The sequence below is a fragment of the Copidosoma floridanum genome, unplaced genomic scaffold (genome assembly GCF_036245765.1).
Source record: "Copidosoma floridanum isolate Cflo_tuat_1 unplaced genomic scaffold, Cflo_Japanese_pri ptg000026l, whole genome shotgun sequence".
Classification (NCBI taxonomy): domain Eukaryota; kingdom Metazoa; phylum Arthropoda; class Insecta; order Hymenoptera; family Encyrtidae; genus Copidosoma; species Copidosoma floridanum.
The window spans coordinates 2,777,200-2,849,288 of record NW_028321903.1 but is presented as its reverse complement, the minus strand read 5'-3'; the positions used below and the strand labels follow the sequence as shown (position 1 = coordinate 2,849,288).

At 36.7% G+C, this 72,089-nt stretch overlaps 2 protein-coding genes across 2 annotated transcripts; both read left to right on the top strand.

The window, feature by feature from the left end:
* The first annotated feature begins 18,394 nt into the window (after window positions 1-18,394).
* LOC149373820 (uncharacterized) lies at window positions 18,395-20,347 on the top strand. Its single transcript, XM_089595655.1, has one exon. It carries the CDS (start codon window positions 18,395-18,397, stop codon window positions 20,345-20,347), a length of 1,953 nt encoding a protein of 650 aa, XP_089451781.1.
* Window positions 20,348-43,947: 23,600 nt separating this feature from the next.
* LOC149373819 (uncharacterized) lies at window positions 43,948-46,057 on the top strand. The gene is made up of 6 exons (XM_089595634.1): window positions 43,948-44,133; window positions 44,936-45,017; window positions 45,095-45,266; window positions 45,356-45,560; window positions 45,679-45,861; window positions 45,930-46,057. Exons 2-6 carry the CDS (start codon window positions 44,956-44,958, stop codon window positions 46,055-46,057), a joined length of 750 nt encoding a protein of 249 aa, XP_089451760.1. The 5' UTR covers window positions 43,948-44,133; window positions 44,936-44,955.
* Window positions 46,058-72,089: the final 26,032 nt, after the last annotated feature.

Sequence of the window (72,089 nt, the reverse complement as noted above, 5' to 3'; positions counted from 1 at the left end):
GGCGATTAGCTGTTTAGGATATCATTTTATTAAATAAATAAACGCGCCAGAAGTAAGCGCGTTGGGTCATTGGGGATTGATGTTTGGGATTCATTTTATTAAATAAATAAACACACCGACAGTAAGCGCGTTATGTAATTGGGGATGAGCTGTTTGAGATATCATTCTATTAAATAAATGAACGCACCGTGAGTAAGCGCGTTGGGTAATTGGGGATAAGCTGTTAAGGATATTATTTTATTAAATAAATAAACACGCCAGAAGTAAGCGCGTTGGGTCATTGAGGATTAGCTGTTTGGGATATAATTTTATTAAATAAATAAACGTGCTGGCAGTAAGCTTGTTGGGTTATTTAGAATTAGCTTTTTGGGGTATCATTTTATTAAATACATAAACGCACTGGCAGTAAGCACGTTGGGTCATTGGGGATGAGCTGTCTTGGATATTATTTTATTAAATAAATAAACACACCAGAAATAAGAGCGTTGGGTCATTAAGGATTAGCTGTTTGAAATATAATTTTATTAAATAAATAAACGAACCAGTAGTAAGCACGTTGGGTAATTGAAGATTAGCTGTTTCGGATATCATTTTATTGAATAAAAAAATGCACCAGGAGTAAGCGCGTCTAATCATTGGGTTATAGCTGTCTGGGTATTAGCTGTTTAGGATATTATTTTATTAAATAAATAGACGCACTAGCAGTAAGCACGTTGGGTCATTGGGGATTTGCTGTTTGGTATATCATTTTTTTAAATAAATAAACGTGCCGGCAGAAAGCGCTTTGGGACATTGGGGATTAGCTGTTTGAGATATTGTTTTATTAGATAAATAAACGCCCCGGCAGTAAACACGTTGGGTCGTTGGAGATTAGCTGTTTGAAATATTATTGTAAATAATAAATAATCGTGCCAGCAGTAGGCTCGTTTCGTCATTAGGGATTAACTGTTTGGGGTTTAATTTTATTAAATAAATAAATGGGCTGGCAGTAAGCGCATTGGGTCATTGGGGATTAGCTGTTTGGGATATCATTTTATTGAATAAATAAACGCGCTGGCAGTAGACACGTTGGATCATTGGGAATAAGCTGTTTGGGATATCATTTTGTTAAATAAATAAACGCGCCAGAAGTAAGTGCGTTAAGTCATTAAGGATTAGCTGTTTGAGATTCATTTTATTAAATAAATAAACACACCAGCAGTCAGCGCGTCGAGTCATTAGGAATTAGCTGTTTGGGATATTATTCTATTAAATAAATAAACGCACCAGCAGTAAGCACATTGGGTCATTAGGGATTCGCTGTTTGGGATATCATTTTATTGAATAAATAAATGCACCAGGAGTGAGCGCGTTGGATCATTGGGTATTAGCTGTTTAGGATATGATTTTATTAATTAAATAAATGCACCAGCAGTAAGCTCGTCGGGTCATTGGGGATTCGCTGTTTAGGATATCATTATATTAAATAAATAAATGCACCAGGAGTAAGCGCGTTGGATTATTGGGTATTAGCTGTTTGGGATTCATTGTATTGAATAAATAAACACACCGGCAGTAAGCGCATTGTGTCGTTGAGGATTAGCTGTTTTAGATATCAATCTATTAAATAAATAAACGCACCGTAAGTAAGCGCGTTTAGTCATTGGGAAATAGCTGTTTAGGATATCATTTTGTTAAATAAATAAACGCGCCAGAAGTTAGCGCGTTGGGTTATTGGGGATGAGCTGTTTGGGACTTATTTTATGGAATAAATAAACGCACTGGCAGTTAGCGCGTTGGGTCATTAGGGATTAGCTGTTTGGGATATTATTTTATTAAATAATTAAATGCCCTGGCAGTAAGCGCGTTAGGTCGTTGGAAATTAGCTGTTTGGAATGTTATTTTATTGGATAAATAAACGCACCGATACTAAGCGAGTTGGTTCATTGGCGATTAGCTGTTTAGGATATCATTTTATTAAAAAAATAAACGCGCCAGAAGTAAGCGCGTTGGGTCATTGGGGATTGATGTTTGGGATTCATTTTATTAAATAAATAAACACACCGACAGTAAGCGCGTTATGTAATTGGGGATAAGCTGTTTGAGATATCATTCTATTAAATAAATGAACGCACCGTGAGTAAGCGCGTTGGGTAATTGGGGATAAGCTGTTAAGGATATTATTTTATTAAATAAATAAACACGCCAGAAGTAAGCGCGTTGGGTCATTGGGGATTAGCTGTTTGGGATATAATTTTATTAAATAAATAAACGTGCTGGCAGTAAGCTTGTTGGGTTATTTAGAATTAGCTTTTTGGGGTATCATTTCATTAAATACATAAACGCACTGGCAGTAAGCACGTTGGGTCATTGGGGATGAGCTGTCTTGGATATTATTTTATTAAATAAATAAACACACCAGAAATAAGAGCGTTGAGTCATTAAGGATTAGCTGTTTGAAATATAATTTTATTAAATAAATAAACGAACCAGTAGTAAGCACGTTGGGTAATTGAAGATTAGCTGTTTCGGATATCATTTTATTGAATAAAAAAATGCACCAGGAGTAAGCGCGTCTAATTATTGGGTTATAGCTGTCTGGGTATTAGCTGTTTAGGATATTATTTTATTAAATAAATAGACGCACTAGCAGTAAGCACGTTGGGTCATTGGGGATTTGCTGTTTGGTATATCATTTTTTTAAATAAATAAACGTGCCGGCAGAAAGCGCTTTGGGACATTGGGGATTAGCTGTTTGAGATATTGTTTTATTAAATAAATAAACGCCCCGGCAGTAAACACGTTGGGTCGTTGGAGATTAGCTGTTTGGAATATTATTGTAAATAATAAATAATCGTGCCGGCAGTAGGCTCGTTTCGTCATTAGGGATTAACTGTTTGGGGTTTAATTTTATTAAATAAATAAATGGGCTGGCAGTAAGCGCATTGGGTCATTGGGGATTAGCTGTTTGGGATATCATTTTATTGAATAAATAAACGCGCTGGCAGTAGACACGTTGGATCATTGGGAATAAGCTGTTTGGGATATCATTTTGTTAAATAAATAAACGCGCCAGAAGTAAGTGCGTTAAGTCATTAAGGATTAGCTGTTTGAGATTCATTTTATTAAATAAATAAACACACCAGCAGTCAGCGCGTCGAGTCATTAGGAATTAGCTGTTTGGGATATTATTCTATTAAATAAATAAACGCACCAGCAGTAAGCACATTGGGTCATTAGGGATTCGCTGTTTGGGATATCATTTTATTGAATAAATAAATGCACCAGGAGTGAGCGCGTTGGATCATTGGGTATTAGCTGTTTAGGATATGATTTTATTAGTTAAATAAATGCACCAGCAGTAAGCTCGTCGGGACATTGGGGATTCGCTGTTTAGAATATCATTATATTAAATAAATAAATGCACCAGGAGTAAGCGCGTTGGATTATTGGGTATTAGCTGTTTGGGATTCATTGTATTGAATAAATAAACACACCGGCAGTAAGCGCATTGTGTCGTTGAGGATTAGCTGTTTTAGATATCAATCTATTAAATAAATAAACGCACCGTAAGTAAGCGCGTTTAGTCATTGGGGAATAGCTGTTTAGGATATCATTTTGTTAAATAAATAAACGCGCCAGAAGTTAGCGCGTTGGGTTATTGGGGATTAGCTGTTTAGGACTTATTTTATGGAATAAATAAACGCACTGGCAGTCAGCGCGTTGGGTCATTAGGGATTAGCTGTTTGAGATATTATTTTATTAAATAATTAATCGCCCCGGCAGTAAGTGCGTTAGGTCGTTGGGGATTAGCTGTTTGGAATATTATTTTATTAAATAAATAAACGCCCTGGCAGTAAGCGCGTTGGGTCGTTTGGAATTAGCTGTTTGGGATAATATTTTATTAAATAAATAAACGCACCGATACTAAGCGGGTTGGTTTATTGGCGATTAGCTGTTTAGGATATCATTTTATTAAATTAATAAACACGCCAGAAGTAAGAGCGTTGGGTCATTAAAGATAAGCTGTTTGGAATATTATTTTAGTGAATAAATAAACGCACCAGCAGTAAGCGCGTTAGGTCAATGGGGATTAGCTGTTTAGAATATCATTTTATTTAATAAATAAACGCGCCAGAAGTAAGCGCGTTGGGTCATTGGGGATTAGCTGTTTGGGATTCATTTTATTAAATAAATAAACACACCGGCAGTAAGCGCGTTATGTCGTTGGGGATTATCTGTTTGAAATATCATTCTATTGAATAAATAAACGCACCGTGAGTAAGCGCGTTGGGTCATTGGGGATTAGCTTTTTAGGATATCATTTTATTAAATAAATAAACACGCCAGAAGTAAGCGCGTTGGGTCATTGGGGATTAGCTGTTTGGGATATTATTTTATTCAATAAATAAACGCGCCAGAAGTAAGTGGGTTGGGTCATTAAAGATTAGCTGTTTGGAATATTATTTTAGTGAATAAATAAACGCACCAGCAGTAAGCGCGTTAGGTCAATGGGGATTAGCTGTTTGGAATATTATTTTAAATAATAAATAATCGTGCCGGCAGTAGGCTCGATTCGTCATTAGGGATCAACTGTTTGGGGTTTCATTTTATTAAATAAATAAATGGGCTAGCAGTAAGCGCGTTGGGTCATTGGGGATTAGCTGTTTGGGATATCATTCTATTGAATAAATAAACGCGCTGGCAGTAGGCACGTTGGATCATTGGGGATAAGCTGTTTGCGATATCATTTTGTTAAATAAATAAACGCACCAGCAGTAAGCGCGTTAGGTCAATGGGAATTAGCTGTTTAGAATATCATTTTATTGAATAAATAAACGCCCCAGAAGTAAGCGCGTTGAGTCATTGGGGATTAGATGTTTGGGATTCATTTTATTAAATAAATAAACACACCGGCAGTAAGCGCGTTATGTCGTTGGGGATTGGCTGTTTGAGATATCATTCTATTCAATAAATAAATGCACCAGGAGTAAGCGCGTTGCATCATTGGGTATTAGCTGTTTGGGTATAAGCTGTTTGGGATATTATTTTATTAAATACATAAACGTGCCGGCAGTGAGCGCGTTGGGTCATTAAAGATTCGCTGTTTAGGATATTATTTTATTAAATAAATAAATGCACCAGGAGTAAGCGCGTTGGATCATTGGGTATTAGCTGTTTGGGATTCATTGTATTAAATAAACAAACACACCGGCAGTAAGCGCGTTGGGTCGTTGGGGATTAGCTGTTTGAGATATCATTCTATAAAATAAATAAACGCACCGTGAGTAAGCGCATTGGGTCATTGGGGATTCGCTGTTTGGGATATCATTTTATTAAATAAATAAATGCACCAGGAGTAAGCGCGTTGGATCATTGGGTATTAGCTGTTTGGGATATGATTTTATTAAATAAATAAACGTGCCGGCAGTAAGCGCTTTGGGACATTGGGGATTAGCTGTTTGGGATTCATTTTATTAAATAAATAAACACACCGGCAGTAAGCATTTTGGGTCGTTGGGGATTAGCTGTTTCAGATATCATTCTATTAAATAAATAAACGCACCGTGAGTAAGCGCGTTGGGTCATTGGGGATTAGCTGTTTAGGATATCATTTTATTGAATAAATAAACGCGCCAAAAGTAAGCGCGTTGGGTCATTGGAGATTCCCTGTTTGGGATATCATTTTATTTAATAAATAAATGCGCCAAAAGTAAGGGCGTTGGGTCATTGGAGATTAGCTGGTTGGGACTTATTTTATTAAATAAATAAACGCACCGGCAGTAAGCGCGTTGGGTCATTAAGGATTAGCTGTTTAAGATATCATTTTAATAAATAAATAAACGTGCTGGCAGTAAGCGCGTTGAGTCATTAGGGATTAGCTGTTTGGGATATTATTTTATTAAATAATTAAACGCCGCGGCAGTAAGCGCGTTCGATCGTTGGGGATTAGCTGTTTGGGATATTACTTTATTAAATAAATAAACGCACTGGCAGTAAGCGGGTTAGTTTATTGGGGATAAGCTGTTTGGGATATTATTCTATTAAATAAATAAACACACCGGCAGTAAGCGCGTTGGGTCGTTGAGGATTAGCTGTTTTAGATATCAATCTATTAAATAAATAAACGCACCAGGAAAAGGCGCGTTGGATCATTGGGTATTAGCTGTTTAGGATATGATTTTATTAAATAAATAAATGCACCAGCAGTAAGCTCGTCGAATTATCAGGGATTCGCTGTTTGGGATATCATTTTATTGAATAAATAAATGCACCAGGAGTAAGCGCGTTGGGTCATTAGGGATTAGCTGTTTGAGATATTATTTTATTAAATAATTAAACGCCTCGGCAGTAAGCGCGTTGGGTCGTTGGAGATTAGCTGTTTGAAATATTATTTTATTAATTAAACAAACGCCCTGGCAGTAAGCGCGTTGGGTCGTTTGGGATTAGCTGTTTGGGATAATATTTTATCAAATAAATAAACGCACCGATACTAAGCGGGTTGGTTTATTGGAAAATAGCTGCTTAGGATATCATTTTATAAAATAAATAAACGCGCCAGAAGTAAGAGCGTTGGGTCATTAAAAATAAGCTGTTTGAAATATTATTTTAGTGAATAAATAAACGCACCAGCAGTAAGCGCGTAAGGTCAATGGGGATTAGCTGTTTAGGATATCGTTTTATTAAATAAATAAAAGCGCCAGAAGTAAGCGCGTTAGGTCGTTGGGGATAAGCTGTTTGGGATTCATTTTATTAAATAAATAAACACACCGGCAGTAAGCGCGTTGGGTCATTAAGGATTAGCTGTTTAAGATATCATTTTATTAAATAAATAAACGTGCTGGCAGTAAGCGCGTTGAGTCATTAGGGATTAGCTGTTTGGGATATTATTTTATTAAATAATTAAACGCCCCGGCAGTAAGCGCGTTCGATCGTTGGGGATTAGCTGTTTGGGATATTACTTTATTAAATAAATAAACGCACTGGCAGTAAGCGGGTTAGTTTATTGGGGATAAGCTGTTTGGGATATTATTCTATCAAATAAATAAACACACCGGCAGTAAGCGCGTTGGGTCGTTGAGGATTAGCTGTTTTAGATATCAATCTATTAAATAAATAAACGCACCAGGAAAAGGTGCGTTGGATCATTGGGTATTAGCTGTTTAGGATATGATTTTATTAAATAAATAAATGCACCAGCAGTAAGCTCGTCGAATTATCAGGGATTCGCTGTTTGGGATATCATTTTATTGAATAAATAAATGCACCAGGAGTAAGCGCGTTGGGTCATTAGGGATTAGCTGTTTGAGATATTATTTTATTAAATAATTAAACGCCTCGGCAGTAAGCGCGTTGGGTCGTTGGAGATTAGCTGTTTGAAATATTATTTTATTAAATAAACAAACGCCCTGGCAGTAAGCGCGTTGGGTCGTTTGGGATTAGCTGTTTGGGATAATATTTTATGAAATAAATAAACGCACCGATACTAAGCGGGTTGGTTTATTGGCAAATAGCTGTTTAGGATATCATTTTATAAAATAAATAAACGCGCCAGAAGTAAGAGCGTTGGGTCATTAAAAATAAGCTGTTTGAAATATTATTTTAGTGAATAAATAAACACACCAGCAGTAAGCGCGTAAGGTCAATGGGGATTAGCTGTTTAGGATATCGTTTTATTAAATAAATAAAAGCGCCAGAAGTAAGCGGGATAGTTCATTGGGGATAAGCTATTTGGGATATTATTCTATTAAATAAATAAACACACCGGCAGTAAGCGCGTTGGGTCGTTGAAGATTAGCTGTTTTAGATATCAATCTATTAAAAAAATAAACGCACCAAGGGAAGGCGCGTTGGATCATTGGGTATTAGCTGTTCAGGATATGATTTTATTAAATAAATAAATGCACCAGCAGTAAGCTCGTCGGGTCATTAGGAATTCGCTGTTTGGGATATCATTTTATTGAATAAATAAATGCACCAGGAGTAAGCGCGTTGGATCATTAAGTATTAGCTGTTTGAGATTCATTGTATTAAATAGATAAACACACCGGCAGTAAGCGCGTTGGGTCGTTGAGGATTAGCTGAATAGATATCATCTATTAAATAAATAAACGCACTGTGAGTAAGCAAGTTAAGTCATTTGGGAATAGCTGTTTAGGATATCATTTTATTGAATAAATAAACGCGCCAGAAGTAAGCGCGTTGGGTAATTGGGAATTAGCTGTTTGGGATTCATTTTATTAAATAAATTAACCCACTGGCAGTAAGCGCGTTATGTCGTTGGGGATTAGCTGTTTAAGATATCATTCTATTAAATAAATAAACGCACGGTAAGTAAGCGCGTTAAGTCATTAGGGAATAGCTGTTTAGGAAATCATTTTGTTGAATAAATAAAAGCGCCAGAAGTAAGCGCGTTGGGTTATTGGGGATTAGCTGTTTGGGACTCATTTTATGGAATAAATAAACGCACTGGCAGTCAGCGCGTTGGGTCATTAGGGATTAGCTGTTTGGGATATTATTTTATTAAATAATTAAATGCCCTGGCAGTAAGCGCGTTAGGTCGTTGGAAATTAGCTGTTTGGAATGTTATTTTATTGGATAAATAAACGCACCGATACTAAGCGAGTTGGTTCATTGGCGATTAGCTGTTTAGGATATCATTTTATTAAATAAATAAACGCGCCAGAAGTAAGCGCGTTGGGTCATTGGGGATTGATGTTTGGGATTCATTTTATTAAATAAATAAACACACCGACAGTAAGCGCGTTATGTAATTGGGGATGAGCTGTTTGAGATATCATTCTATTAAATAAATGAACGCACCGTGAGTAAGCGCGTTGGGTAATTGGGAATAAGCTGTTAAGGATATTATTTTATTAAATAAATAAACACGCCAGAAGTAAGCGCGTTGGGTCATTGGGGATTAGCTGTTTGGGATATAATTTTATTAAATAAATAAACGTGCTGGCAGTAAGCTTGTTGGGTTATTTAGAATTAGCTTTTTGGGGTATCATTTTATTAAATACATAAACGCACTGGCAGTAAGCACGTTGGGTCATTGGGGATGAGCTGTCTTGGATATTATTTTATTAAATAAATGAACACACCAGAAATAAGAGCGTTGGGTCATTAAGGATTAGCTGTTTGAAATATAATTTTATTAAATAAATAAACGAACCAGTAGTAAGCACGTTGGGTAATTGAAGATTAGCTGTTTCGGATATCATTTTATTGAATAAAAAAATGCACCAGGAGTAAGCGCGTCTAATCATTGGGTTATAGCTGTCTGGGTATTAGCTGTTTAGGATATTATTTTATTAAATAAATAGACGCACTAGCAGTAAGCTCGTCGGGTCATTAGGAATTCGCTGTTTGGGATATCATTTTATTGAATAAATAAATGCACCAGGAGTAAGCGCGTTGGATCATTAAGTATTAGCTGTTTGAGATTCATTGTATTAAATAGATAAACACACCGGCAGTAAGCGCGTTGGGTCGTTGAGGATTAGCTGAATAGATATCATCTATTAAATAAATAAACGCACTGTGAGTAAGCAAGTTAAGTCATTTGGGAATAGCTGTTTAGGATATCATTTTATTGAATAAATAAACGCGCCAGAAGTAAGCGCGTTGGGTAATTGGGAATTAGCTGTTTGGGATTCATTTTATTAAATAAATTAACCCACTGGCAGTAAGCGCGTTATGTCGTTGGGGATTAGCTGTTTAAGATATCATTCTATTAAATAAATAAACGCACGGTAAGTAAGCGCGTTAAGTCATTAGGGAATAGCTGTTTAGGAAATCATTTTGTTGAATAAATAAAAGCGCCAGAAGTAAGCGCGTTGGGTTATTGGGGATTAGCTGTTTGGGACTCATTTTATGGAATAAATAAACGCACTGGCAGTCAGCGCGTTGGGTCATTAGGGATTAGCTGTTTGGGATATTATTTTATTAAATAATTAAATGCCCTGGCAGTAAGCGCGTTAGGTCGTTGGAAATTAGCTGTTTGGAATGTTATTTTATTGGATAAATAAACGCACCGATACTAAGCGAGTTGGTTCATTGGCGATTAGCTGTTTAGGATATCATTTTATTAAATAAATAAACGCGCCAGAAGTAAGCGCGTTGGGTCATTGGGGATTGATGTTTGGGATTCATTTTATTAAATAAATAAACACACCGACAGTAAGCGCGTTATGTAATTGGGGATGAGCTGTTTGAGATATCATTCTATTAAATAAATGAACGCACCGTGAGTAAGCGCGTTGGGTAATTGGGAATAAGCTGTTAAGGATATTATTTTATTAAATAAATAAACACGCCAGAAGTAAGCGCGTTGGGTCATTGGGGATTAGCTGTTTGGGATATAATTTTATTAAATAAATAAACGTGCTGGCAGTAAGCTTGTTGGGTTATTTAGAATTAGCTTTTTGGGGTATCATTTTATTAAATACATAAACGCACTGGCAGTAAGCACGTTGGGTCATTGGGGATGAGCTGTCTTGGATATTATTTTATTAAATAAATGAACACACCAGAAATAAGAGCGTTGGGTCATTAAGGATTAGCTGTTTGAAATATAATTTAATAAATAAATAAACGAACCAGTAGTAAGCACGTTGGGTAATTGAAGATTAGCTGTTTCGGATATCATTTTATTGAATAAAAAAATGCACCAGGAGTAAGCGCGTCTAATCATTGGGTTATAGCTGTCTGGGTATTAGCTGTTTAGGATATTATTTTATTAAATAAATAGACGCACTAGCAGTAAGCACGTTGGGTCATTGGGGATTTGCTGTTTGGTATATCATTTTTTTAAATAAATAAACGTGCCGGCAGAAAGCGCTTTGGGACATTGGGGATTAGCTGTTTGGGATATTATTCTATTAAATAAATAAACGCACCAGCAGTAAGCACATTGGGTCATTAGGGATTCGCTGTTTGGGATATCATTTTATTGAATAAATAAATGCACCAGGAGTGAGCGCGTTGGATCATTGGGTATTAGCTGTTTAGGATATGATTTTATTTATTAAATAAATGCACCAGCAGTAAGCTCGTCGGGTCATTGGGGATGAGCTGTCTTGGATATTATTTTATTAAATAAATAAACACACCAGAAATAAGAGCGTTGGGTCATTAAGGATTAGCTGTTTGAAATATAATTTTATTAAATAAATAAACGCCCCGGCAGTAAACACGTTGGGTCGTTGGAGATTAGCTGTTTGGAATATTATTGTAAATAATAAATAATCGTGCCGGCAGTAGGCTCGTTTCGTCATTAGGGATTAACTGTTTGGGGTTTAATTTTATTAAATAAATAAATGGGCTGGCAGTAAGCGCATTGGGTCATTGGGGATTAGCTGTTTGGGATATCATTTTATTGAATAAATAAACGCGCTGGCAGTAGACACGTTGGATCATTGGGAATAAGCTGTTTGGGATATCATTTTGTTAAATAAATAAACGCGCCAGAAGTAAGTGCGTTAAGTCATTGAGGATTAGCTGTTTGAGATTCATTTTATTAAATAAATAAACACACCAGCAGTCAGCGCGTCGAGTCATTAGGAATAAGCTGTTTGGGATATTATTCTATTAAATAAATAAACGCACCAGCAGTAAGCACATTGGGTCATTAGGGATTCGCTGTTTGGGATATCATTTTATTGAATAAATAAATGCACCAGGAGTGAGCGCGTTGGATCATTGGGTATTAGCTGTTTAGGATATGATTTTATTTATTAAATAAATGCACCAGCAGTAAGCTCGTCGGGTCATTGGGGATTTGCTGTTTAGGATATCATTATATTAAATAAATAAATGCACCAGGAGTAAGCGCGTTGGATTATTGGGTATTAGCTGTTTGGGATTCATTGTATTGAATAAATAAACACACCGGCAGTAAGCGCATTGTGTCGTTGAGGATTAGCTGTTTTAGATATCAATCTATTAAATAAATAAACGCACCGTAAGTAAGCGCGTTTAGTCATTGGGGAATAGCTGTTTAGGATATCATTTTGTTAAATAAATAAACGCGCCAGAAGTTAGCGCGTTGGGTTATTGGGGATTAGCTGATTGGGACTTATTTTATGGAATAAATAAACGCACTGGCAGTCAGCGCGTTGGGTTATTAGGGATTAGCTGTTTGAGATATTATTTTATTAAATAATTAATCGCCCCGGCAGTAAGTGCGTTAGGTCGTTGGGGATTAGCTGTTTGGAATATTATTTTATTAAATAAATAAACGCCCTGGCAGTAAGCGCGTTGGGTCGTTTGGAATTAGCTGTTTGGGATAATATTTTATTAAATAAATAAACGCACCGATACTAAGCGGGTTGGTTTATTGGCGATTAGCTGTTTAGGATATCATTTTATTAAATTAATAAACACGCCAGAAGTAAGAGCGTTGGGTCATTAAAGATAAGCTGCTTGGAATATTATTTTAGCGAATAAATAAACGCACCAGCAGTAAGCGCGTTAGGTCAATGGGGATTAGCTGTTTAGGATATCATTTTATTTAATAAATAAACGCGCCAGAAGTAAGCGCGTTGGGTCATTGGGGATTAGCTGTTTGGGATTCATTTTATTAAATAAATAAACACACCGGCAGTAAGCGCGTTATGTCGTTGGGGATTATCTGTTTGAAATATCATTCTATTGAATAAATAAACGCACCGTGAGTAAGCGCGTTGGGTCATTGGGGATTAGCTTTTTAGGATATCATTTTATTGAATAAATAAACACGCCAGAAGTAAGCGCGTTGGGTCATTGGGGATTAGCTGTTTGGGATATTAATTTATTCAATAAATAAACGCGCCAGAAGTAAGCAAGTTGGGTCATTAAAGATTAGCTGTTTGGAATATTATTTTAGTGAATAAATAAACGCACCAGCAGTAAGCGCGTTAGGTCAATGGGGATTAGCTGTTTGGAATATTATTTTAAATAATAAATAATCGTGCCGGCAGTAGGCTCGATTTGTCATTAGGGATCAACTGTTTGGGGTTTCATTTTATTAAATAAATAAATGGGCTAGCAGTAAGCGCGTTGGGTCATTGGGGATTAGCTGTTTGGGATATCATTCTATTGAATAAATAAACGCGCTGGCAGTAGGCACGTTGGATCATTGGGGATAAGCTGTTTGGGATATCATTTTGTTAAATAAATAAACGCACCAGCAGTAAGCGCGTTAGGTCAATGGGAATTAGCTGTTTAGAATATCATTTTATTGAATAAATAAACGCCCCAGAAGTAAGCGCGTTGAGTCATTGGGGATTAGATGTTTAGGATTCATTTTATTAAATAAATAAACACACCGGCAGTAAGCGCGTTATGTCGTTGGGGATTAGCTGTTTGAGATATCATTTTATAAAATAAATAAACGCGCCAGAAGTAAGAGCGTTGGGTCATTAAAAATAAGCTGTTTGAAATATTATTTTAGTGAATAAATAAACGCACCAGCAGTAAGCGCGTAAGGTCAATGGGGATTAGCTGTTTAGGATATCGTTTTATTAAATAAATAAAAGCGCCAGAAGTAAGCGCGTTAGGTCATTGGAGATTAGCTGGTTGGGACTTATTTTATTAAATAAATAAACGCACCGGCAGTAAGCGCGTTGGGTCGTTGAGGATAAGCTGTTTTAGATATCAATCTATTAAATAAATAAACGCACCAGGAAAAGGCGCGTTGGATCATTGGGTATTAGCTGTTTAGGATATGATTTTATTAAATAAATAAATGCACCAGCAGTAAGCGCGTTGGGTCATTAGGGATTAGCTGTTTGAGATATTATTTTATTAAATAATTAAACGCCTCGGCAGTAAGCGCGTTGGGTCGTTGGAGATTAGCTGTTTGAAATATTATTTTATTAAATAAACAAACGCCCTGGCAGTAAGCGCTTTGGGTCGTTTGGGATTAGCTGTTTGGGATAATATTTTATCAAATAAATAAACGCACCGATACTAAGCGGGTTGGTTTATTGGCAAATAGCTGTTTAGGATATCATTTTATAAAATAAATAAACGCGCCAGAAGTAAGAGCGTTGGGTCATTAAAAATAAGCTGTTTGAAATATTATTTTAGTGAATAAATAAACGCACCAGCAGTCAGCGCGTAAGGTCAATGGGGATTAGCTGTTTAGGATATCGTTTTATTAAATAAATAAAAGCGCCAGAAGTAAGCGGGTTAGTTCATTGGGGATAAGCTATTTGGGATATTATTCTATTAAATAAATAAACACACCGGCAGTAAGCGCGTTGGGTCGTTGAAGATTAGCTGTTTTAGATATCAATCTATTAAAAAAATAAACGCACCAAGGGAAGGCGCGTTGGATCATTGGGTATTAGCTGTTCAGGATATGATTTTATTAAATAAATAAATGCACCAGCAGTAAGCTTGTCGGGTCATTAGGAATTCGCTGTTTGGGATATCATTTTATTGAATAAATAAATGCACCAGGAGTAAGCGCGTTGGATCATTAAGTATTAGCTGTTTGAGATTCATTGTATTAAATAGATAAACACACCGGCAGTAAGCGCGTTGGGTCGTTGAGGATTAGCTGAATAGATATCAATCTATTAAATAAATAAACGCACTGTGAGTGAGCAAGTTAAGTCATTTGGGAATAGCTGTTTAGGATATTATTTTATTGAATAAATAAACGCGCCAGAAGTAAGCGCGTTGGGTCATTGGGAATTAGCTGTTTGGGATTCATTTTATTAAATAAATTAACCCACTGGCAGTAAGCGCGTTATGTCGTTGAGGATTAGCTGTTTAAGATATCATTCTATTAAATAAATAAACGCACCGTAATGTCGTTGGGGATTAGCTGTTTGGGATAATATTTTATCAAATAAATAAACGCACCGATACTAAGCGGGTTGGTTTATTGGCAAATAGCTGTTTAGGACATCATTTTGTTAAATAAATAAACGCGCCAGAAGTAAGCGCTTTGGGTCATTGGGGATTAGCTGTTTGGGACTCATTTTATTAAATAAATAAATGCACTGGCAGTAAGCGCGTTGGGTCATTAGAGATAAGCTGTTTGGGATATCATTTTAGTAAATAAATAAACGCACCGGCAGTAAGCGCGTTAGGTCATTGAGGATTAGCTGTTTGGGATATCATTTTATTAAATAAATAAACGCGCCAAAATTAAGCGCGTTGGGTCATTGGAGATAAGCTGTTTGGGATGTCATTTTATTAAATAAATAAACGCGCCAAAAGTAAGCGCGTTATGTCATTGGGGATTAGCTGGTTGGGACTCGATTTATTAAATAAATAAACACACTGGCAGTAAGCGCGTTGGGTCATTAGAGATAAGCTGTTTGGGATATCATTTTAGTAAATAAATAAACGCACCGGCAGTAAGCGCGTTAGGTCATTGAGGATTAGCTGTTTGGGATATCATTTTATTAAATAAATAAACGCGCCAGAAGTAAGCGCGTTGGGTCATTGGGGAATAGCTGTTTGGGATATCATTTTGTTAAATAAATAAACGCGCCAGAAGTAAGCGCTTTGGGTCATTGGGGATTAGCTGTTTGGGACTCATTTTATTAAATAAATAAACACACCGGCAGTAAGCGCGTTGGGTCGTTGGGGATTAGCTGTTTTAGATATCATTCTATTTAATAAATAAACGCACTATGAGGAAGCGCGTTAAGTCATTGGGTATTAGCTGTTTAGGATATTATTTTATTAAATAAATAAACGCGCCAGAAGTAAGCGCTTTGGGACATTAGGGATTAGCTGTTTGGGATATTATTTTATTAAATAAATAAACGCCCCGGCAGTAAGCACGTTGAATTGTTTGGGATTAGCTGTTTGGGATAATATTTTATTATATAAATAAACGCACCGATAGTGAGCGGGTTGGTTTATTGGGGATAAGCTGTGCAGGATATCATTTTATTAAATAAATAAACGCTTCAGAAGTAAGAGCGTTGGGTCATTAAGGATAAGCTGTTTGGGATATTATTCTATTAAATAAATAAACGCACCAGCAGTAAGCGCATTGGTTCATTGGGGATTCGCTGTTTGGGATATCATTTTATTGAATAAATAAATGCACCAGGAGTGAGCGCGTTGGATCATTGGGTATTAGCTGTTTAGGATATGATTTTATTAATTAAATAAACGCACCAGCAGTAAGCTCGTCGGGTCATTAGGGATTCGCTGTTTAGGATATCATTATATTAAATAAATAAATGCACCAGGAGTAAGCGCGTTAGATTATTGGGTATTAGCTGTTTGGGATTCATTGTATTGAATAAATAAACACACCGGCAGTAAGCGCATTGGGTCGTTGAGGATTAGCTGTTTTAGATATCAATCTATTAAATAAATAAACGCACCGTGAGTAAGCGCGTTAAGTCATTGGGGAATAGCTGTTTCGGATATCATTTTGTTAAATAAATAAACGCGCCAGAAGTAAGCGCGTTGGGTTATTGGGGATTAGCTGTTTGGGACTCATTTTATGGAATAAATAAACGCACTGGCAGTCAGCGCGTTGGGTCATTAGGGATAAGCTGTTTGAGATATTATTTTATTAAATAATCAATCGCCCCGGCAGTAAGCGCGTTAGGTCGTTGGGGATTAGCTGTTTGGAATATTATTTTATTAAATAAATAAACGCCCTGGCAGTAAGCGCGTTGGGTCGTTTGGGATTAGCTGTTTGGGATAGTATTTTATTAAATAAATAAACGCACCGATACTAAGCGAGTTGGTTTATTAGCGATTAGCTGTTTAGGATATCATTTTATTAAATAAATAAACACGCCAGAAGTAAGAGCGTTAGGTCATTAAAGATAAGCTGTTTGGAATATTATTTTAGTGAATAAATGAACGCACCAGCAGTAAGCGCGTTAGGTCAATGGGGATTAGCTGTTTAGGATATCATTTTATTTAATAAATAAACGCGCCAGGAGTAAGCGCGTTGGGTCATTGGGGATTAGCTGTTTGGGATTCATTTTATTAAATAAATAAACACAACGGCAGTAAGCGCGTTATGTCGTTGGGGATTATCTGTTTGAAATATCATTCTATCAAATAAATAAACGCACCGTGAGTAAGCGCGTTGTGTCATTGGGGATTAGCTGTTTAGGATATCGTTTTATTGAATAAATAAACACGCCAGAAGTAAGCGCGTTGGGTCATTGGGGATTAGCTGTTTGGGATATTATTTTATTCAATAAATAAACGCGCCAGAAGTAAGCGGGTTGGGCCATTAAAGATTAGCTATTTGGAATATTATTTTAGTGAATAAATAAACGCACTAGCAGTAAGCGCGTTAGGTCAATGGGGATTAGCTGTTTGGAATATTATTTTAAATAATAAATAATCGTGCCGGCAGTAGGCTTGATTCGTCATTAGGGATCAACTGTTTGGGGTTTCATTTTATTAAATAAATAAATGGGCTGGCAGTAAGCGCGTTGGGTCATTGGGGATTAGCTGTTTGGGATATCATTCTATTGAATAAATAAACGCGCTGGCAGTAGGCACGTTGGATCATTGGGGATAAGCTGTTTGGGATATCATTTTGTTAAATAAATAAACGCGCCAGAAGTAAGAGCGTTGGGTCATTAAAAATTAGCTGTTTGGAATATTATTTTAGTGAATAAATAAACGCACCAGCAGTAAGCGCGTTAGGTCAATGGGAATTAGCTGTTTAGAATATCATTTTATTGAATAAATAAACGCGCCAGAAGTAAGCGCGTTGGGTCATTGGGGATTAGATGTTTGGGATTCATTTTATTAAATAAATAAACACACCGGCAGTAAGCGCGTTATGTCGTTGGGGATTAGCTGTTTGAGATATCATTCTATTAAATAAATGAATGCACCAGGAGTAAGCGCGTTGCATCATTGGGTATTAGCTGTTTGGGTATAAGCTGTTTGGGATATTATTTTATTAAATAAATAAACGTGCCGGCAGTGAGCGCGTTGGGTCATTAAAGATTCGCTGTTTAGGATATCATTTTATTAAATAAATAAATGCACCAGGAGTAAGCGCGTTGGATCTGTGATGTATTGAAGTAGAGTAGTGGGCTTAAATAGAATACCGGTTAAACTGAAGTTTCATATAATAACGTATAACTTTATTCAAGGTAACTATAAGTATAAATATTATGTACACATTATATTTATACTTATAGTTACCTTGAATAAAGTTATACGTTATTATATGAAACTTCAGTTTAACCGGTATTCTATTTAAGCCCACTACTCTACTTCAATACATCACAAATGGCGACGAGGATGATTTTCTAAAGGACTATGACGCGTGAGGTGTATGGAAAGAGAAACCGCGTTCAAATTGTAGAAAGGTACTTTTGAACTATCAGTGAAGTCGTGTATAAATGTAGAAAGGTGCATTTATATAAGTAATCGATCGAAATAGTGCAATAAGAAGTGAAATGGGGGTATGACTGATAAAAGTGGAACTAGCTGGATACAAAATCTTAGTAAACAGCAGATAATAGAAGAACTAAAAAATCGTAATATACAGAGTGATGATCAAGAGAAATATGAGGTACTTCGTGAGCGATTACGAAGAGTTTTAAAATCCTCAGTAGCTAAGCCGACCGGTGTCGAAAACATAAGTGAAAAAGAAGAAGAACAATCTTCGGAGAGCTCAAGTGAAGACTCAGAAACAAATAGCACGATGTCGAGTGAGAGTGTGAAACTGCAATTTTGTCTTGAACGTGATGATTGGGAAACTTTTATAGAACAATTTGAGTTTTTTATAATTGAAAAAGACATTAAAGATGATAAACGGAAAGTATCGACGCTAATGACGCGTATAGATCAGGAGGCGTTTAAATTAGTTAAGCAGTTAGTGGCTCCCGACAAAATAGTAGATCAAAAATTTGAGGATTTAGTGAAAATTGTGTCAACACATTTTAAACCAAAGCCTTCGGTAGCAATGGAGCGTTGCAATTTTCATCAGGCTAAGCAGGAAGCTAGTGAGTCGGTTGCTGATTATGCTGCCAAGTTGAAAAAGCTGTCTTTAAATTGTAAGTTTGATGATATAAAAGTAGCCTTACATGACCAATTAGTTTGTGGTATAAGAGATAAGGATATACGAGTGAAGTTATTTGAAGATGATAGTCTAGATTATGATAAAGCGGTAAAGGTGGCAATGGCACATGAATCTGCTGTTAAAAATGCTGCAGCGTCATCGAACGCACTAGAAAATAAATACAAAAAATCAGAGGTTTTTTATACACGCCGAGAACACGAAAGTCCACGTAATAGAGGCGGCAAAAATAGCAAGAGAGTTAGGGGTAGACCCGATACAGAGCATCGAAACTCCAAACCTACGACTCAGTGGAAAGGAACAGAAAGAGATAGTACACAATGTTCGAGCACAGCATATCAAGGAACGGTGTGTTATTGTTGCGGTAAAAACAATCATATCAGGAAAGACTGCCGTTTTCGTGATTATACGTGCAATTATTGTAGTAAAAAAGGACATATCGAAAAGGCATGTCGCAAGAAAGAAGAATCTCAACAGTCCAAAAGAGCGGTAAAATTGATGTCATGGCAAGAGGATCAAGGTGATATCCAGGCCGAACAAACACATCAAGAGGATTTCTTTAATTTAACGATGAATGCGTGTGAGTGTGAGAAAGAATGTGTGAATATCGAGTCGAATGATAAAGTTGGCGATAAGGTAGTTAACATAAACAAAGTTTTTGAGAACCGAGTAATCGTAAGTTCGGACAAAACATATAATTCTGAAAATCAGATTAAATACCTTCATAATACGGAACCTATGTATATGAACGTAACTGTAAATAAACAAAGATTAAAATTTGAAATTGATACGGGAACTTTTGCGACGGTGATTTCGGAGAAAATTTACATTAAATACTTTAGCGATCTTAGACTCTCAAAAACTAATGTTAAATTAAATGCTTACGGCGGAACACCTGTACAAGCGATAGGCAAACTTACTGAATTGTTGGTAACATTTAATAATAAATCGAGCGTACTTGAATGTTTTGTTTTACCTGGTCAGGGACCGCCGTTGATTGGTAGACAATGGTTAAATTGCTTTGAATTATGGCCGCTAATATTACCAGGAATAAGCAATATCGACGTAAATAAGCTAGACTTTGAAAATTTATCAAGCTACTTGATGGATAAATACAAAGAATTATTTAGTGATGAGCCTGGCCTATATAATAAAAGTACGACGAAAATTCATCTATCAGACAAGGCACGGCCGATTGCGTTGAAATGTAGGCACGTCGCGCATGCCATTAAGCCACTTATAGAAAAAGAACTTGATCGTTTAGTTTCATTAGGTCATTTGAAGCCCGTAGAAGTAAGTGAATGGGTTACACCGATCGTCCCCATATTTAGGTATTAGCTGTTTGGGTATTAGCTGTTTGGGATTCATTGTATTAAATAAACAAACACACTGGCAGTAAGCGCGTTGGGTCGTTGGGGATTAGCTGTTTGAGATATCATTCTATAAAATAAATAAACGCACCGTGAGTAAGCGCATTGGGTCATTGGGGATTCGCTGTTTGGGATATCATTTTATTAAATAAATAAATGCACCAGGAGTAAGCGCGTTGGATCATTGGGTATTAGCTGTTTGGGATATGATTTTATTAAATAAATAAACGTGCCGGCAGTAAGCGGTTTGGGACATTGGGGATTAGCTGTTTGGGATTCATTTTATTAAATAAATAAATGCACCAGGAGTAAGCGAGTTGGATCATTGGGTATTAGCTGTTTCAGATATCATTCTATTAAATAAATAAACGCACCGTGAGTAAGCGCGTTGGGTCATTGGGAATTAGCTGTTTAGGATATCATTTTATTGAATGAATAAACGCGCCAGAAGTAAGCGCGTTGGGTCATTGGAGATTCCCTGTTTGGGATATCATTTTATTTAATAATTAAATGCGCCAAAAGTAAGGGCGTTGGGTCATTGGAGATTAGCTGGTTGGGACTCATTTTATTAAATAAATAAACGCACTGGCAGTAAGCGCGTTGGGTCATTAGGGATTAGCTGTTTGGGATATTATTTTATTAAATAAATAAACGCACCGGCAGTAAGCGCGTTGGGTCATTAAGGATTAGCTGTTTGGGATATCATTTTATTAAATAAATGAACGTGCTGGCAGTAAGCGCGTTGGGTCATTGGGGATTAGCTGTTTGGGATATCATTTTATTCAATAAATAAACGCGCCAGAAGTAAGCGGGTTGGGTCATTAGAGATAAGCTGTTTATGATATCATATTATTAAATAAATAAATGCACCAGGAGTAAGCGCGTTGCATCATTGGGTATTAGCTGTTTGGGTATAAGCTGTTTGGGATATCATTTTATTAAATAAATAAACGTGCCGGCAGTGAGCGCGTTGGGTCGTTGGGGATTAGCTGTGTGAGATATCATTCTATAAAATAAATAAACGCACCGTGAGTAAGCGCATCAAGTCATTGGGGATTCGCTGTTTGGGATATCATTTTATTAAATGAATAAATGCACCAGAAGTAAGCGCGTTGGATCATTGGGTATTAGCTGTTTGAAATATGATTTTATTAAATAAATAAACGTGCCGGCAGTAAGCGCTTTGGGACATTGGGGATTAGCTGTTTGGGATTCATTTTATTAAATAAATAAACACACCGGCAGTAAGCATGTTGAGTCGTTGGGGATAAGCTGTTTCAGATATCATTCTATTAAATAAATAAACGAATTGTGAGTAAGGGCGTTGGGTCATTGGGTATTAGCTGTTTAGGATATCATTTTATTGAATAAATAAACGCGCTAGAAGTAAGCGCGTTGGATCATTGGAGATTAGCTGTTTGGGATATCATATTATTTAATAAATAAATGCGCCAAAAGTAAGCGTGTTGGGTCATTGGAGATTAGCTGGTTGGGACTCAATTTATTGAATAAATAAACGCACTGGCAGTAAGCGCGTTGGGTCATTAGGGATTAGCTGTTTGGAATTTATTATTTTATTGAATAAATAAACGCACTGGCAGTAAGCGCGTTGGGTCATTAAGGATTAGCTGTTTGGGATATCATTTTATTAAATAAATGAACGTGCTGGCAGTAAGCGCGTTGGGTCATTAGGGATTAGCTGTTTGGGACTCATTTTATTAAATAAATAAATGCACTGGCATTAAGCGCGTTGGGTCGTTTGGGATTAGCTGTTTGGGATAATATTTTATTAAATGGATAAACGCACCGATACTAAGCCGGTTGGTTCACTGGGGATTAGCTGTTTAGGATATTATTTTATTCAATAAATAAACGCACCAGAAGTAAGAGCGTTGGGTCATTAAAGAATAGCTGTTTGGAATATTATTTTATTAAATAAATGAACGTGCTGGCAGTAAGCGCGTTGGGTCATTAGGGATTAGCTGTTTGGGATATTAATTTTATTAAATAATTGAACGCCCCGGCAGTGAGCGCGTTGGGTCGTTAAGGATTAGCTGTGTCAGATATTAATCTAATAAATAAATAAACGCACCGATACTAAGCGGGTTAGTTCATTGGCGATTAGCTGTTTAGGATATCATTTTATTAAATAAATAAACGCGCCAGAAGTAAGCGCGTTGGGTCATTGGGAAATAGCTGTTTGGGATATCATTTTGTTAAATAAATAAACGCGCCAGAAGTAAGCGCTATGGGTCATTGAGGATTAGCTGTTTTGGATATCATTTTATTAAATAAATAAATGCGCCAGAAGTAAGCGCGTTGGGTCATTGGGGAATAGCTGTTTGGGACATCATTTTGTTAAATAAATAAACGCGCCAGAAGTAAGCGCTTTGGGTCATTGGGGATTAGCTGTTTGGGACTCATTTTATTAAATAAATAAACGCACCAGAAGTAAGAGCGTTGGGTCATTAAGGATTAGCTGTTTGGAATATTATTTTAGTGAATGAATAAACGCATCATAAGTAAGCGCGTTAGGTCAATAGGGATTAGCTGTTTGGGACTCATTTTATTAAATAAATAAACGCGCCAGAAGTAAGTGCTTTGGGTCATTGGGGATTAGCTGTTTGGGACTCATTTTGTTAAATAAATAAACGAGCCAGAAGTAAGCGCTTTGGGTCATTGGGGATTAGCTGTTTGGGACTCATTTTGTTAAATAAATAAACGCGCCAGAAGTAAGCCCGTTGGGTCATTGGGGATTAGCTGTTTGGGATTCATTTTATTAAATGAATAAACACACCGGCAGTAAACACGTTGGGTCGTTGGGGATTAGCTGTTTGAAATATCAATTTATTAAATAAATAAACGCACCGTGAGTAAGCGCGTTGAGTCATTGGGGATTAGCTTTTTGGGGTATTATCTTTTTAAATACATAAACGCACTAGCAGCAGGCGCGTAGGGTCATTGGGGATAAGCTGTTTGGGATATCATTTCATTAAATAAATAATCGCACCGGCAGTAAGCGCGTTGGGTCATTGGGGATTAGCTGTTTGGAATATCATTCTATTTAATAAATAAACGTGCTGGCAGTAAGCGCGTTGGGTCATTGGGGATTAGCTTTTTAGGGTATTATCTTTTTAAATACATAAACGCACTAGCAGCAGGCGCGTTGGGTCATTGGGGATAAGCTGTTTGGGATATCATTTCATTAAATAAATAAACGCACCGGCAGTAAGCGCGTTGGGTCATTGAGAATTAGCTGTTTGGGATATCATTTTATTAAATAAATAAACGCGCCAGAAGTAAGCGCGTTGCGTCATTGGGAAATAGCTGTTTGAGATATTATTTTATTAAATAAATAAACGCGCCAGAAGTAAGCGCTTTGGGTCATTGGGGATTAGCTGTTTGGGACTCATTTTATTAAATAAATAAATGCACTGGCAGTAAGCGCGTTGGGTCATTGGAGATTAGCTGTTTGGGATATTATTTCATTTAATAAATAAACGCACCGGCAGTAAGCGCGTTATGTCATTCGGGATTAGCTGTTTGAAGTATCAGTTTATTAAATAAATAAACATGCTGGCAGTAAGCACGTTGGGTCATTGAAGATTAGCTTTTTAGGGTATTATCTTTTTGAATACATAAACGCACTAGCAGCAGGCGCGTAGGGTCATTGGGGATAAGCTGTTTGGGACATCATTTTATTAAATAAATAAACGCGCTAAAAGTAAGCGCGTTGGGTCATTGGGGATTCGCTGTTTGGGATATCATTTTATTAAATAAATAAATGCACCAGGAGTAAGCGCGTTGGATCATTGGGTATTAGCCGTTTGGGATATGATTTTATTAAATAAATAAACGTGCCAGCAGTAAGCGCTTTGGGACATTGGGGATTAGCTGTTTGGGATTCATTTTATTAAATAAATAAACACACCGGCAGTAAGCGCGTTGGGTCGTTGGGGATTAGCTGTTTTAGATATCATTCTATTTGATAAATAAACGCACCGTAAGTAAGCGCGTTAAGTCATTGGGAATTAGCTGTTTAGGATATCATTTTATTAAATAAATAAACGCGCCAAAATTAAGCGCGTTGGGTCATTGGAGATTAGCTGTTTGGGATATCATTTTATTAAATAAAAAAACGCGCCAAAAGTAAGCGCGTTAAGTCATTGGGGATTAGCTGGTTGGGACTCATTTTATTAAATAAATAAACACACTGGCAGTAAGCGCGTTGGGTCATTAGAGATAAGCTGTTTGGGATATCATTTTAGTAAATAAATAAACGCACCGGCAGTAAGCGCGTTAGGTCATTGAGGATCAGCTGTTTGGGATATCATTTTATTAAATAAATAAACGCGCCAGAAGTAAGCGCGTTGGGTCATTGGGGAATAGCTGTTTGAAATATCATTTTATTAAATAAATAAACGTGCTGGCAGTAAGCGCGTTAGGTCATTGGGGATTAGCTTGTTGGGGTATTATCATTTTAAATACTTAAACGCACTAGCAGCAAGCACGTAGGGTCATTTAGGATAAGCTGTTTAGGATATCATTTTATTAAATAAATAAACGCGCCAAAAGTAAGCGCGTTGGGTCATTGGGGATTTGCTGTTTGAGATATTATTTTATTAAATAAATAAATGCACCAGGAGTAAGCGCGTTGGATCATTGGGTATTAGCTGTTTGGGATGTGATTTTATTAAATAAATAAACGTGCCGACAGTAAGCGCTTTGTTACATTGGGGAATAGCTGTTTGGGATTCATTTTATCAAATAAATAGACACACCGGCAGTATGCGCGTTGGGTCGTTGGGGATTAGCTGTTTCAGATATTATTCTATTAAATAAATAAACGCACCGTGAGTAAGCGCGTTGAGTCATTGGGGATTCGCTGTTTATGATATCATTTTATTAAATAAATAAATGCACCAGAAGTAAGCGCGTTGGATCATTGGGTATTAGCTGTTTGAAATATGATTTTATTAAATAAATAAACGTGCCAGCAGTAAGCGCTTTGGGACATTGGGGATTAGCTGTTTGGGATTCATTTTATTAAATAAATAAACACACCGGCAGTAAGCATGTTGAGTCGTTGGGGATAAGCTGTTTCAGATATCATTCTATTAAATAAATAAACGCACCGTGAGTAAGCGCGTTGAGTCATTGGGGATTCACTGTTTGGAATATCATTTTATTAAATAAATAAATGCACCAGGAGTAAGCGCGTTGGGTCATTGGGAATTAGATTTTGGGGTATTATCCTTTTAAATACATAAACGCACTAGCAGCAGGCGCGTAGGGTCATTGGGAATAAGCTGTTTGGGATATCATTTTATTAAATAAATAAACGCGCTAAAAGTAAGCGCGTTGGGTCATTGGGGATTCGCTGTTTGGGATATTATTTTATTAAATAAATAAATGCACCAGGACTAAGCGCGTTGGATTATTGGGTATTAGCTGTTTGGGTTTCATTTTATTAAATAAATAAACACACCGGCAGTAAGCGCGTTGGGTCGTTGGGGATTAGCTGTTTTAGATATCATTCTATTTAATAAATAAACGCACCGTGAGTAAGCGCGTTAAGTCAATGGGGATTAGCTGTTTGGGATATCATTTTATTAAATAAATAAACGCGCCAGAAGTAAGCGCTTTGGGTCATTGGGGATTAGCTGTTTGGGACTTATTTTATTAAATAAATAAATGCACTGGCAGTAAGCGCGTTTGGTCATTATGGATTAGCTGTTCATGATATCATTTCATTAAATAAATAAACGCACCAGCAGTAAGCGCGTTAGGTCATTGGGGATTAGCTGTTTGGAATATCATTTTATTAAATAAATAAACGTTCTGGCAGTAAGCGCGTTGGGTGATTGGGGATTAGCTTTTTAGGGTATTATCTTTTTAAATACATAAACGCACTAGCAGCAGGCGCGTAGGGTCATTGGGGATAAGCTGTTTGGGATATCATTTCATTAAATAAATAAACGCACCGGCAGTAAGCGCGTTGGGTCATTGGGGATTAGCTGTTTGGGATATCATTTTATTAAATAAATAAACGCGCTAAAAGTAAGCGCGTTGGATCATTTGGGATTAGCTGTTTGGGATTCATTTTATTAAATAAATAAACGCGCCAGACATAAGCGCTTTGGGTCATTGGGGATTAGCTGTTTGGGACTCATTTTATTAAATAAATAAATGCACTGGCAGTAAGCGCGTTGGGTCATTGGGGATAAGCTGTTTGGGATATCATTTCATTAAATAAATAAACGCACAGGCAGTAAGCGCGTTAGGTCATTGGGAATTAGCTGTTTGGAATATCATTTTATTAAATAAATATACGTGCTGGCAGTAAGCGCGTTGGGTCATTGAGGATTAGCTTTTTGGGGTATTATCTTCTTAAATACATAAACGCACTAGCAGCAGGCGCGTAGGGTCATTGGGAATAAGCTGTTTGGAATATCATTTTATTAAATAAATAAACGCGCTAAAAGTAAGTGCGTTGGGTCATTGGGGATTCGCTGTTTGGGATATCATTTTATTAAATAAATAAATGCACCAGGAGTAAGCGCGTTAGATCATTGGGTATTAGCTGTTTGGGATATGATTTTATTAAATAAATAAACGTGCCGGCAGTAAGCGCTTTGGGACATTGGAGATTAGCTGTTTGGGATTCATTTTATTAAATAAATAAAAACACCGGCAGTAAGCGCGTTGGGTCGTTGGGGATTAGCTGTTTAAAATATCATTCTATTAAATAAATAAACGCACCGTGAGTAAGCGCGTTAAGTCAATGGGGATTAGCTGTTTGGGATATCATTTTATTAAATGAATAAACGCGCCAGAAGTAAGCCCGTTGGATCATTGGGGATTAGCTGTTTGGGATTCATTTTATTAAATAAATAAACACACCGGCAGTAAGCGCGTTGGGTCGTTGGGGATTAGCTGTTTGAGATATCAATTTATTAAAAAAATAAACGCACCGTGAGTAAGTGCGTTAAGTCCTTGGGGATTAGCTGTTCAGGATATTATTTTATTGAACAAATTAACGCGCCAGGAGTAAGCGCGTTGGGTCATTGGGGATTAGCTGTTTGGAATATCATTTTATTAAATAAATAAACGTGCTGGCAGTAAGCGCGTTGGGTCATTGGGGATAAGCTTTTTGGGGTATTAATTTTTTAAATACATAAACGCACTAGCAGCAGGCGCGTAAGGTCATTGGGGATAAGCTTTTTGGGATATCATTTCATTAAATAAATAAACGCACCGGCAGTAAGCACGTTGGATCATTGGGGATTAGCTGTTTGGGATATCATTTTATTAAATAAATAAACGCACTAAAAGTAAGCGCGTTGGGTCATTGGGGATTAGCTGTTTGGGATTCATTTTATTAAATAAATAAACGCGCCAGAAGTAATTGCTTTGGGTCATTGGGGATTAGCTGTTTGGGACTCATTTTATTATATAAATAAATGCACTGGCAGTAAGCGCGTTGGGTCATTGGGGATTAGCTGTTTGAAATATCATTTCATTAAATAAATAAACGCACCGGCAGTAAGCGCGTTAGGTCATTGGGGATTAGCTGTTTGGAATATCAGTTTATTAAATAAATATACGTGCTGGCAGTAAGCGCGTTGGGTCATTGAGGATTAGCTTTTTGGGGTATTATCTTTTTAAATACATAAACGCACTAGCAGCAGGCGCGTAGGGTCATTGGGGATAAGCTGTTTGGGACATCATTTTATTAAATAAATAAACGCGCTAAAAGTAAGCGCGTTGGGTCATTGGGGATTCGCTGTTTGGGATATCATTTTATTAAATAAATAAATGCACCAGGAGTAAGCGCGTTGGATCATTGGGTATTAGCCGTTTGGGATATGATTTTATTAAATAAATAAACGTGCCAGCAGGAAGCGCTTTTGGACATTGGGGATTAGCTGTTTGGGATTCATTTTATTAAATAAATAAACACACCGGCAGTAAGCGCGTTGGGTCGTTGGGGATTAGCTGTTTTAGATATCATTCTATTTAATAAATAAACGCACCGTGAGGAAGCGCGTTAAGTCATTGGGAATTAGCTGTTTAGGATATCATTTTATTAAATAAATAAACGCGCCAAAATTAAGCGCGTTGGGTCATTGGAGATTAGCTGTTTGGGATATCATTTTATTAAATGAAAAAACGCGCCAAAAGTAAGCGCGTTATGTCATTGGGGATTAGCTGGTTGGGACTCATTTTATTAAATAAATAAATACACTGGCAGTAAGCGCGTTGGGTCATTAGAGATAAGCTGTTTGGGATATCATTTTAGTAAATAAATAAACGCACCGGCAGTAAGCGCGTTAGGTCATTGAGGATTAGCTGTTTGGGATATCATTTTATTAAATAAATAAACGCGCCAGAAGTAAGCGCGTTGAGTCATTGGGGAATAGCTGTTTGGGATATTATTTTGTTAAATAAATAAACGCGCCAAAAGTAAGCGCTTTGGGTCATTGACGATTAGCTGTTTGGGACTCATTTTATTAAATAAATAAATGCACTGGCAGTAAGCGCGTTGAGTCATTGGGGATTAGCTGTTTGAGATATCATTTCAATAAATAAATAAACGCACCGGCAGTAAGCGCGTTAGGTCATTGGGGATTAGCTGTTTGGGATTCATTTTATTAAATAAATAAACACACCGGCAGTAAGCGCGTTGGGTCGTTGGGGATTAGCTGTTTGAGATATCAATTTATTAAATAAATAAACGCACCGTAAGTAAGCGCGTTAAGTCAATGGGGATTAGCTGTTTGGGATATCATTTTATTAAATAAATAAACGCGCCAGAAGTAAGCGCTTTGGGTCATTGGGGATTAGCTGTTTGGGACTTATTTTATTAAATAAATAAATGCACTGGCAGTAAGCGCGTTTGGTCATTATGGATTAGCTGTTCATGATATCATTTCATTAAATAAATAAACGCACCAGCAGTAAGCGCGTTAGGTCATTGGGGATTAGCTGTTTGGAATATCATTTTATTAAATAAATAAACGTTCTGGCAGTAAGCGCGTTGGGTGATTGGGGATTAGCTTTTTAGGGTATTATCTTTTTAAATACATAAACGCACTAGCAGCAGGCGCGTAGGGTCATTGGGGATAAGCTGTTTGGGATATCATTTCATTAAATAAATAAACGCACCGGCAGTAAGCGCGTTGGGTCATTGGGGATTAGCTGTTTGGGATATCATTTTATTAAATAAATAAACGCGCTAAAAGTAAGCGCGTTGGATCATTTGGGATTAGCTGTTTGGGATTCATTTTATTAAATAAATAAACGCGCCAGACATAAGCGCTTTGGGTCATTGGGGATTAGCTGTTTGGGACTCATTTTATTAAATAAATAAATGCACTGGCAGTAAGCGCGTTGGGTCATTGGGGATAAGCTGTTTGGGATATCATTTCATTAAATAAATAAACGCACAGGCAGTAAGCGCGTTAGGTCATTGGGAATTAGCTGTTTGGAATATCATTTTATTAAATAAATATACGTGCTGGCAGTAAGCGCGTTGGGTCATTGAGGATTAGCTTTTTGGGGTATTATCTTCTTAAATACATAAACGCACTAGCAGCAGGCGCGTAGGGTCATTGGGAATAAGCTGTTTGGAATATCATTTTATTAAATAAATAAACGCGCTAAAAGTAAGTGCGTTGGGTCATTGGGGATTCGCTGTTTGGGATATCATTTTATTAAATAAATAAATGCACCAGGAGTAAGCGCGTTGGATCATTGGGTATTAGCTGTTTGGGATATGATTTTATTAAATAAATAAACGTGCCGGCAGTAAGCGCTTTGGGACATTGGAGATTAGCTGTTTGGGATTCATTTTATTAAATAAATAAAAACACCGGCAGTAAGCGCGTTGGGTCGTTGGGGATTAGCTGTTTAAAATATCATTCTATTAAATAAATAAACGCACCGTGAGTAAGCGCGTTAAGTCAATGGGGATTAGCTGTTTGGGATATCATTTTATTAAATGAATAAACGCGCCAGAAGTAAGCCCGTTGGATCATTGGCGATTAGCTGTTTGGGATTCATTTTATTAAATAAATAAACACACCGGCAGTAAGCGCGTTGGGTCGTTGGGGATTAGCTGTTTGAGATATCAATTTATTAAAAAAATAAACGCACCGTGAGTAAGTGCGTTAAGTCCTTGGGGATTAGCTGTTCAGGATATTATTTTATTGAACAAATTAACGCGCCAGGAGTAAGCGCGTTGGGTCATTGGGGATTAGCTGTTTGGAATATCATTTTATTAAATAAATAAACGTGCTGGCAGTAAGCGCGTTGGGTCATTGGGGATAAGCTTTTTGGGGTATTAATTTTTTAAATACATAAACGCACTAGCAGCAGGCGCGTAAGGTCATTGGGGATAAGCTTTTTGGGATATCATTTCATTAAATAAATAAACGCACCGGCAGTAAGCACGTTGGATCATTGGGGATTAGCTGTTTGGGATATCATTTTATTAAATAAATAAACGCACTAAAAGTAAGCGCGTTGGGTCATTGGGGATTAGCTGTTTGGGATTCATTTTATTAAATAAATAAACGCGCCAGAAGTAATTGCTTTGGGTCATTGGGGATTAGCTGTTTGGGACTCATTTTATTATATAAATAAATGCACTGGCAGTAAGCGCGTTGGGTCATTGGGGATTAGCTGTTTGGGATATCATTTCATTAAATAAATAAACGCACCGGCAGTAAGCGCGTTAGGTCATTGGGGATTAGCTGTTTGGAATATCAGTTTATTAAATAAATATACGTGCTGGCAGTAAGCGCGTTGGGTCATTGAGGATTAGCTTTTTGGGGTATTATCTTTTTAAATACATAAACGCACTAGCAGCAGGCGCGTAGGGTCATTGGGGATAAGCTGTTTGGGACATCATTTTATTAAATAAATAAACGCGCTAAAAGTAAGCGCGTTGGGTCATTGGGGATTCGCTGTTTGGGATATCATTTTATTAAATAAATAAATGCACCAGGAGTAAGCGCGTTGGATCATTGGGTATTAGCCGTTTGGGATATGATTTTATTAAATAAATAAACGTGCCAGCAGGAAGCGCTTTTGGACATTGGGGATTAGCTGTTTGGGATTCATTTTATTAAATAAATAAACACACCGGCAGTAAGCGCGTTGGGTCGTTGGGGATTAGCTGTTTTAGATATCATTCTATTTAATAAATAAACGCACCGTGAGGAAGCGCGTTAAGTCATTGGGAATTAGCTGTTTAGGATATCATTTTATTAAATAAATAAACGCGCCAAAATTAAGCGCGTTGGGTCATTGGAGATTAGCTGTTTGGGATATCATTTTATTAAATGAAAAAACGCGCCAAAAGTAAGCGCGTTATGTCATTGGGGATTAGCTGGTTGGGACTCATTTTATTAAATAAATAAATACACTGGCAGTAAGCGCGTTGGGTCATTAGAGATAAGCTGTTTGGGATATCATTTTAGTAAATAAATAAACGCACCGGCAGTAAGCGCGTTAGGTCATTGAGGATTAGCTGTTTGGGATATCATTTTATTAAATAAATAAACGCGCCAGAAGTAAGCGCGTTGAGTCATTGGGGAATAGCTGTTTGGGATATTATTTTGTTAAATAAATAAACGCGCCAAAAGTAAGCGCTTTGGGTCATTGACGATTAGCTGTTTGGGACTCATTTTATTAAATAAATAAATGCACTGGCAGTAAGCGCGTTGAGTCATTGGGGATTAGCTGTTTGAGATATCATTTCAATAAATAAATAAACGCACCGGCAGTAAGCGCGTTAGGTCATTGGGGATTAGCTGTTTGGGATTCATTTTATTAAATAAATAAACACACCGGCAGTAAGCGCGTTGGGTCGTTGGGGATTAGCTGTTTGAGATATCAATTTATTAAATAAATAAACGCACCGTAAGTAAGCGCGTTAAGTCAATGGGGATTAGCTGTTTGGGATATCATTTTATTAAATAAATAAACGCGCCAGAAGTAAGCGCTTTGGGTCATTGGGGATTAGCTGTTTGGGACTTATTTTATTAAATAAATAAATGCACTGGCAGTAAGCGCGTTTGGTCATTATGGATTAGCTGTTCATGATATCATTTCATTAAATAAATAAACGCACCAGCAGTAAGCGCGTTAGGTCATTGGGGATTAGCTGTTTGGAATATCATTTTATTAAATAAATAAACGTTCTGGCAGTAAGCGCGTTGGGTGATTGGGGATTAGCTTTTTAGGGTATTATCTTTTTAAATACATAAACGCACTAGCAGCAGGCGCGTAGGGTCATTGGGGATAAGCTGTTTGGGATATCATTTCATTAAATAAATAAACGCACCGGCAGTAAGCGCGTTGGGTCATTGGGGATTAGCTGTTTGGGATATCATTTTATTAAATAAATAAACGCGCTAAAAGTAAGCGCGTTGGATCATTTGGGATTAGCTGTTTGGGATTCATTTTATTAAATAAATAAACGCGCCAGACATAAGCGCTTTGGGTCATTGGGGATTAGCTGTTTGGGACTCATTTTATTAAATAAATAAATGCACTGGCAGTAAGCGCGTTGGGTCATTGGGGATAAGCTGTTTGGGATATCATTTCATTAAATAAATAAACGCACAGGCAGTAAGCGCGTTAGGTCATTGGGAATTAGCTGTTTGGAATATCATTTTATTAAATAAATATACGTGCTGGCAGTAAGCGCGTTGGGTCATTGAGGATTAGCTTTTTGGGGTATTATCTTCTTAAATACATAAACGCACTAGCAGCAGGCGCGTAGGGTCATTGGGAATAAGCTGTTTGGAATATCATTTTATTAAATAAATAAACGCGCTAAAAGTAAGTGCGTTGGGTCATTGGGGATTCGCTGTTTGGGATATCATTTTATTAAATAAATAAATGCACCAGGAGTAAGCGCGTTGGATCATTGGGTATTAGCTGTTTGGGATATGATTTTATTAAATAAATAAACGTGCCGGCAGTAAGCGCTTTGGGACATTGGAGATTAGCTGTTTGGGATTCATTTTATTAAATAAATAAAAACACCGGCAGTAAGCGCGTTGGGTCGTTGGGGATTAGCTGTTTAAAATATCATTCTATTAAATAAATAAACGCACCGTGAGTAAGCGCGTTAAGTCAATGGGGATTAGCTGTTTGGGATATCATTTTATTAAATGAATAAACGCGCCAGAAGTAAGCCCGTTGGATCATTGGCGATTAGCTGTTTGGGATTCATTTTATTAAATAAATAAACACACCGGCAGTAAGCGCGTTGGGTCGTTGGGGATTAGCTGTTTGAGATATCAATTTATTAAAAAAATAAACGCACCGTGAGTAAGTGCGTTAAGTCCTTGGGGATTAGCTGTTCAGGATATTATTTTATTGAACAAATTAACGCGCCAGGAGTAAGCGCGTTGGGTCATTGGGGATTAGCTGTTTGGAATATCATTTTATTAAATAAATAAACGTGCTGGCAGTAAGCGCGTTGGGTCATTGGGGATAAGCTTTTTGGGGTATTAATTTTTTAAATACATAAACGCACTAGCAGCAGGCGCGTAAGGTCATTGGGGATAAGCTTTTTGGGATATCATTTCATTAAATAAATAAACGCACCGGCAGTAAGCACGTTGGATCATTGGGGATTAGCTGTTTGGGATATCATTTTATTAAATAAATAAACGCACTAAAAGTAAGCGCGTTGGGTCATTGGGGATTAGCTGTTTGGGATTCATTTTATTAAATAAATAAACGCGCCAGAAGTAATTGCTTTGGGTCATTGGGGATTAGCTGTTTGGGACTCATTTTATTATATAAATAAATGCACTGGCAGTAAGCGCGTTGGGTCATTGGGGATTAGCTGTTTGGGATATCATTTCATTAAATAAATAAACGCACCGGCAGTAAGCGCGTTAGGTCATTGGGGATTAGCTGTTTGGAATATCAGTTTATTAAATAAATATACGTGCTGGCAGTAAGCGCGTTGGGTCATTGAGGATTAGCTTTTTGGGGTATTATCTTTTTAAATACATAAACGCACTAGCAGCAGGCGCGTAGGGTCATTGGGGATAAGCTGTTTGGGACATCATTTTATTAAATAAATAAACGCGCTAAAAGTAAGCGCGTTGGGTCATTGGGGATTCGCTGTTTGGGATATCATTTTATTAAATAAATAAATGCACCAGGAGTAAGCGCGTTGGATCATTGGGTATTAGCCGTTTGGGATATGATTTTATTAAATAAATAAACGTGCCAGCAGGAAGCGCTTTTGGACATTGGGGATTAGCTGTTTGGGATTCATTTTATTAAATAAATAAACACACCGGCAGTAAAAGCGTTGGGTCGTTGGGGATTAGCTGTTTTAGATATCATTCTATTTAATAAATAAACGCACCGTGAGGAAGCGCGTTAAGTCATTGGGAATTAGCTGTTTAGGATATCATTTTATTAAATAAATAAACGCGCCAAAATTAAGCGCGTTGGGTCATTGGAGATTAGCTGTTTGGGATATCATTTTATTAAATGAAAAAACGCGCCAAAAGTAAGCGCGTTATGTCATTGGGGATTAGCTGGTTGGGACTCATTTTATTAAATAAATAAATACACTGGCAGTAAGCGCGTTGGGTCATTAGAGATAAGCTGTTTGGGATATCATTTTAGTAAATAAATAAACGCACCGGCAGTAAGCGCGTTAGGTCATTGAGGATTAGCTGTTTGGGATATCATTTTATTAAATAAATAAACGCGCCAGAAGTAAGCGCGTTGAGTCATTGGGGAATAGCTGTTTGGGATATTATTTTGTTAAATAAATAAACGCGCCAAAAGTAAGCGCTTTGGGTCATTGACGATTAGCTGTTTGGGACTCATTTTATTAAATAAATAAATGCACTGGCAGTAAGCGCGTTGAGTCATTGGGGATTAGCTGTTTGAGATATCATTTCAATAAATAAATAAACGCACCGGCAGTAAGCGCGTTGGGTCATTAAGGATTAGCTGTTTGGAATATCATTTTATTAAATAAATAAACGTGCTGGCAGTAAGCGCGTTAGGTCATTGGGGATTAGCTTGTTGGGGTATGATCTTTTTAAATACTTAAACGCACTAGCAGCAAGCGCGTAGGGTCATTGGAGATAAGCTGTTTAGGATATCATTTTATTAAATAAATAAACGCGCCAAAAGTAAGCGCGTTGGGTCATTGGGGATTTGCTGTTTGAGATATTATTTTATTAAATAAATAAATGCACCAGGAGTAAGCGCGTTGGATTATTGGGTATTAGCTGTTTTGGATGTGATTTTATTAAATAAATAAACGTGCCGGCAGTAAGCGCTTTGTTACATTAGGGAATAGCTGTTTGGGATTCATTTTATTAAATAAATAAACACACCGGCAGTAAGCGCGTTGGGTCGTTGGGGATGAGCTGTTTTAGATATCATTCTATTAAATAAATAAACGCAACGTGAGTAAGCGCGTTGAGTCATTGGGGATTAGCTGTTTAGGATATCATTTTATTGAATAAATAAACGCGCCAGAAGTAAGCGCGTTGGATCATTGGGTATTAAATGTTTGGGATATGATTTTATTAAATAAATAAACGTGCCGGCAGTAAGCGCTTTGGGACATTGGGGATTAGCTGTTTGAGATTCATTATATTTAATAAATAAACACACCGGCAGTAAGCATGTTGGATCGTTGGGGATTAGCTGTTTCAGATATCATTCTATTAAATAAATAAACGCACCGTGAGTAAGCGCGTTTGGTCATTGGGGATAAGCTGTTTAGGATATCTTTTTATTGAATAAATAAACGCGCCAGAAGTAAGCGCGTTGTTTCATTGGAGATAAGCTGTTTGGGATATCATATTATTAAATAAATAATCGCATCATAAGTAAGCGCGTTAGGTCAATAGGGATTAGCTGTTTAGGAAATTATTTTATTCAATAAATGAACGCGCCAGAAGTAGGCCCGTTGGATCATTGGGGATTAGCTGTTTGGGATTCATTTTATTGAATAAATAAACACACAGGCAGTAAGCGCGTTGGGTCGTTGGGGATTAGCTGTTTGAAATATCAATTTATTAAAAGAATAAACGCACCGTGAGTAAGCGCGTTGAGTCATTGGGGATTAGCTGTTTAGGATATTATTTTATTGAATGAATAAACGCGCCAGAAGTAAGCGCGTTGGGTCATTGGGGATTAGCTGTATGAAATATCATTTTATTAAATAAATAAACGTGCTGGCAGTAAGCGCGTTGGGTCATTGGGGATTAGCTTTTTGGGGTATTATCTTTTCAAATACATAAACGCACTAGCAGCAGGCGCGTAGGGTCATTGGGGATAAGCTGTTTGGGATATCATTTCATTAAATAAATAAACGCACCGGCAGTAAGCGCGTTGGGTCATTGGGGATTAGCTGTTTGGGATATCATTTTATTAAATAAATAAACGCGCTAAAAGTAAGCGCGTTGGGTCATTATGGATTAGCTGTTTGGGATTCATTTTATTGAATAAATAAACGCGCCAGAAGTAAGCGCTTTGGGTCATTGGGGATTAGCTGTTTGGGACTCATTTTATTAAATAAATAAATGCACCAGCAGTAAACGCGTTGGGTCATTGGGGATTAGCTGTTTGGGATATCATTTCATTAAATAAATAAACGCACCGGCAGTAAGCGCGTTAGGTCATTGGGGATTAGCTGTTTGGAATATCATTTTATTAAATGAATATACGTGCTGGCAGTAAGCGCGTTGGGTCATTGGGAATTAGCTTTTTGGGGTTTTATCTTTTTAAATACATAAACTCACTAGCAGCAGGCGCGTAGGGTCATTGGGAATAAGCTGTTTGGGATATCATTTTATTAAATAAATAAACGCGCTAAAAGTAAGCGCGTTGGGTCATTGGGGATTCGCTGTTTAGGATATCATTATATTAAATAAATAAATGCACCAGGAGTAAGCGCGTTGGATCATTGGGTATTAGCTGTTTGAGATATGATTTTATTAAATAAATAAACGTGCCGGCAGTAAGCGCTTTAAGACATTGGGGATTAGCTGTTTGGGATTCATTTTATTAAATAAATAAACACACCGGCAGTAAGCGCGTTTGGTCGTTGGGGATAAGCTGTTTTAGATATTATTCTATTAAATAAATAAACGCACCGTGAGTAAGCGCGTGGAGTCATTGAGGATTAGCTGTTTAAGATATCATTTTATTGAATAAATAAACGCGCCAGAAGTAAGCACGTTGGATCATTGGGTATTAAATGTTTGGGATATGATTTTATTAAATAATTAAACGTTCCGGCAGTAAGCGCTTTGGGACATTGGGAATTAGCTGTTTGGGATTCATTCTATTAAAAAAATAAACGCACCGTGAGTAAGCGCGTTGGGTCATTGGGGATTAGCTGTTTAGGATATGATTTTATTGAATAAATAAACGCGCCAGAAGTAAGCGCGTTGGGTCATTGGAGATAAGCTGTTTGGGATATCATTTTATTTAATAAATAAATGCGCCAAAAGTAAGCGCGTTGGGTCATTGGAGATTAGCTGGTTGGGACTTAATTTATTAAATAAATAAACGCACTGGCAGTAAGCGCGTTGGGTCATTAGGGATAAGCTGTTTGGGAGAGCATTTTATTAAATAAATAAACGCACCGGCAGTGAGCGCGTTGGGTCATTAAGGATTAGCTGTTCGGGATATTATTTTATTAAATAATTAAACGCCCCGGCAATAAGCTTGTTAGGTCGTTGGGGATTAGCTGTTTGGGATATTACTTTATTAAATAAATAAACGCACCGGCAAAAAGCGGGTTAGTTCATTGGAAATAAGCTGTTTGGGATATCATATTATTAAATGAATAAACGCACCATAAGTAAGCGCGTTAGGTCAATAGGGATTAGCTGTTTAGGATATTAATTTATTAAATAAATAAACGCGCCAGAAGTGAGCGCTTTGGGTCATTGGTGATTAGCTGTTTGGGACTCATTTTATTAAATAAATAAATGCACTGGCAGTAAGCGCGTTGGGTCATTGGGGATTAGCTGTTTGGGATATCATTTCATTAAATAAATAAACGCACAGGCAGTAAGCGCGTTAGGTCATTGGGGATTAGCTGTTTGGAATATTATTTTATTAAATAAATATAAGTGCTGGCAGTAAGCGCGTTGGGTCATTGGGGATAAGCTTTTTGGGGTATTATCTTTTGAAATACATAAACGCACTAGCAGCAGGCGCGTAGGGTCATTGGGAATAAGCTGTTTGGGATATCATTTTATTAAATAAATAAACGCGCCAGAAGTAAGCGCTTTGGGTCATTGGAGATTAGCTGTTTGGGACTCATTTTATTAAATAAATAAATGCACTGGCAGTAAGCGCGTTAGGTCGTTGGGGATTAGCTGTTTGAGATATCAATTTATTAAAAAAATAAACGCACCGTGAGTAAGCGCGTTGAGTCATTGGGAATTAGCTGTTTAGGATATTATTTAATTGAATGAATAAACGCGCCAGAAGTAAGCGCGTTGGGTCATTGGGGATAAGCTGTTTGGAATATCATTTTATTAAATAAATAAACGTGCTGGCAGTAAGCGCGTTGGGTTATTGGGAATTAGCTTTTTGGGGTATTATCTTTTTAAATACATAAACGCACTAGCAGCAGGCGCGTAGGGTCATTGGGGATAAGCTGTTTGGGATATTATTTCATTAAATAAATAAACGCACCGGCAGTAAGCGCGTTGGGTCATTGGGGATTAGCTGTTTGGGATATCATTTTATTAAATAAATAAACGCGCTAAAAGTAAGCGCGTTGGGTCATTGGGGATTAGCTGTTTGGGATTCATTTTATTAAATAAATAAACGCGCCAGAAGTAAGCGCTTTGGGTCATTGGGAATTAGCTGTTTGGGACTCATTTTATTAAATAAATGAATGCACTGGCAGTAAGCGCGTTGGGTCATTGAGGATTAGCTGTTTGGGATATCATTTTAGTAAATAAATAAACGCACCAGCAGTAAGCACGTTAGGTCATTGGGGATTAGCTGTTTGGAATATCATTTTATTAAATAAATATACGTGCTGGCAGTAAGCGCGTTGGGTCATTGGGGATTAGCTTTTTGGGGTATTAACTTTTTAAATACATAAACGCACTAGCAGCAGGCGCGTAAGGTCATTGGGAATAAGCTGCTTGGGATATCATTTTATTAAATAAATAAACGCGCTAAAAGTAAGCGCGTTGGGTCATTGGGGATTCGCTATTTGGAATATCATTTTATTAAATAAATAAATGCACCAGGAGTAAGCGCGTTGGATCATTGGGTATTAGCTGTTTAAGATATGATTTTATTAAATAAATAAACGTGCCGGCAGTAAGCGCTTTGGGACATTGGGGATTAGCTGTTTGGGATTCATTTTATTAAATAAATAAACACACCGGCAGTAAGCGCGTTGGTTCGTTGGGGATTAGCTGTTTTAGATATTATTCTATTAAATAAATAAACGCACCGTGAGTAAGCGCGTTAAGTCAATGGGGATAAGCTGTTTGGGATATCATTTTATTAAATAAATAAACGCGCCAGAAGTAAGCGCTTTTAGTCATTGGGGATTAGCTGTTTGGGACTCATTTTATTAAATAAATAAATGCACTGGCAGTAAGCGCGTTGGGTCATTGGGGATTAGCTGTTCATGATATCATTTTATTAAATAAATAAACGCACCAGCAGTAAGCGCGTCAGGTCATTGGGGATTAGCTGTTTGGATTATCATTTTATTAAATAAATAAACGTGCTGGCAGTAAGCGCGTTGGGTCATTGGGGATTAGCTTTTTGGGGTATTATCTTTTTAAATACATAAACGCACTAGCAGCAGGCGCGTAGGGTCATTGGGGATAAGCTGTTTGGGATATCATTTCATTAAATAAATAAACGCACCGGCAGTAAGCGCGTTGGGTCATTGGGGATTAGCTGTTTGGGATATCTTTTTATTAAATAAATAAACGCGCTAAAAGTAAGCCCGTTGGGTCATTGGGGATTAGCTGTTTGGGATTCATTTTATTAAATAAATAAACACGCCAGAAGTAAGCGCTTTGGGTCATTGGAGATTAGCTGTTTGGGACTCATTTTATTAAATAAATAAATGCACTGGCAGAAAGCGCGTTGGGTCAGTGGGGATTAGCTGTTTGGGATATCATTTCATTAAATAAATAAACGCACAGGCAGTAAGCGCGTTAGGTCATTGGGGATTAGCTGTTTGGAATATTATTTTATTAAATAAATATAAGTGCTGGCAGTAAGCGCGTTGGGTCATTGGGGATAAGCTTTTTGGGGTATTATCTTTTGAAATACATAAACGCACTAGCAGCAGGCGCGTAGGGTCATTGGGAATAAGCTGTTTGGGATATCATTTTATTAAATAAATAAACGCGCTAAAAGTAAGCGCGTTGGGTTATTGGGGATTCGCTGTTTGGGATATCATTTTATTAAATAAATAAACGCACCGTGAGTAAACGCGTTAAGTCAATGGGGATTAGCTGTTTGGAATATCATTTTATTAAATAAATAAACGCGCCAGAAGTAAGCCCGTTGGATCATTGGGGATTAGCTGTTTGGGATTCATTTTATTAAATAAATAAACACACCGGCAGTAAGCGCGTTAGGTCGTTGGGGATTAGCTGTTTGAGATATCAATTTATTAAAAAAATAAACGCACCGTGAGTAAGCGCGTTGAGTCATTGGGAATTAGCTGTTTAGGATATTATTTAATTGAATGAATAAACGCGCCAGAAGTAAGCGCGTTAGGTCATTGGGGATAAGCTGTTTGGAATATCATTTTATTAAATAAATAAACGTGCTGGCAGTAAGCGCGTTGGGTTATTGGGAATAAGCTTTTTGGGGTATTATCTTTTTAAATACATAAACGCACTAGCAGCAGGCGCGTAGGGTCATTGGGGATAAGCTGTTTGGGATATCATTTCATTAAATAAATAAACGCACCGGCAGTAAGCGCGTTGGGTCATTGGGGATTAGCTGCTTGGGATATCATTTTATTAAATAAATAAACGCGCTAAAAGTAAGCGCGTTGGGTCATTGGGGATTAGCTGTTTGGGATTCATTTTATTAAATAAATAAACGCGCCAGAAGTAAGCGCTTTGGGTCAATGGGGATTAGCTGTTTGGGACTCATTTTATTAAATAAATAAATGCACTGGCAGTAAGCGCGTTGGGTCATTGGAGATTAGCTGTTTGGGATATCATTTTAGTAAATAAATAAACGCAGCGGCAGTAAGCACGTTAGGTCATTGGGGATTAGCTGGTTGGAATATCATTTTATTAAATAAATATACGTGCTGGCAGTAAGCGCGTTGGGTCATTGGGGATTCGCTGTTTGGAATATCATTTTATTAAATAAATAAATGCATTAGGAGTTAGCGCGTTGGATCATTGGGTATTAGCTGTTTGAGATTTGATTTTATTAAATAAATAAACGTGCCGGCAGTAAGCGCTTTGGGACATTGGGGATTAGCTGTTTGGGATTCATTTTATTAAATAAATAAACACACTGGCAGTAAGCGCGTTGGGTCGTTGGGGATTAGCTGTTTTAGATATCATTCTATTAAATAAATAAACGCACCGTGAGTAAGCGCGTTAAGTCAATGGGGATAAGCTGTTTGGGATATCATTTTATTAAATAAATAAACGCGCCAGAAGTAAGCGCTTTGGGTCATTGGGGATTAGCTGTTTGGGACTCATTTTATTAAATAAATAAATGCACTGGCAGTAAGCGCGTTGGGTCATTGGGGATTAGCTGTTCATGATATCATTTCATTAAATAAATAAACGCACCAGCAGTAAGCGCGTTAGGTCATTGGGGATGAGCTGTTTAGAATATCATTTTATTAAATAAATAAACGTGCTGGCAGTAAGCGCGTTGGGTCATTGGGGATTAGCTTATTGGGGTATTATCTTTTTAAATACATAAACGCACTAGCAGCAGGCGCGTAGGGTCATTGGGGATAAGCTGTTTGGGATATCATTTCATTAAATAAATAAACGCACCGGCAGTAAGCGCGTTGGGTCATTAGGGATTAGCTGTTTGGGATATCATTTTATTAAATAAATAAACGCGCTAAAAGTAAGCGCGTTAAGTCATTGGGTATTAGCTGTTTGGGATTCATTTTATTAAATAAATAAACGCGCCAGGAGTAAGCGCTTTGAGTCATTGGGGATTAGCTGTTTGGGACTCATTTTATTACATAAATAAATGCACTGGCAGTAAGCGCGTTGGGTCATTGGGAATTAGCTGTTTGGGATATCATTTCATTAAATAAATAAACGCACCGGCAGTAAGCATGTTAGGTCATTAGGGATTAGCTGTTTGGAATATCATTTTATTAAATAAATATACGTGCTGGCAGTAAGCGCGTTGGGTCATTGGGGATTAGCTTTTTGGGGTATTATCTTTTTAAATACATAAACGCACTAGCAGCAGGTGCGTAGGGTCATTGGGAATAAGCTGTTTGGGATATCATTTTATTAAATAAATAAACGCGCTAAAAGTAAGCGCGTTGGGTCATTGGGGATTCGCTGTTTGGGATATTATTTTATTAAAGAAATAAATGCACCAGGAGTAAGCGCGTTGGATCATTGGGTATTAGCTGTTTGGGATATGATTCTATTAAATAAATAAACGTGCCGGCAGTAAGCGCTTTGGGACATTGGGGATTAGCTGTTTGGGATTCATTTTATTAAATAAATAAACACACTGGCAGTAAGCGCGTTGGGTCGTTGGGGATTAGCTGTTTTAGATATCATTCTATTAAATAAATAAACGCACCGTGAGTAAGCGCGTTAAGTCAATGGGGATTAGCTGTTTGGGATATCATTTTATCAAATAAATAAACGCGCCAGAAGTAAGCGCTTTCGGTCATTGGGGATTAGCTGTTTGGGACTCATTTTATTAAATAAATAAATGCACTGGCAGTAAGCGCGTTGGGTCATTGGGGATTAGCTGTTCATGATATCATCCTATCTTAAAATTTTCATGGCCTGAAAGTGAAGCCTCAATAGCATTGGCTGAATCTAAGACGTGGTCAACGAGTGATTGGTCATTACCTCAAAAGCGCGCTATTTTTGAATTTGATTTTTTAATTTAGTTCAATGTTCAGTTTTAATTTTTACATACATAATACAAGTTTTGTTATTTAAATATTATTTAACACATCTAACAATCTAATACAGATTTTTATTCAATTAATTGTATAAATAAATTGAAATAATAGTTTTATCTTTTTCAGTTTTATTAGTTACAAAAAATAAATTAAAAAGTTTTTATATTTAAATTTACTTTGATATGCAGTTTTACACTATCAATAATTACAGTATTTGACACTTAAAAACTAACATTTATTTTTACATTATATGAAATAAAATTAAGAAAAACTAAAATTAATACATAACATTGATTATAATATGATGGGTAAGTAACATGCCAATCTGGTCAAATGGTGGCGGTTCGTATAAAGCGCGATAATTGGTTTAGTGTTAATTGTCTCCACAAGGTGTCACGTGCACGAATGAGCGGCATGAGGTGATTGAGTTAAACATATATCATACTGTCTATACTGAAGAAAAAAAGCGGTTATTTCCGATTGAGTGGTACCAGTGAATGGACGTCAAGACGTGCCATTAGATAAATACAGCGACCATCCACGTGCTTCACTACTGTGGCCCCGCTACATCTCAGCAGGAGAATCGAGTACAAGTAAGGTTTTTTATTATTTTTTACAAAATAAAACGTGAGAGTTAATTGAGCATGTGGGTTTACAATAGACGCGGTATTGTAGGTTTTAATCGTGTGCAGGGTGTGACGTGATTTTTGTGTGATTTTGGGCAAGGGGTATATTTGACATGAAAACGAAAAACGTTCGTCGATCAGTTAGTCAGTATTAAGAAGAAGGCTTGACTGTCACCTATAATCGGTTATCGTAAATGTGTTCGAGGGGAAGGCGTACGTTGACTGGTGCGTGTTAATGTTTGTCATTTGTGCCTAAGTATTAATTTGTGTACGTAAGGTGATGTGCGTGGATGTGAGAGAGAGTGCAGGGTAGTGCCATGTGCCAGTCTCGTGCATGCATGTCAAAGCATATTTGTTTTGTTTCCGTAAAAAAAAAAAAAAAATATAAAAACGTACTGGGGACGAAGGCTTAAGTAGGTTAATTAATCGTTGCAATCTGGTGCGTGTAAAAGTATGTTCAAGGAGAAGGCGTTTGTATCATGCGTGAGTTTGTATGGGTGCGTGTGTATATATGTTAAGGATAAGAGCACGTGGTTCCAATAGTGTGCATGCATGTCAGCTGTTTCTTGCATCAGTCAGTCGGTCAATTGTACATAAGGTATGTTCGGGGTCCAAGATTCGGCTGCCGTGGGCGGCCCGCGGTAGCCCGAGATCGCCCGAAGTTAACCAAAGAACGAGCGTTTTTTGGGCGAGTTCGGGCGACCCACGGCGACCCACGGCTGAAAATCAGCTGTGATATTACAATTTTTTCATTTCTTTTATTTCGCAGGTTATTATTGAGGAAAAACTATGGCGATCCCGTTTTCTTCAAACGAACTTTTTACTGAGATATCTGACAAGGACACAAACGCGTAAGTTAATTAAAAAAAAAAGTTTTTAATATGTTTATTTTTATTTTTTATTGGTTTTTGTATTATTTTTGTTACAGCGAAATTATAGGGTACATCGACGAAGTGACAGCTCCATATGATGTTGGTACGAACAAAAAATGGAAACTAATGAAGTTCATTGTCAGTAATGGAACTGGCAAAAAAATTCAATGTTTAATATGGGGTAACGATCTTATTTCAAAGTACAAGGATGACATCTCAGTTTGTAAGGTAAAAATAAAATGTAATTCTTATTATATGCACTCTTGATAAATACTCATTATTATAGTTATCGTCCAATTTTTTGTTTTAATTTACAGATCATCCACATTGAACGTGGGTACACCAAAGCAACGAAGTCCTCATACTCTGCGCAAGAGTTAGTCCCATTTGAATTAATAATTCAGAATCACACAAACATTGAATTTTTGGGTATGCATAATACAGAAGTGCCGGAGGAGCCACATGAAATTCAGGATGTCAATTTTGAAACCATCAAGGATGAAGACACTGGCTCTCTTATTCGTAAGTATAAAAAAAATACTAATACCCATAATTGTATGAAGTATGGTAAAAATTATTTTCCTTTGTTTATTAAACTTTTTTTCAATACCATTTTATTTGCATTTTTTAATGTTATCAGGCATTAGAGGCTTTATTCGAACTACGTTTGAAGCTGTCCCATGTCGCTTTGGCAATTCGACGTATGGATCAGGAGCGATAACAGATCTGTCTCACAAGATAACGGTAAACGTAACTAACTATTCACCTCTTAATTTTCAAAAGGGACACCACGTTTGTGTTACTGGCACTGTAAAAGATACAGGTAAATTTATGGTAATTTACACTTTACGACATTCTTTTTATATATTACATTGTTTAAATATTTTTCAGATGCCCCAATAATCATAATGTGCAAAGATTCTTCAGGAGTAATACTGGATAATTCTGTTGAAGATGTTTCTGCAATGGACGTGCTTCAAGGAATAAGGACTCCTAAAAGAAGGATTCGCGAATCCTAAGAGTTCAAGTCATTTTTTTACATAACTTTACTCTGTTTATATCATAACTAAAACATTTTTTTTTATTTAAAGTTTTTTATGATTTTCATGGATAAATTAAGTTTTTCGACTAATTAATTTTCTACTTATTTTCTAAAAATTCTCAGTTCCTACTCATTAAGACTAAAAGCACATTAGCTTTTATTAATATGTATAACAAACAGTAGGAAGACTGACTAAACTTAATGCGTGTTCATTAATAATAATAATAATATATGTATGGAAAGATTATAAAAATAAAAAATGTAATTTAATTACATCATAATATAAAATGTTATGTGTTTCATCTTCCAGGCTTAGCTCCTTTTGTATTTAAATAAAATTATACTTTGAAGTTATTGTTTACTTTATTCATTTATGTCAATTGTACAGTTAATACGAAAAAAAAAAATATCAGAAGGGCAGTGACCCAGATTTCAGCCTGTATAAGTGAGTGATATGAATACAACTTTTTCTCTCTTTCGATGAGCTTTAATGCAGCACTCTTAACCTAGACACCCAACCTAACCGTATGTAAAAGGATAGTTTTTTAAATATTGGCCCTGACTACGAGAGACAGAAGAAGGAAGGATTGGAGGGGGTACGGGGTGACTAACAACCTTCTACAACTGTTTCGCATTTGCCAGGCCGGGTCCTATTCGATGCGACTTGCTGCCAGAAGACAAACACAGAGTGGTTCAGAGATAAAACCTACGAAGGTATCAGCTGGCATTAAAAGGGTTGCATCACTTTAATTGTTTGTGTGGACAGACTCGAGTTTAAGAGAAAAATCCGATAACTTGAAAAGCAGTCATAAACAACGAGTACTGCGTGTTGACGTCAAAAGACAACAAAATTAAAGGTAAAAATAGACATAATTTTAATAAACATAACCTACGTATGAGTGGCAGTATCGGTATGCTATCATGCAAACTGGAAGAATTTGATTACATTTTTCATGAAATGTGTCATCATTAAACAGCATGACATATTTTTTTACTTTTCTTCTTCGTTTGCTAGCTTGACAGCCATGATTATATTGATAAAATTTAATGTGTATATAAAATTTAGTGTGTATACAAAAGCAGTCTATCATAAAAATTTTTGAGATTCTTTGTTTCGATTGTAAGATGATAGCTTAATTTCAAATGCCTCATTACTAAAGAATAAGGGTTCTTACTTTTTTTATGAACAAAGTAAAATTAAATACTTGATTTATGCTGTCTTGATTGACAAGATACTTTTGAAATCAAAGTATCATTTCAAAATCATAAATTTTACTTCACTAGAATTTTTAAACAAAATATAATATAATTCAATACCATACAACAAATTTAGTCTGAGATTTGAAGTTTAGACTATTTCTCTTCACTCGATGGCTCAACATCCATGAGGATGTTGAAATATCAGACGAGTTTTAGTGTTTAGTTTAATTAGAGTTTTAGCTATACACAGGGCAGAATCAGTCTGTCAATGTCAGTTTTGAAACTTTTTAAGTTTTTAATGATGATAGTTTCAAGTAGAATATTACTGTCATAATAGAAATAAGCTCATGCCTTTTTCTATTTTTCATGCAAAATCATCATAAAATAATATCCAATAAGTTTACTTTCACTGTGACATTTACAATATCGACCGTTTTCTTTATTTTCTTTCTTGACACCCACGAGGATGATAAAATTGATTTAGATGCTCAGTTTTAACCTGTACGTAAGCCAATACCAGTAGTCTATCATTGTCAGTTCTGAAACTTATCAAGTTTTTAATTATGATAGCTTAGCTTTAAGTGTCTTATTGTAATCATACATACGACTGGCTCAAGTGATATTAAACAAATACGTCAATCTTGGGAACTATGTATAATAATGATAAAATGATAACATCAGCAAATAATATTTTTTTGTGTTCGTATACCAAAAGGATTTATATTATCACTTATAAGTTGGAAATTATAATCAATATACTCTCTCAATGTCCAAATCATGTGCCTTTTCAGGCTACCGTAACTGACACAAATACGCATTTGGATGTTAATGAATTTTAATATTCGTGTATTGCATTATTTTTTTAATTATAAATATTCCTTTTCAGGTATCCATCATACTCCGTGGTAGCTGCTTCAATATAAGTTTTTTTTTAATAATTATATTATATTTACAAAACAAACTTATGTAATTATGTACAAATAAAATTATACTCTACTTATAATATAAGAATTTATTTTTTTCATAATTTTATACTCTACTTATAATATAAGAATTCATTTTTCTCATAATTTTATTCACAATCTCATTGCAATTTAAGGAAACTTTTACCTAACTTTTACCAATTTTTTACCAAACTTTTACCAAACTTTTACTATATTTACCAAACTTGACCAAAATTTAAAGCCTAAACAAAATTTACAACCTAACAAATTTTAACTTTCAAAAATTAAACTAAAATTGCAGCCACAATTTACATATCAACAACAGAATTAGTAACCATAACTGAAATTACAACCTCAACTGAATTAAAAACCACAACTACCATAATCGTTACCTAAATCACCACAACTGAATTAAAAACCACAATTACCATAATCGTTACCTAATCATTGCTTCAATTGAAATCATAAGCATAGTCTAAATCACCATAATAACTGAATTTTATTATTTTCTATTTTTCTTTGAGCATTCATTGCACTAAATTGATGATTAGAATTAAATTAATGACAAGTTTTTACAAAAAATATTACGTTTATTAATATACTTCTGTTGTTACTATCTTTAGTCATTAATTTGTTTTTTTCCTCTTTAATTACATTTCATTTGGTAAATTGACAGTTTAAAGAGAAATATACAAAAAATCTTACTTTTATTTTAAACAATAATTACAGGATTAATTTTAAATATACGTCATTATAATACGATAAGTTTTCAATACTTTTATAAATATTAAAATCAATATGCCACATTTATCAAATCGCACACAAGAACAACAACAAGAGTTTCTAAGAGAAAGGCGAGATCGCCGTGCAGAGAATCAGCGTCAACGAAGACAAGCTGCTCGACAGCTTGTTATTGATAATAATCGTGCAACAGAAGATTATTTAGGTCTCATGGATGTTCTTTGCTTACATTGTAATGCAAAACACTTTAAAGATGAAAAAATTTCAAATAAAGGATTATCTTTTAGCGATTGTTGCAGTCACGGTTCTGTCACTTTAAGCCCGTTACCAGATTTTCCTCAAGATTTATTAAAACTATTTAAAGGGGAAAGTGATAAGTCCACTCTTTTTTTTGAGCGTATTCGTTACTACAATAATTCTTTATCTTTTGCTTCTTTCAACGCTAATTTAGTGAATTTCCAATCTCGACGTCCTGGACCATATTGTTTTAAAATTCAAGGCCAAATATATTATCAAATTAATACTTCTTTGCATCCTCCTAATACTGACTCCCCAACTAACGGACAACTTTTTATTATTGACCAAGAAGAAGCTGTGCGTTATAGGATGATTGAGAATCCTGTTTTAGATTACGAACTTATATCTATGTTAGATTCTATTATTCGTAATAATAATATCTTTGCTAAATCCTATGAAATGATGAAGCAAGAAATAGATGCTCAACTTCTGTTGAATAGCGATATGCAACAGCCTGAGTTGCACTTGTTATTTTCATTGAAACCAGGTCAAGACATACGAAGATACAATTCTCAAAGAGTTAATGAAGTTGCAGCTATCTTTAGTACAACAGCTGATGGAGAAATTCCAGAATCTTATATTACTGTGCGGAACAAGAACACAAAACAATTAGAGTTGGTAAGTTCTATGGATCCAAATGTCGAACCATGGATATATCCTTTATTTTATCCATATGGTACACAAGGTTGGCACAGAAATATGATTCGAAACAATGATCATCGACGTATAACTCGAATGGCTTACACCAGATATCGAATGGCTATTAGATCTAACGAATTCAATCCTTTTATAATGGGCCGTAGATTGTATCAGCAATGGGTAGTTGACCATTATGTTAAAATAGAAAAAGATAGAATTCAATATTGCAAAGATCACCAAAAACAACTAAAGGCTGATACGTACAAAGGTTTACATGATTATATACAAACGTCTGCTCGTGATTTATCGGCTAACGTGGGTAAAACGGTAATTCTTCCTTCCTCATTTAATGGATCTCCTCGCCATATGCAACAATGTTACCAAGATGCCATGGCAATCGTTAATAGAAAAGGTAAACCAGATATTTTTCTCACAATGACATGTAATCCAAACTGGCGTGAAATTAAAGAAAATCTCTTACCAGGACAACAAGTTTCTGATAGACCAGATATCGTTGGACGAGTATTTCATTTAAAAAAAGATCGTTTACTTGATCTTATTATTAAAAAAAATTATTTCGGAAAAGTTGCGGGTTTCGTGTATGTTGTTGAATTCCAAAAGCGAGGCTTGCCTCACATGCATTTATTAATTACATTAGAACGTGGTTACAAAATTACTACATCCGACATAGTTGATAAATTTATATCTGCTGAAATCCCTGATCAAACTTCTAATCCTACATTACATGAAATAGTTATGAAAAACATGATACATGGTCCATGTGGGGATTGGTGTACTGTGAGTGATAAGTGCTCCAAAAAGTTTCCTAAGCAATTTCAAAATGAAACTACGTTAGATGAAAATGGGTATCCTAATTACCGTAGAAGAAACACTGGTATAACCTATGAACGGCCAGGAAATCATTTAGTAGATAATAAATGGGTTGTTCCTTATTGTCCAGAACTATTAGAAATTTTTAACTGTCATATGAATGTTGAAGTTGTTTCTAGCATTTTAGCAGTTAAATATTTATATAAGTATATTTATAAAGGTCATGATGCTGCTACTGTAATTATAAGAGAAACAGACGAAAGTAATACTATTAATCACGACGAAATTCATAATTTCATTGAAACTCGTTACGTTGGTCCAGTAGAAGCGTGTTATCGTATATTGAGTAAAACATTGCAAGATAAAAGTCATGCTATTATTAGATTGCCAATACATTTACCAAATGAACAATGCGTTATAATTCCAGATGCTGCTGAGGACGCAGTTGTTATTGATAACTTGAATACTTCAAGTAGTATGTTACTTGATTATTTCAAATTGAACGAAAGTTGTGAGGAAGCGAGACAATATTTTTATACAGAAATCCCAAGTTATTTTACGCATAAGAAAACAAAAGTTAATAATATTACTATAACTTCTTGGAATATTCGAAAAAAACAATTTAACTGTATAGGTCGCATGTTTTCTGTCAGCCCAACTCAAACAGAATTATTTCATTTAAGACTGCTATTACTTCATGTGAAAGCTGCAAAAAGTTACACCGATCTTAAAACAGTAAATAATATCTTACAACCATCTTTTTCGGCAACTTGCTTAGCACTCGGACTTATAGAAGATGATGAAGAATGGATTAAAGCAATGGAAGAAGCAACGCTTTGGATGATGCCTCAAAGACTTCGTCTTTTATTTGTTCGTATACTTATACACTGTCAACCGATTCACCCTGAAGAATTGTGGGAGGCATATAAACATGCAATGTCTGAAGATTTTTTGCGAACAAACGAACGTGAAGCAAGTTATCAAATGGCTTACTCTGAAATAAACAAGTTATTACAGAATGAAGGTCGAAGCTTAGTTGATTTTCCTACAATGGAACAATCTGTAATAAACACATATCATAACTGTCCCATATTATCACAACACTCATTTGAGGAAAATGAACGTCAATATAACCAGTTGAATGCAGAACAAAAAGAAATAGTGGATATCGTACTTAAAGCCGCCCAGGATGAAAATTACAATGGTTGTACTTGTTTTTATTTAGATGGACAAGGAGGATCTGGAAAAACTTTTGTATACACTACCATTTACAATAGACTAATTCTAAAAAACATTAAAATTTGTTCGATGGCCTTCACCGGAATCGCCGCAATTTTACTACCAAATGGAAAAACTGTTCATAAAACTTTTGGCTTACCAGTTCCTATATTTCAGGATTCTTCGTCACATATTAAGGCACAATCAAAAGAGGGTAAATTATTGAAAGATACCAAAGTTTTTATCTGGGATGAAGCACCAATGGCACCGAGATATGCTTTAGAAGTAGTAGATCGGACCTTAAAACATATTATGAATAGCAATTTGCCTTTTGGGGGAAAAATTATGCTTTTAGGTGGAGACTTTAGACAACTTCTCCCTATTAAAAATCATGGAACTCGAAGTGAAATATTAAATTTATCTATTAAGTATAGTTCATTATGGCATCATTTTTCGAAATTTCAATTAAAAACAAATATGAGGGTCTTACCGCAAGAGCTTGAATTCGCTCAGTTTTTATTAGCTGTAGGAAATGGTACCTTAAATGACTTGAATGATAATATTCAACTCCCTAATCGTTGTATACTACCAGTAGAAAGGTGTATTGTTCAAGAAGTGTTTGGAAAACTTATAGAAGAAAAAAATTTCGAAGAAATGAGTAAGTGTGCTATTTTATCTGCTAGAAATGTTGATGTCGATGACATTAATGATCAAGTTACTAATTTATTAGAAAAATCTACTGAAAATATTTATACTGGGATTGATAGTATTGAAAACTGCAATAATGGTGAGCTTACTGATCTTCTCTTACCAGAATACCTCAATACTTTAAATCCACCATCACTGCCTCCTTATACATTACGTTTAAGGAAAAATTGCATTATTATTTTGATTAGAAATATAAGTATCAATGAAGGCTTATGTAATGGCACAAGACTGCTGGTTATTGATTTTTCTAATCATTTATTAAAATGTAAGGTTTTGACAGGAGACAAATGTAACAATATTGTATTTTTAAATCGTATTACCCTTTACTGTGAGAATGAATATCCATTTACTTTTAAAAGAAGGCAATTCCCAGTAAAATTAGCCTTCGCAATGACTATAAACAAATCTCAAGGACAAACGTTTAAAAGAATAGGGATCGATCTCAGAAGAGATGTCTTCAATCATGGACAATTATATGTAGCTATGTCTCGGGTAAGATCATGGGACTCTCTAACAATTTATCTTGGATTCCAAAGACAAAACATGTATGTAAAAAATTACGTTTACAAAGAATTATATCTGTAATATTTAATAATGGTGAAATTATTGAATGTATACCAATAATATATTATTTAATCTTCTAATATTAGAAAACATTCAGCTTAAGGAGGTTCCGGCAAAAAATATAAAATGTTACATAACGCTGTAATTGTTGAAAAAAGGTACAGATTGTTTAATTCATGCAAAACGCGCGTCTTGACATACATGTGCTTTTTTCATGTATTTTCTAACTGAAGCGACATCCCAAAGATAATGAATTTGCATGGAACGATTGAATCTCTATAACATTCTTCTGTGTTATTTTCTAATAATAATAGGTTCATAAATAGAACGCATCGTTGCTTAATAATTTATACTAAATATTTATTTCGGCGCGCGTAGCGCGCTAATGAAATCTAGTTTCATTAAATAATCAAACGCACCAGCAGTGAGGGCGTTAGGTCATTGGGGATTAGCTGTTTGGAATATCATTTTATTAAATAAATAAACGTGCTGGCAGTAAGCGCGTTGGGTCATTAGGGATTAGCTTTTTGGGGTATTATCTTTTTAAATACATAAACGCACTAGCAGCAGGCGCGTAGGGTCATTGGGGATAAGCTGTTTGGGATATCATTTCATTCAATAAATAAACGCGCCAAAATTGAGCGCGTCGGGTCATTGGAGATTAGCTGTTTGAGATATCATTTTATTAAATAAAAAAACGCGCCAAAAGTAAGCGCGTTGGGTCATTGGGAATTAGCTGGTTGGAACTTATTTTATTAAATAAATAAACGCACTGGCAGTAAGCGCGTTGGGTCATTAGGAATAAGCTGTTTGGGATATCATTTTAGTAAATAAATAAACGCACCGGCAGTAAGCGCGTTGGGTCATTGAGGATTAGCTGTTTGGGATATTATTTTATTAAATAAATAAACGCGCCAGAAGTAAGCGCGTTGGGTCATTGGGGAATAGCTGTTCGGGATATCATTTTGTTAAATAAATAAACGCGCCAGAAGTAAGCGCGTTGGGTCATTGGGGATTAGCTGTTTGGGATATCATTTTATTAAATAAATAAACGCGCTAAAAGTAAGCGCGTTAAGTCATTGGGTATTAGCTATTTGGGATTCATTTTATTAAATAAATAAACGCGCCAGGAGTAAGCGCGTTAAGTCAATGGGGATAAGCTGTTTGGGATATCATTTTATCAAATAAATAAACGCGCCAGAAGTAAGCGCTTTCGGTCATTGGGGATTAGCTGTTTGGGACTCATTTTATTAAATGAATAAATGCACTGGCAGTAAGCGCGTTGGGTCATTGGGGATTAGCTGTTCATGATATCATTTCATTAAATAAATAAACGCACCAGCAGTGAGGGCGTTAGGTCATTAGAGATTAGCTGTTTGGAATATCATTTTATTAAATAAATAAACGTGCTGGCAGTAAGCGCGTTGGGTCATTGGGGATTAGCTTTTTGGGGTATTATCTTTTTAAATACATAAACGCACTAGCAGCAGGCGCGTAGGGTCATTGGGGATAAGCTGTTTGGGATATCATTTTATTCAATAAATAAACGCGCCAAAATTGAGCGCGTCGGGTCATTGGAGATTAGCTGTTTGAGATATCATTTTATTAAATAAAAAAACGCGCCAAAAGTAAGCGCGTTGGGTCATTGGGAATTAGCTGGTTGGAACTTATTTTATTAAATAAATAAACGCACTGGCAGTAAGCGCGTTAAGTCATTAGGAATAAGCTGTTTGGGATATCATTTTAGTAAATAAATAAATGCACCGGCAGTAAGCGCGTTGGGTCATTGAGGATTAGCTGTTTGGGATATTATTTTATTAAATAAATAAACGCGCCAGAAGTAAGCGCGTTGGGTCATTGGGGAATAGCTGTTCGGGATATCATTTTGTTGAATAAATAAACGCGCCAGAAGTAAGCGCGTTAGGTCATAAGGGATTAGCTGTTTCAGATATTATTTTATTGAATAAATAAATGCACCAGGAGTAAGCGCGTTGGATCATTGGGTATTAGCTGTTTAGGTATTAGCTGTTTGGGATATCATTTTAGTAAATAAATAAACGCACCGGCAGTAAGCGCGTTAGGTCATTGAGGATTAGCTGTTTGGGATATCATTTTATTAAATAAATAAACGCGCCAGAAGTAGGCGCGTTGGGTCATTGGGAAATAGCTGTTCGTGGTATCATTTTGTTAAATAAATAAACGTGCCGGCAGTAAGCGCGTTGGGACATTAGGAATTAGCTGTTTGGGATATCATTTTATTAAATAAATAAACGTGCCGGCAGTAAGCTTGTTCAATCACTGGGAATTAACTGTTTGAGGTATCATTTTATTAAATAAATAAATGCACCAGGAGTAAGCGCGTTGGATTATTGGGTATTAGCTGTTTGGGTTATTATTTTATTAAATAAGTAAACGCACCAGCAGTAAACGCGTTGGGTCATTGGGGATTAGCTGTTTGGGATATCATTTTATTAAATAAATAAACGTGCTGGCAGTAAGCGCGTTAAGTCATTGGGGATTAGCTTTTTGGGGTACCATTTTATTGATTAAATAAACGCACGAGCAGTAAGCGCGTTGGGTCATAGGGAATTAGCTGTTTCGGATATTATTTTATTGGATAAATAAATGCACCAGGAGTAAGCGCGTTGGATCATTGCGTATTAGCTGTTTGAGTATTAGCTGTTTGGGATATCATTTTATTAAATAAATAAACGTGCCGGCAGTAAGCGCGTTGGGACATTGGGGATTAGCTGTTTGGAATATTATTTTATTAAATAAATAAACGTGCCGGCAGTAAGCTCGTTCGGTCATTAGGGATTAACTGTTTGGGGTATCATTTTATTTAATAAATAAACGCGCTGGCAGTAAGCACGTTGGGTCAATGGGAAATAGCTAATTGGTATATCATTTAACAACATAAATAAACACGCTAGAAGTAAGAGCGTTGGGTCATTAAGGATTAGCTGTTTGGGATATCATTTTATTAAATAAATAAACGCACCAGCAGTTAGCGCGTTGGGTCATTAGGGACTAGCTGTTTGGAATATTATTATATTAAATAAATAAACGCCCCGGCAGTAAGCGCGTTGGGTCGTTGGTAATAAGCTGTTTGGGATATCATTTTATTAAATAAATAAATGCACCAGGAGTAAGCGCGTTGGATCATTGGGTATTAGCTGTTTAGGTTATTATTTTATTTAATAAATAAACGCACCAGCAGTTAACGCGTTGGGTCATTGGGAATTAGCTGTTTGGGATATCATTTTATTAAATAAATAAACGCCCTGGCAGTAAGCGTGTTGGGTCGTTGGGGATTAGCTGTTTGGGATATCATTTTATTAAATAAATAAACGTGCTAGCAGTAAGCGCGTTGAGTCATTAGGGATTAGCTTTTTGGGGTAGCATTTTATTGAATAAATAAATGCACGAGCAGTAAGCGCGTTGGGTCATAGGGGATTAGCTGTTTCGGATATTATTTTATTGGATAACTAAATGCACCAGGAGTAAGCGCGTTGGATCATTGGGTACTAGCTGTTGGGGTTATTTTATGAAATAAGTAAACGCATCAGCAGTAAGCGCGTTGGGTCATTGGGGATAAGCTGTTTGGGATATCATTTTATTCAATAAATTAATGCACCTGAAGTGAGCGCGTTAGATCATTGGGTATTAGCTGTTTGGGTATTAGCTGCCTGAGATATCATTTTATTCAATAAATAAACGCACCAGCAGTAAGCGCGTTGGGTCATTGGGGATTAGCTGTTTAGGATATCATTTTATTAAATAAATAAACGCCCCGGCAGTAAGCGCGTTGGGTCGTTTGGGATTAGCTGTTTGGGATATCATTTTATTGAATAAATAAATGCACCAGGAGTAAGCGCGTTGGATCATTGGGTATTAGCTTTTTGGGTAATTATTTTAATTAAATAAATAAACGTGCTGGCAGCAAGCGCGTCGGGTTATGGGGGATTAGCTTTTTGGGGTACCGTTTTATTAAATAAATAAACGCACCGGCAGTAAGCGCGTTGGGTCATTGAGGATTAGCTGTTTGGGATATCAGTTTATTAAATAAATAAACGCGCCAGAAGTAAGCGCGTTGGGTCATTGGGAAATAGCTGTTTGGGATATCGTTTTATTAAATAAATAAACGCACCAGCAGTTAGCGCGTTGGGTCATTAGGGATAAGCTGTTTGAAACTCATTTTATCAAATAAATAAACGCACTGACAGTAAGCGGGTTGGGTCATTGAGGATTAGCTGTTTATGATATTATTTCATTAAATAAATAAACGCACCGGCAGTAAGCGGGTTAGGTCATTGGGGATTAGCTGTTTAGAGTATCATATTATTAAATAAATAAACATGCTGGCAGTAAGCGCGTTGGGTCATTGGGAATTAGCTTTTTAGGGTATTATCTTTTTATATACATAAACGCACTAGCAGCAGGCGCGTAGGGTCATTGGGGATTCGCTGTTTAGGATATTATTTTATTAAATCAATAAATGCACTAGGAGTAAGCGCGTTGGATTATTGGGTATTAGCTGTTTGGGATATGATTTTATTAAATAAATAAACGTGCCAGCAGTAAGCGCGCTGAGTCGTTGGGGATTAGCTGTTTGGAATATCATTTTATTAACTAAATAAACGTGCTGGCAGTAAGCGCGTTGGGTCATTGGGGATTAGCTTTTTGGGGTATTATCTTTTCAAATACATAAACGCACTAGCAGCAGGCGCGTAGGGTCATTGGGGATAAGCTGTTCGGAATATCATTTTATTAACTTAATAAAGGTGCTGGCAGTAAGCGCGTTCGGTCATTGGTAATAAGCTGTTTGAGATATCATTTTATTAAATAAATAAATGCACCAGGAGTAAGCGCGTTGGATCATTGGGTATTAGCTGTTTGGGTTATTAATTTATTTAATAAATAAACGCACCAGCAGTAAACGCGTTGGGTCATTGGGGATTAGCTGTTTGGGATATCATTTTATTAAATAAATAAACGCGCTAAAAGTAAGCGCGTTGGGTCATTGGGGATTAGCTGTTAGGGATTTATTTTATTAAATAAATAAACGCGCCAGAAGTAAGCGCTTTGGGTCATTGGGGATTAGCTGTTTGGGACTCATTTTATTAAATAAATAAATGCACTGGCAGTAAGCGCGTTGGGTCATTGAAGATTAGCTGTTTGGGATATCATTTCATTAAATAAATAAACGCACCAGCAGTAAGCGCGTTGGGTCATTGGGGATTAGCTGTTCGGGATATTATTTTATTAAATACATAAACGCACTAAAAGTAAGCGCGTTGGGTCATTGGGGATTAGCTGTTAGGGATTTATTTTATTAAATAAATAAACGCGCCAGAAGTAAGCGCTTTGGGTCATTGGGGATTAGCTGTTTAGGATATCATTTCATTAAATAAATAAACGCACCGGCAGTAAGCGCGTTGGGTCATTGGGGATTAGCTGTTTGGGATATCATTTTATTAAATAAATAAACGCGCTAGAAGTAAGCGCGTTGGGTCATTGGGGATTAGCTGTTAGGGATTTATTTTATCAAATAAATAAACGCGCCAGAAGTAAGCGCTTTGGGTCATTGGGGATTAGCTGTTTAGGACTTATTTTATTAAATAAATAAATGCACTGGCAGTAAGCGCGTTGGGTCATTGGGGATTAGAAAATTGGAATATCATTTCATTAAATAAATAAACGCACCGGCAGTAAGCGCGTTAGGTCATTGGGGATTAGCTGTTTGGAATATCATTCTATTAAATAAATAAACGCACCGTGAGTAAGCGCGTTAAGTCATTGGGGATAAGCTGATTAGGATATCATTTTATTGAATAAATAAACGCGCCAAAATTAAGCGCGTTGGGTTATTGGATATTAGCTGTTTGGGATATCATTTTAGTAAATAAATAAACGCACCGGCAGTAAGCGCGTTTGGTCATTAAGGATGAGCTGTTTGGGATATCATTTTATTAAATAAATAAACGCGCCAGAAGTAAGCGCGTTGGGTCATTGGGAAATAGCTGTTCGGGATATCATTTTGTTAAATAAATAAACGCGCCAGAAGTAAGCGCTTTGGGTCATTGGGAATTAGCTGTTTGGGACTCATTTCATTAAATGAATAAATCCACTGGCAGTAAGCGCGTTGGGTCATTGGGGATTAGCTGTTTGAGATATCATTTCATTAAATAACTAAACGCACCGGCAGTAAGCGCGTTGGGTCATTAAGGATTAGCTGTTTGGAATATCATTTTATTAAATAAATAAACGTGCTGGCAGTAAGAGCGTTAAGTCATTGGGGATTAGCTGTTTGGGATATCATTTCATTAAATAAATAAACGCACCGGCAGTAAGCGCGTTGCGTCATTGGGGATTAGCTGTTTGGGATATCATTTTATGAAATAAATAAACGCGCCAAAAGTAAGCGCGTTGGGTCATTGGGGATTCGCTGTTTGGGATATCATTTCATTAAATAAATAAACGCACCAGCAGTAAGCGCGTTCGGTCATTGGGGATTCGCTGTTTGGGATATCATTTCATTAAATAAATAAACGCACCAGCAGTAAGCGCGTTCGGTCATTGGGGATTAGCTGTTTGGGATATCATTTTATTAAATAAATAAACGCACCAGCAGTAAGCGCGTTGGGTCATTGGGGATTAGCTGTTCGGGATATCATTTTATTAAATTCATTAACGCGCTAAAAGTAAGCGCGTTGGGTCATTGGGGATTAGCTGTTAGGGATTTATTTTATTAAATAAATAAACGCGCCAGAAGTAAGCGCTTTGGGTCATTGGGAATTAGCTGTTTGGGATATCATTTCATTAAATAAATAAACGCACCGGCAGTAAGCGCGTTGCGTCATTGGGGATTAGCTGTTTGGGATATCATTTTATCAAATAAATAAACGCGCTAGAAGTAAGCGCGTTGGGTCATTGGGGATTAGCTGTTTGGGACTCATTTTATTAAATAAATAAATGCACTGGCAGTAAGCGCGTTGGGTCATTGGGGATTAGAAGTTTGGGATATCATTTCATTAAATGAATAAACGCACCGGCAGTAAGCGCGTTAGGTCATTGGGGATTAGCTGTTTGGAATATCATTCTATTAAATAAATAAACGCACCGTGAGTAAGCGCGTTGGGTCATTGGGGATTAGCTGTTAGGGATTTATTTTATTAAATAAATAAACGCGCCAGAAGTAAGCGCGTTGGGTCATTGGGGATTAGCTGTTTGAGATATCATTTCATTAAATAACTAAACGCACCGGCAGTAAGCGCGTTGGGTCATTGGGGATTAGCTGTTAGGGATTTATTTTATTAAATAAATAAACGCGCCAGAAGTAAGCGCGTTGGGTCATTGGGGATTAGCTGTTTGAGATATCATTTCATTAAATAACTAAACGCACCGGCAGTAAGCGCGTTGGGTCATTAAGGATTAGCTGTTTGGAATATCATTTTATTAAATAAATAAACGTGCTGGCAGTAAAAGCGTTAGGTCATTAGGGATTAGCTTGTTGGTGTATTATCTTTTTAAATACTTAAACGCACTAGCAGCAAGCGCGTAGGGTCATTGGGGATAAACTGTTTAGGACATCATTTTATTAAATAAATAAACGCGCCAAAAGTAAGCGCGTTGGGTCATTGGGGATTTGCTGTTTGGGATATCATTTTATTAAATAAATAAATGCACCAGAAGTAAGCGCGTTAGATCATTGGGTATTAGCTGTTTAGGATGTGATTTTATTAAATAAATAAACGTGCCGGAAGTAAGCGCTTTGTAACATTGGGGATTAGCTGTTTGGGATTCATTTTATTAAATAAATAAACACAACGGCAGTAATCGCGTTAGGTCGTTAGGGATTAGCTGTTTGAGATATCAATATATTAAATAAATAAACGCACCGTGAGTAAGCGCGTTGAGTCATTGGGGATTAGCTGTTTAGGATATCATTTTATTGAATAAATAAACGCGCCAGAAGTAAGCGCGTTGAGTCGTTGGGGATAAGCTGTTTAAAATATCATTTTATTAACTAAATAAACGTGCTGGCAGTAAGCGCGTTGGGTCATTGGGGATTAGCTTTTTGGGGTATTATCTTTTCAAATACATAAACGCACTAGCAGCAGGCGCGTAGGGTCATTGGGGATAAGTTGTTCGGAATATCATTTTATTAACTCAATAAAGGTGCTGGCAGTAAGCGCGTTGGGTCATTGGGGATTAGCTTTTTGGGGTATTATCTTTTTAAATACATAAACGCACTAGCAGCAGGCACGTGGGGTCATTTGGGATAAGCTGTTTGGGATATCATTTCATTAAATGAATAAACGCACCGGCAGTAAGCGCGTTGGGTCATTGGGGATTAGCTGTTTGGGATATCATTCTATTAAATAAATAAACGCGCTAAAAGTAAGCGCGTTGGGTTATTGAGGATTAGCTGTTAGGGATTTATTTTATTAAATAAATAAACGCGCCAGAAGTAAGCGCTTTGGGTCATTGGGGATTAGCTGTTTGGGACTCATTTTATTAAATAAATAAATGCACTGGCAGTAAGCGCGTTGGGTCATTGAAGATTAGCTGTTTGAGATATCATTTCATTAAATAAATAAACGCACCAGCAGTAAGCGCGTTAGGTCATTGGGGATTAGCTGTTCGGGATATCATTTTATTAAATACATAAACGCGCTAAAAGTAAGCGCGTTGGGTCATTGGGGATTAGCTGTTAGGGATTTATTTAATCAAATAAATAAACGCGCCAGAAGTAAGCGCTTTGGGTCATTGGGGATTAGCTGTTTGGGATATCATTTCATTAAATAAATAAACGCACCGGCAGTAAGCGCGTTGGGTCATTGGGGATTAGCTGTTTGGGATATCATTTTATTAAATAAATAAACGCGCTAGAAGTAAGCACGTTGGGTCATTGGGGATTAGCTGTTAGGGATTTATTTTATCAAATAAATAAACGCGACAGAAGTAAGCGCTTTGGGTCATTGGGGATTAGCTGTTTGGGACTCATTTTATTAAATAAATAAATGCACTGGCAGTAAGCGCGTTGGGTCATTGGGAATTAGAAGTTTGGGATATCATTTCATTAAATAACTAAACGCACCGGCAGTAAGCGCGTTGGGTCATTGGGGATTAGCTGTTAGGGATTTATTTTATTAAATAAATAAACGCGCCAGAAGTAAGCGCGTTGGGTCATTGGGGATTAGCTGTTTAAGATATCATTTCATTAAATAACTAAACGCACCGGCAGTAAGCGCGTTGGGTCATTAAGGATTAGCTGTTTGGAATATCATTTTATTAAATAAATAAACGTGCTGGCAGTAAGAGCGTTAGGTCATTGGGGATTAGCTTGTTGGGGTATTATCTTTTTAAATACTTAAACGCACTAGCAGCAAGCGCGTAGGGTCATTGGGGATAAACTGTTTAGGACATCATTTTATGAAATAAATAAACGCGCCAAAAGTAAGCGCGTTGGGTCATTGGGGATTCGCTGTTTGGGATATCATTTTATTAAATAAATAAATGCACCCGAAGTAAGCGCGTTAGATCATTGGGTATTAGCTGTTTGGGATGTGATTTTATTAAATAAATAAACGTGCCGGCAGTAAGCGCTTTGTAATATTGGGGATTAGCTGTTTGGGATTCATTTTATTAAATAAATAAACACAACGGCAGTAATCGCGTTAGGTCGTTGGGGATTAGCTGTTTGAGATATCAATATATTAAATAAATAAACGCACCGTGAGTAAGCGCGTTGAGTCATTGGGGATTAGCTGTTTAGGATATCATTTTATTGAATAAATAAACGCGCCAGAAGTAAGCGCGTTGAGTCGTTGGGGATTAGCTGTTTGGAATATCATTTTATTAACTTAATAAACGTGCTGGCAGTAAGCGCGTTGGGTCATTGGGGATTAGCTTTTTGGTGTATTATCTTTTCAAATACATAAACGCACTAGCAGTAGGCGCGTAGGGTCATTGGGGATAAGCTGTTCGGAATATCATTTTATTAACTCAATAAAGGTGCTGGCAGTAAGCGCGTTGGGTCATTGGGGATTAGCTTTTTGGGGTATTATCTTTTTAAATACATAAACGCACTAGCAGCAGGCGCGTGGGGTCATTTGGGATAAGCTGTTTGGGATATCATTTCATTAAATGAATAAACGCACCGGCAGTAAGCGCGTTGGGTCATTGGGGATTAGCTGTTTGGGATATCATTCTATTAAATAAATAAACGCGCTAAAAGTAAGCGCGTTGGGTCATTGGGGATTAGCTGTTAGGGATTTATTTTATTAAATAAATAAACGCGCCAGAAGTAAGCGCTTTGGGTCATTGGGGATTAGCTGTTTGGGACTCATTTTATTAAATAAATAAATGCACTGGCAGTAAGCGCGTTGGGTCATTAAAGATTAGCTGTTTGGGATATCATTTCATTAAATAAATAAACGCACCGGCAGTAAGCGCGTTGGGTCATTGGGGATTAGCTGTTAGGGATTTATTTTATTAAATAAATAAACGCGCCAGAAGTAAGCGCGTTGGGTCATTGGGGATTAGCTGTTTGAGATATCATTTCATTAAATAACTAAACGCACCGGCAGTAAGCGCGTTGGGTCATTAAGGATTAGCTGTTTGGAATATCATTTTATTAAATAAATAAACGTGCTGGCAGTAAAAGCGTTAGGTCATTAGGGATTAGCTTGTTGGTGTATTATCTTTTTAAATACTTAAACGCACTAGCAGCAAGCGCGTAGGGTCATTGGGGATAAACTGTTTAGGACATCATTTTATTAAATAAATAAACGCGCCAAAAGTAAGCGCGTTGGGTCATTGGGGATTTGCTGTTTGGGATATCATTTTATTAAATAAATAAATGCACCAGAAGTAAGCGCGTTAGATCATTGGGTATTAGCTGTTTAGGATGTGATTTTATTAAATAAATAAACGTGCCGGAAGTAAGCGCTTTGTAACATTGGGGATTAGCTGTTTGGGATTCATTTTATTAAATAAATAAACACAACGGCAGTAATCGCGTTAGGTCGTTAGGGATTAGCTGTTTGAGATATCAATATATTAAATAAATAAACGCACCGTGAGTAAGCGCGTTGAGTCATTGGGGATTAGCTGTTTAGGATATCATTTTATTGAATAAATAAACGCGCCAGAAGTAAGCGCGTTGAGTCGTTGGGGATTAGCTGTTTAAAATATCATTTTATTAACTAAATAAACGTGCTGGCAGTAAGCGCGTTGGGTCATTGGGGATTAGCTTTTTGGGGTATTATCTTTTCAAATACATAAACGCACTAGCAGCAGGCGCGTAGGGTCATTGGGGATAAGTTGTTCGGAATATCATTTTATTAACTCAATAAAGGTGCTGGCAGTAAGCGCGTTGGGTCATTGGGGATTAGCTTTTTGGGGTATTATCTTTTTAAATACATAAACGCACTAGCAGCAGGCACGTGGGGTCATTTGGGATAAGCTGTTTGGGATATCATTTCATTAAATGAATAAACGCACCGGCAGTAAGCGCGTTGGGTCATTGGGGATTAGCTGTTTGGGATATCATTCTATTAAATAAATAAACGCGCTAAAAGTAAGCGCGTTGGGTTATTAAGGATTAGCTGTTAGGGATTTATTTTATTAAATAAATAAACGCGCCAGAAGTAAGCGCTTTGGGTCATTGGGGATTAGCTGTTTGGGACTCATTTTATTAAATAAATAAATGCACTGGCAGTAAGCGCGTTGGGTCATTGAAGATTAGCTGTTTGGGATATCATTTCATTAAATAAATAAACGCACCAGCAGTAAGCGCGTTAGGTCATTGGGGATTAGCTGTTCGGGATATCATTTTATTAAATACATAAACGCGCTAAAAGTAAGCGCGTTGGGTCATTGGGGATTAGCTGTTAGGGATTTATTTTATCAAATAAATAAACGCGCCAGAAGTAAGCGCTTTGGGTCATTGGGGATTAGCTGTTTGGGATATCATTTCATTAAATAAATAAACGCACCGGCAGTAAGCGCGTTGGGTCATTGGGGATTAGCTGTTTGGGATATCATTTTATTAAATAAATAAACGCGCTAGAAGTAAGCGCGTTGGGTCATTGGGGATTAGCTGTTAGGGATTTATTTTATCAAATAAATAAACGCGACAGAAGTAAGCGCTTTGGGTCATTGGGGATTAGCTGTTTGGGACTCATTTTATTAAATAAATAAATGCACTGGCAGTAAGCGCGTTGGGTCATTGGGGATTAGAAGTTTGGGATATCATTTCATTAAATAACTAAACGCACCGGCAGTAAGCGCGTTGGGTCATTGGGGATTAGCTGTTAGGGATTTATTTTATTAAATAAATAAACGCGCCAGAAGTAAGCGCGTTGGGTCATTGGGGATTAGCTGTTTAAGATATCATTTCATTAAATAACTAAACGCACCGGCAGTAAGCGCGTTGGGTCATTAAGGATTAGCTGTTTGGAATATCATTTTATTAAATAAATAAACGTGCTGGCAGTAAGAGCGTTAGGTCATTGGGGATTAGCTTGTTGAGGTATTATCTTTTTAAATACTTAAACGCACTAGCAGCAAGCGCGTAGGGTCATTGGGGATAAACTGTTTAGGACATCATTTTATGAAATAAATAAACGCGCCAAAAGTAAGCGCGTTGGGTCATTGGGGATTCGCTGTTTGGGATATCATTTTATTAAATAAATAAATGCACCCGAAGTAAGCGCGTTAGATCATTGGGTATTAGCTGTTTGGGATGTGATTTTATTAAATAAATAAACGTGCCGGCAGTAAGCGCTTTGTAATATTGGGGATTAGCTGTTTGGGATTCATTTTATTAAATAAATAAACACAACGGCAGTAATCGCGTTAGGTCGTTGGGGATTAGCTGTTTGAGATATCAATATATTAAATAAATAAACGCACCGTGAGTAAGCGCGTTGAGTCATTGGGGATTAGCTGTTTAGGATATCATTTTATTGAATAAATAAACGCGCCAGAAGTAAGCGCGTTGAGTCGTTGGGGATTAGCTGTTTGGAATATCATTTTATTAACTTAATAAACGTGCTGGCAGTAAGCGCGTTGGGTCATTGGGGATTAGCTTTTTGGTGTATTATCTTTTCAAATACATAAACGCACTAGCAGTAGGCGCGTAGGGTCATTGGGGATAAGCTGTTCGGAATATCATTTTATTAACTCAATAAAGGTGCTGGCAGTAAGCGCGTTGGGTCATTGGGGATTAGCTTTTTGGGGTATTATCTTTTTAAATACATAAACGCACTAGCAGCAGGCGCGTGGGGTCATTTGGGATAAGCTGTTTGGGATATCATTTCATTAAATGAATAAACGCACCGGCAGTAAGCGCGTTGGGTCATTGGGGATTAGCTGTTTGGGATATCATTCTATTAAATAAATAAACGCGCTAAAAGTAAGCGCGTTGGGTCATTGGGGATTAGCTGTTAGGGATTTATTTTATTAAATAAATAAACGCGCCAGAAGTAAGCGCTTTGGGTCATTGGGGATTAGCTGTTTGGGACTCATTTTATTAAATAAATAAATGCACTGGCAGTAAGCGCGTTGGGTCATTAAAGATTAGCTGTTTGGGATATCATTTCATTAAATAAATAAACGCACCAGCAGTAAGCGCGTTGGGTCATTGGGGATTAGCTGTTCGGGATATCATTTTATTAAATACATAAACGCGCTAAAAGTAAGCGCGTTGGGTCATTGGGGATTAGCTGTTAGGGATTTATTTTATTAAATAAATAAACGCGCCAGAAGTAAGCGCTTTGGGTCATTGGGGATTAGCTGTTTGGGATATCATTTCATTAAATAAATAAACGCACCGGCAGTAAGCGCGTTGGGTCATTGGGGATTAGCTGTTTGGGATATCATTTTATTAAATAAATAAACGCGCTAGAAGTAAGCGCGTTGGGTCATTGGGGATTAGCTGTTAGGGATTTATTTTATCAAATAAATAAACGCGCCAGAAGTAAGCGCTTTGGGTCATTGGGGATTAGCTGTTTGGGACTCATTTTATTAAATAAATAAATGCACTGGCAGTAAGCGCGTTGGGTCATTGGGGATTAGAAGTTTGGGATATCATTTCATTAAATAAATAAACGCACCGGCAGTAAGCGCGTTAGGTCATTGGGGATTAGCTGTTTGGAATATCATTCTATTAAATAAATAAACGCACCGTGAGTAAGCGCGTTAAGTCATTGGGGATAAGCTGTTTAGGATATCATTTTATTGAATAAATAAACGCGCCAAAATTAAGCGCGTTGAGTTATTGGATATTAGCTGTTTGGGATATCATTTTAGTAAATAAATAAACGCACCGGCAGTAAGCGCGTTTGGTCATTAAGGATTAGCTGTTTGGGATATCATTTTATTAAATAAATAAACGCGCCAGAAGTAAGCGCGTTGGGTCATTGGGAAATAGCTGTTCAGGATATCATTTTGTTAAATAAATAAACGCGCCAGAAGTAAGCGCTTTGGGTCATTGGAAATTAGCTGTTTAGGACTCATTTCATTAAATGAATAAATCCACTGGCAGTAAGCGCGTTGGGTCATTGGGGATTAGCTGTTTGAGATATCATTTCATTAAATAACTAAACGCACCGGCAGTAAGCGCGTTGGGTCATTAAGGATTAGCTGTTTGGAATATCATTTTATTAAATAAATAAACGTGCTGGCAGTAAGAGCGTTAGGTCATTGGGGATTAGCTTGTTGGGGTATTATCTTTTTAAATACTTAAACGCACTAGCAGCAAGCGCGTAGGGTCATTGGGGATAAGCTGTTTAGGACATCATTTTATGAAATAAATAAACGCGCCAAAAGCAAGCGCGTTGGGTCATTGGGGATTCGCTGTTTGGGATATCATTTCATTAAAAAAATAAACGCACCAGCAGTAAGCGCGTTGGGTCATTGGAGATTAGCTGTTCGGGATATCATTTTATTAAATAAATAAACGCGCTAAAAGTAAGCGCGTTGGGTCATTGGGGATGAGCTGTTAGGGATTTATTTTATTAAATGAATAAACGCGCTAGAAGTAAGCGCTTTGGGTCATTGGGGATTAGCTGTTTGGGATATCATTTCATTAAATGAATAAACGCGCTAAAAGTAAGCGCGTTGGGTCATTGGGGATGAGCTGTTAGGGATTTATTTTATTAAATGAATAAACGCGCCAGAAGTAAGCGCTTTGGGTCATTGGGGATTAGCTGTTTGGGATATCATTTCATTAAATGAATAAACGCACCGGCAGTAAGCGCGTTGGGTCATTGGGGATTAGCTGTTTGGGATATCATTCTATTAAATAAATAAACGCGCTAAAAGTAAGCGCGTTGGGTCATTGGGGATTAGCTGTTAGGAATTTATTTTATTAAATAAATAAACGCGCCAGAAGTAAGCGCTCTGGGTCATTGGGGATTAGCTGTTTGGGACTCATTTTATTAAATAAATAAATGCACTGGCAGTAAGCGCGTTGGGTCATTGAAGATTAGCTGTTTGGGATATCATTTCATTGAATAAATAAACGCACCAGCAGTAAGCGCGTTGGGTCATTGGGGATTAGCTGTTCGGGATATCATTTTATTAAATACATAAACGCGCTAAAAGTAAGCGCGTTGGGTCATTGGGGATTAGCTGTTTGGGATATCATTTTATTAAATAAATAAACGCGCTAGAAGTAAGCGCGTTGGGTCATTGGGGATTAGCTGTTAGGGATTTATTTTATCAAATAAATAAACGCGCCAGAAGTAAGCGCTTTGGGTCATTGGGGATTAGCTGTTTGGGACTCATTTTATTAAATAAATAAATGCACTGGCAGTAAGCGCGTTGGGTCATTGGGGATTAGAAGTTTGGGATATCATTTCATTAAATAAATAAACGCAGCGGCAGTAAGCGCGTTAGGTCATTGGGGATTAGCTGTTTGGAATATCATTCTATTAAATAAATAAACGCACCGTGAGTAAGCGCGTTAAGTCATTGGGGATAAGCTGTTTAGGATATCATTTTATTGAATAAATAAACGCGCCAAAATTAAGCGCGTTGGGTTATTGGATATTAGCTGTTTGGGATATCATTTTAGTAAATAAATAAACGCACCGTGAGTAAGCGCATTGAGTCATTGGGGATAAGCTGTTTAGGATATCATTTTATTAAATAAATAAACGCGCCAGAAGTAAGCGCGTTGAGTCGTTGGGGATAAGCTGTTTGAAATATCATTTTATTAACTAAATAAACGTGCTGGCAGTAAGCGCGTTGGGTCATTGGGGACTAGCTGTTCGGGATATCATTTTATTAAATACATAAACGCGCTAAAAGTAAGCGCGTTGGGTCATTGGGGATTAGCTGTTAGGGATTTATTTTATTAAATAAATAAACGCGCCAGAAGTAAGCGCTTTGGGTCATTGGGGATTAGCTGTTTGGGATATCATTTCATTAAATAAATAAACGCACCGGCAGTAAGCGCGTTGGGTCATTGGGGATTAGCTGTTTGGGATATCATTTTATCAAATAAATAAACGCGCCAGAAGTAAGCGCTTTGGGTCATTGGGGATTAGCTGTTTGGGACTCATTTTATTAAATAAATAAATGCACTGGCAGTAAGCGCGTTGAGTCATTGGGGATTAGAAGTTTGGGATATCATTTCATTAAATAAATAAACGCACCGGCAGTAAGCGCGTTAGGTCATTGGGGATTAGCTGTTTGGAATATCATTCTATTAAATAAATAAACGCACCGTGAGTAAGCGCGTTAAGTCATTGGGGATAAGCTGTTTAGGATATCATTTTATTGAATAAATAAACGCGCCAAAATTAAGCGCGTTGGGTTATTGGATATAAGCTGTTTGGGATATCATTTTAGTAAATAAATAAACGCACCGGCAGTAAGCGCGTTTGGTCATTAAGGATTAGCTGTTTGGGATATCATTTTATTAAATAAATAAACGCGCCAGAAGTAAGCGCGTTGGGTCATTGGGAAATAGCTGTTCGGGTTATCATTTTGTTAAATAAATAAACGCGCCAGAAGTAAGCGCTTTGTGTCATTGGGAATTAGCCTTTTGGGACTCATTTCATTAAATGAATAAATCCACTGGCAGTAAGCGCGTTGGGTCATTGGGGATTAGCTGTTTGAGATATCATTTCATTAAATAACTAAACGCACCGGCAGTAAGCGCGTTGGGTCATTAAGGATTAGCTGTTTGGAATATCATTTTATTAAATAAATAAACGTGCTGGCAGTAAGAGCGTTAGGTCATTGGGGATTAGCTTGTTGGGGTATTATCTTTTTAAATACTTAAACGCACTAGCAGCAAGCGCGTAGGGTCATTGGGGATAAGCTGTTTAGGACATCATTTTATGAAATAAATAAACGCGCCAAAAGCAAGCGCGTTGGGTCATTGGGGATTCGCTGTTTGGGATATCATTTTATTAAATAAATAAATGCACCAGAAGTAAGCGCGTTAGATCATTGGGGATTAGCTGTTTGGGATTCATTTTATTAAATAAATAAACAAACCGGCAGTAAGCGCGTTTGGTCGTTGGGGATTAGCTGTTTTAGATATCATTCTATTAAATAAATAAACGCACCGTGAGTAAGCGCGTTGAGTCATTTGGGATTAGCTGTTTAGGATATTATTTTATTGAATAAATAAACGCGTCAGAAGTAAGCGCGTTGGATCATTGGGTATTAAATGTTTGGGATATGATTTTATTAAATAAATAAACGTGCCGGCAGTAAGCGCTTTGGGACATTGGGGATTAGCTGTTTTGGATTCATTTTATTAAATAAATAAACACACCGGCAGTAAGCATGTTGGGTCGTTGGGGTTCAGCTATTTCAGATATCATTCTATTAAATAAATAAACGCACCGTGAGTAAGCGCGTTGGGTCATTGGAGATTAGCTGTTTGGGATATCATTTTATTTAATAAATAAATGCGCTAAAAGTAAGCGCGTTGGGTCATTGGAGATTAGCTGGTTGGGACTCAATTTATTAAATAAATAAACGCGCCAGAAGTAAGCGCTTTAGGTCATTGGGGATTAGCTGTTTGGGACTCATTTTATTAAATAAATAAATGCACTGGCAGTAAGCGCGTTGGGTCATTGAAGAATAGCTGTTTGGGATATCATTTCATTAAAAAAATAAACGCACCAGCAGTAAGCGCGTTGGGTCATTGGAGATTAGCTGTTCGGGATATCATTTTATTAAATAAATAAACGCGCTAAAAGTAAGCGCGTTGGGTCATTGGGGATGAGCTGTTAGGGATTTATTTTATTAAATAAATAAACGCGCCAGAAGTAAGCGCTTTGGGTCATTGGGGATAAGCTGTTTGGGATATCATTTCATTAAATGAATAAACGCACCAGCAGTAAGCGCGTTGGGTCATTGGGGATTAGCTGTTTGGGATATCATTCTATTAAATAAATAAACGCGCCAGAAGTAAGCGCGTTAGGTCATTGGGGATTAGCTGTTAGGGATTTATTTTATTAAATAAATAAACGCGCCAGAAGTAAGCGCTTTGGGTCATTGGGGATTAGCTGTTTGGGACTCATTTTATTAAATAAATAAATGCACTGGCAGTAAGCGCGTTGGGTCATTGAAGATTAGCTGTTTGGGATATCATTTTATTAAATAAATAAACGCACCAGCAGTAAGCGCGTTGGGTCATTGGGGATTAGCTGTTCGGGATATCATTTTATTAAATACATAAACGCGCTAAAAGTAAGCGCTTTGGGTCATTGGGGATTAGCTGTTTGGGATTTATTTTATCAAATAAATAAACGCGCCAGAAGTAAGCGCTTTGGGTCATTGGGGATTAGCTGTTTGGGACTCATTTTATTAAATAAATAAATGCACTGG

Bases quoted from the DNA above. Each gene is read 5' to 3' on its own strand.
- LOC149373819 (XM_089595634.1), top strand. From the start codon at position 44,956: ATGGCGATCCCGTTTTCTTCAAACGAACTTTTTACTGAGATATCTGAC. The intron at 45,267-45,355 runs GTAAAAATAAAA...TTTAATTTACAG, and splicing joins ATGACATCTCAGTTTGTAAG to ATCATCCACATTGAACGTGG. The intron at 45,561-45,678 runs GTAAGTATAAAA...TAATGTTATCAG, and splicing joins AGACACTGGCTCTCTTATTC to GCATTAGAGGCTTTATTCGA.
- LOC149373820 (XM_089595655.1), top strand. From the start codon at position 18,395: ATGACTGATAAAAGTGGAACTAGCTGGATACAAAATCTTAGTAAACAG.